General features: G+C 44.9%; 4 protein-coding genes and 1 pseudogene across 4 annotated transcripts; 1 reads left to right on the top strand and 4 right to left on the bottom strand.

Moving 5' to 3' along the window:
* Positions 1–34062: 34062 nt before the first annotated feature.
* LOC136480750 (uncharacterized) lies at positions 34063–35720 on the bottom strand. The gene is made up of 2 exons (XM_066478211.1): positions 35015–35720; positions 34063–34373 (listed from the first exon to the last, which is right to left on the bottom strand). The coding sequence occupies exons 1-2, from the start codon at positions 35718–35720 to the stop codon at positions 34063–34065; spliced, it is 1017 nt and encodes a 338-aa protein (XP_066334308.1).
* Positions 35721–37129: 1409 nt separating this feature from the next.
* LOC136480747 (uncharacterized) lies at positions 37130–38775 on the bottom strand (annotated as a pseudogene).
* A 4777-nt stretch (positions 38776–43552) lies between these two features.
* On the bottom strand, positions 43553–44683 carry LOC136480746 (rRNA 2'-O-methyltransferase fibrillarin 2-like). The gene is made up of 3 exons (XM_066478210.1): positions 44501–44683; positions 43849–43917; positions 43553–43729 (listed from the first exon to the last, which is right to left on the bottom strand). The coding sequence occupies exons 1-3, from the start codon at positions 44681–44683 to the stop codon at positions 43553–43555; spliced, it is 429 nt and encodes a 142-aa protein (XP_066334307.1).
* A 4906-nt stretch (positions 44684–49589) lies between these two features.
* Positions 49590–51420, bottom strand: LOC136480745 (RING-H2 finger protein ATL79-like). Its single transcript, XM_066478209.1, has 2 exons — positions 51288–51420; positions 49590–49858 (listed from the first exon to the last, which is right to left on the bottom strand). Exons 1-2 carry the CDS (start codon positions 51418–51420, stop codon positions 49590–49592), a joined length of 402 nt encoding a protein of 133 aa, XP_066334306.1.
* A 6105-nt stretch (positions 51421–57525) lies between these two features.
* LOC136482795 (uncharacterized) lies at positions 57526–59924 on the top strand. Its single transcript, XM_066479991.1, has 3 exons — positions 57526–58932; positions 59028–59226; positions 59380–59924. The coding sequence occupies exons 1-3, from the start codon at positions 58756–58758 to the stop codon at positions 59400–59402; spliced, it is 399 nt and encodes a 132-aa protein (XP_066336088.1). The 5' UTR covers positions 57526–58755; the 3' UTR covers positions 59403–59924.
* Positions 59925–71887: the final 11963 nt, after the last annotated feature.

The raw sequence follows: 71887 nt of genomic DNA, 5'->3' as shown, positions 1-71887 counted from the left end.
ATAAATAAATCACAACGCATATTCTTTTCATCCCAATTTTATTATTGTTCCAAAAGCCAGTAGAGGATACATTCATTCATTTATCTCAAGATTTTGATGAACTCTTATGGATGCTCCCTTGGTTGCTCGCTTTGTTGAACTCTTACAGATGCACCCTTGCCGGTAGTTGCAGTGGAACAGTCCAAGCTGATAAACAAGATGTTTAGACCAAATAAGACTTGGTGCCCAGCTAATATTGAAAGCTTAATAGAGATTATGAACAATTCATCAAATTATATTTTATTGTCCAGGTTACATAGATTTTGGCTTCTGTCAATAATTATTCGATGAACACAACATAATAGTAGAGTAATTTAAATTAAGAAAAAATAAGTGTTAGGTACTCACTTCCACATTTATTTCCAGGTGGCACCGGGTTGCCGCACTCCTTTGCAACATCCACAACCTTCACGACGCTTATTTTGAGCTGCTCTTCTGGTGTTATGCTACGACAGACGCAAGCCATATCAGCTCTTTTCATAGCATTGCAACATAGTTTGCTTGTACGTGCTTTACGGCCGACCGCAATGCAGTTTTCGCATTGGCGCTTAATGAAATTTTTATCCTTTTCACAGTTTTCCTTGTTTCTTCCCCAAGCTTGATGTGTGGCAAGCATAGTAAAGACTAAAGAAAACACCAAGACTCGTAGCATTATTTTTATAGTAATCATTGTATACTAGTATATATGGTGTTGATGTTTTCTCTCTCTCTCACTGAGCCAACAAAATGCTGAATAATGTTGTGTATCATGCTTGCACTGCACACTCCTATTTATAGCACACCAAAAGCCATGTCTCACTACAAATTAATGCCAAGGAATCTTCAAACAGATAACATTGCATCAATGACCCAAATCTTGCGAGAGATAGACAGACAACATGGGTATACCCTTTCCTAGTCCTAGATTTAATCGCACCATATCCAAGAGTACCTTCTGGGTGATGAAATGAAACAAGGCCCATAATCTATAGTTTGATTTACAATTTCATATCCATACGCACTTAAATGTTGCATGGTGCTATGAAAATAAATGCTCCTAGAGGAGTTAATGGCAGTATAAATTTCCTATCCATAAGCATGATACGCATTTACAATGTGTATCATGCTTGCACTGCACACTTCTATTTATGACAAACAAAAATTCAAGTCTCACTATAAATTAATGCCAAGGAATCTTCGAACAGATAGCATTGAATCAATGATCCAATGTTGCCAGAGATAGACAGACAACACGGGTATGACTCATTTAGTTTCGATACCCATTCCCAATACTAGATTTAATTGCAGTATGTCCAAAAACTACCTTGTAGGTCATAAAATGAAACAAGACCAACAATACACAGTTTCATAAGTTTACGCATTGAAGTGTTGCATGATGTTATGAAAGTAAATGCTCGAGTTTCACACAGTTTCCAGTGTGTGGGGATGAAACAAAACACTCTCAGTGGAGTTTCGCACGGATTCTAGTGTGTTGGTAACTGAGAACGTTGGGTTTTATCCAGATGAAACTCACATATTGTCTTTCCTCATAATTCTTAGGGTTCTCCCAATGCAAAAACCACCATAGTTTCTGTGGACATTAATTGTACTGCCACCTAAGCGTTTTGCTGATGTGGCAAGATAGTTATTGAAGAGAGAGAGAGAGCAAAAATCATAGAAACCAGGTTTAAGTTAGAAATCATGTCTACACAAGAACCATGACATGAAGGGATGCGATTGGTAGAGAATGGAGAGAGAATGTATGTGATTGCTTAAAAAATTGTTATGTAGAATTTATCCACTGGGACCATAGTTTTATATGTTGTGTCTATAGAAATTAATAGGTATAGAAACTACTGTTGTTTTTAGCATTGGGACTGCCCTAATGTCATAGTCACTATTTTTACTGATGTGTCACCTTATTAAATGGGAATAATGAGACTAGCAGCCTACAAGAGATAGGTGCAACGGCACCACTACCTTGCTGTACAATATGGGCTAAGAAACTTACACGCCTCGTGCACCCATTTTCTCACTGTAATCATCAAACTCTGTCTCTAAGAGGGATCTAGTTGGATTGTAGTCTCGGCTATGCTACCACTGTAAGCAACAAATTCCTCTTGTTAATTAGTAGGGCAATAGTTTATCTTCTTTTTATTTTGAGCACAATGTGATACTTTTTTTCTTCAATGCTACATCATGTTAATTAGTAGGACAATAAATTCTATTCTTTTTTATTTTTAACACAATATGATACTTTTTTCTTCAATGCTACCTCTTTTTAATTAGTGAGGAGTTTCATGGCGTTTTTTCCAAGACTGTAATGTCATATAGAATGAAATAAAATATAGATAAAACACACACTCTCAATGGAAAGTTTTATCCTATGGTTTTATAGACCTTTACTTTCATGACTCATAGAGAGTTTAGTAATCGCATCAAGAGTTGTTCTCTCTTTTGCTAAAAACGTTGCCATGTCAGCAAAAATGTCTATGTGATAGTCTACTAAATGCACATAAAAATTCTATACAACTCCCTCTGAGACTGACCTTAGAATGAGATGTAACAATTGATAAAAGATATCGTACTACTATTTATCAGTGTGTTTACAATGGTGCCGTCAGTGGTCAAGCTTGACTGCACGGTTTCTAACAGAGTTGGTAATTATATATACCAATTACAGTAAAAAAATCGAAGAGATCATTCACGCATATTGCCATCACCATCATGTGATGTCATCAGTCGTCACCGCTTGTCCATGCATATGGATTCATCGGTGGCCACAATGAAATAATCCTCGCAACTGTCGTCAACCCCAACCACTACAAGAAGACACAACTCCATCGAGTAACCATGGTCTCGTGCTTGTAATCAACTCATAATTCCACGGCCACCAACACAACAATGGCGGGGGTGGAAGCCAGAATCACCTGCCGCCGTCGTCACTGCTGGACGGCAGCCCGTACCGGCACACGTACTTCTACACCCAGGATTCGGGCCAGACGGACGACGACGAGCTTGAAGGTACTGCCCAGACTGTTCGCCGTGTTCCTCGTCGTCATCTTGCTGCTCAGGTTCGTCTGCACCGGCGGTGTCCGGACGGAGACGGAGGAGCAGGAAGCCGGAGGTGGGGACGACACTGCTGTGCGTCAGCTGCAGAGCAACGAATGAAGCAGGCGGCGGCTGGGTCGGCAGGTTACTGTCATCAATGGAGATGGCAGGGTCGTGCCGGTAAAATCTAGGGCCTTGTTTCAAACTCTAAAATAGGCTCTATCAGCCTAGATAAATAGTATGATAATAGTATGTACATAGCATTGCGATAAATCAAGAATGGTATATATTCAACTCTTAAGTCATGTGCAGATGGAGAATCAGTCACTCGGCATCGGCTTGCTTGATCGGCAAGATGGAGACACTTAGATGGGGAGGCGAACCAGGCTAGATGAATTTTGTAACGCCACTGAGAAGAGACGCAACGTTGGCGACCAATCCTATAGAGGCGGGAGGGCTCATGCGGGGTGTGCCTGGCGGACCTGCTGGACGACGGCGAACCCGTCAGGGTGCTGCCGGCATGCATGCACTACTTCCACGCCTCCTGCGTCGGCAAGTGGCTGCGCGCGCACACCACCCTGCCCGCTCTGCCGCGCACCGCTCGTGGTTCTTTCCGCCGCCACCTAGCTAGGCCTATCCCTGTCGTGGCTACCAACTTCTTCCATGCATGCTTCCAGCTGGTCAGCAGGTTTCGCTTACTACGTACTCCGTAGTAGTAGTGCATAATATATGACGAAGGAATTGTTCATGTATACGGCAAAGGCTAGCACACTATGTATTCAAAATTTACAGCTTGATACGGAATTGTTCCTTATCTGTTTTTACTCAACAAGTGTTCAGAGATTTTTTTTATATGCCTCTCTATAAGGGCGTCCGCAACAGGAATCAAATGGCTAGTCTAGATGAAATGCTATTGGTCAGAACAAGGACAGAGCAGCGTTGTACCTAACAGCCGCCATCATCCCACCCTATGAAGACCTGGCGCTAGGGGTGGGCATGGTTAACCAAATATGAGGAACTAAACCGAACTAACCGACACCGAACCCGAAATAACAGAAACTGTTTTTTTTTTTCTATAATTCTGTCCCAAGAAGTAACTAACCAAATTAACTCTGAGCAGTACCATCTTCTCCATCAGGTAACCAAAAAAGAGGAAACCGAAACACACATACACTACTTAAAAAATAATTTCAGGAGACCGGCCATTTTTATTTTCGGAGGTGGTAATTTTTTTGCCTGTCTCTATAAGCAATTTTAGGAAGCACAAGAATTCAGAAGACAATAAAAAAATATGCCCGCCTCTGAAAATGTGGGCCGCCTCTGTAAACATTGGATTGTAGATTCTATTCTTTTTAAACACAATACGACACTTGCTTCTTTCTTCTAGGGAACTGGTACTCTTTAAATTTTATATTAATTTACAATGAGATATGCTCCCCTGTTTCAAATTATAAATCGCTTTAACTATTTTGGTACATCAATTTTGCTATGTGTATAGATACAACGTATGCCTAGGTACATTTCAAAATCTATGTGCCAAAAAAGTCAGAGCTGACTTATAATTTGGAATGGAAAGATTCTAGTACTCCCTACATTTCAAATTTTAAGACGTTTTGGCCTCTCTGCGTATATAGTTCTTGCTATGCACTTAGATATACATTATGTGTAGATATATATTTGAAGCAATGTATTTAGAAAAGCTAAAATGTCTTGGAAGTGAGGAACTATTAATTTATCAATGTGTTTGCAATGGTGTCTCTACTGACCCGATTTCGCTTATTGACAAATCTATTATGAGTGTTCAAACTTGACTATATGGATTCTACTGAAAACGGATCGGAGGTGACAAGTTATGCATGTCAGTACTGACTTCGACGGATACTACCAAATTGGAGAGATCATTTCCCGGAAATTTCTTTGAGGACGACGTACATACACAGATGTGCCATTGTCAGGATGATGCCATTGCCCTTAGCCATGGATCCATCGGTGGCTACAAAGACACAATCCTCGCAACTCTCGTCAACCCCAGCCACCTACAAAAAGAGACGGTGACTCCATGGTCTAACCATGGTCTCGTACTTGTTGTCAACTCAGAATTCCATGGCCACGAACACAAACAATGGTGGTGCAAGCCACAATCACCTGTCATCGTCGCAGGACGGCAGTCCGTACCGGCACACGTACTACTCGAGCCAGCAGGGATTCCGGCCAGACGGACGACGTGGATGGCAATAAGTTAGTGCTGCCCATAGTGTTCGCCGTCTTTGCCGTCCTGGGTCCTTTGCAGCAAAGTCCTCCGGACGGACACGGAGGAGCAGGAGGCGGCCACCGGAGGCGGGGACGACGACACTACTACTCGTCAGCTGCAGAGCAACGAAGCCGGCGACGGTTGGGTCGACAGGGCACCGTCATCGACGGTGGCTGGCGCGGCCGCTGTGGAGATGGTGCCGCCCATGCGGGCGGCCGAGCCACCGCTGGTGTGCACGTACCGGAAGGCGGACGGGTGGCGGGAGGGCTCTTGTGGCGTGTGCTTGGCGGACCTGGACGACGGCGAGGCCGTCAGGGTGCTGCTTTGCGCGCATGCACTACTTCCACGCCGCCTGTGTGGGCGAGTGGTTGTGCGCGCACGCCACCTGCCCGCTGTGCCGCGCACCGCTCGTCACTCCCGCCGACGCCACAACCTAGAGTCCTGTGGTGCCGTGGTGGTAATCAACTCCTTGCATGCATGCTTCCAGGCTACAGCTCAACATTATTTCTCTTAGAGTAAAATGCATAAGAGGTTCATTAACTTTTAAGAGGCTCAAACTATATTTTTGTGTCCCTAAACTTTTAAAGTAATCCACCACAGGTCCATACATCTTTGTTTATGTTTATATTTTACAGAAACCTCCCTCCATTTCTTTTTCTTTCACATGCCAACCCCTCCTTGTCTCCTGAGCACACAAGGCTGGCAGGAGAGCGCACTGAGCTTGCATGGGAGCATGCAGTGCGATCGAGCAAGCGGGACAGGGACATGCCTGCCTCCCTCTCGCGTGCACACGACGTCGTACGCGGCAGCTAGCAGCATGATCGCCGCAGGGTACTACAGATGATGATCGACGACATGGCGGCACCAGCCTTCTTCGCGCGCAGCAGTGGTGCGCTGGTGGCGGCGGCCGCCGTCGTGCTGGCGGTGTCGTCGTCGATCGGCGTGGCCCGTGCGGACTTCGCCAAGGACCGTGCCATGTGCGCGGACCGGCAGATGGGCCATGCGGCGCTGGTGAGTTGTTTTTTTAGAAGTTTATTGACACTGCCACGCACTGTTCTCTCTCTACTTCAGTTCGGATCGCTGATACGCATGTAAGTCGCCAAACTGACCGTCAGTACTGATACTATAGCACGTACATGGGCTGTTGTAACTTCAAAAAGGTCGTGTCCACCGGAGCAACGAATTACTGTGCACACGGCCGGCCGGCCGCCGGATGACCTTCCCTATATTAGTTGGCGCGCATGGCCCAAGCTAGCTAGCTTTTGCCATGCACCGCGAGGTACGTAGTGTGTCTACGGTGCCTACGGGCCGGTGCTGGGCAGGAGCCACCACCTGCTTGAGCCCCGCGCAGAAGATAGTGGGGCGTGGGCGCGCGCGCCGTCGCCTTGTCCTGCACGAACGTCAGGCAAGTCGTCAGGCCCATCAGTCGGTCCGCGCACATGGCGTGGTCCTTGCGCGAAGTCCGCCCGGGCCATGCCGGACGACGACGACACCGCCAGCACGACGGCGCCCGCCACTACCAGCGCCGCCGCGCCGACGATGCTGCGCCGCCGCCACGCGCGAAGAAGGCTGCCGCCGCCATGTCGTCGATCGTCGTCTGTGCTACGCTGCACCGGTCGTGCTGCTAGCTGCCACGTACGACGTCGTGTGCGTGCGAGAGGGAGGGAGGCGGGAGAGGATCGGAGGCACACATATTCGTGTCCCGCTTGCTCGCACTGCATGCCGCCATGCAAGCTCGGTGCCCTCTCCAGCCAGCCCTGTGTGCTGAGAAGACAAGAGGGGTAAGCATGTGAAAGAAAAAGAAACGGAGGGAGGTTTCTACATAAACGAAGGGGTATGGACATGCAGTGGGTCACTTAAAAAGTTTAAGGACCAAAAAATACAGTTTAAGAGTTGATGGACCTATATGACATCCCCTCAAAAGTTAATGAACCTCTGATGCACTTACTCTTTCTCTTAATAGGTACTTTTTAGGAATTGGTCATGTATACGGCAATAGTTAATTAGCAGACTGTATATATATTTGAAATTTGCACCTTGAGAACGGAAGCTGTTCCATATCGATTTTGACTCAACACAAGTGCTCAGATATATCTCCCTCTATCAGAAAAGTGCTTCTTAACCGTATCTCAGCGTCCTAATTGAACGGCTTTGTAGGAATTCCATCAATTTCTTTATAAAAATTCAGCTCCTTAATAAAAATATAAAGTTTGGTATCCTCTTCAACTTGTAAGAGCATCTCCAGAAGTTTGATATAGTTTACATGTGCTAAATTAATAGATGTAGCAAGTTTGCAGAAGAAATAGCAACCATAAATTTTGTCCTTCTCCAACAATGTCCTATAATAATTTTCTAAATGATTTTGCATTGAGAACCCGAACTATTTCTAACCAACTAAACCGTTTTTGTGAGTTTGGTTGCATAGCGGTGTTTGGGTAGTGGACGAAATCGAAGAAAGTTGAGTTAGGCTCCCATTCAACACCCCCCCCCCCCCTTCTAGTCACCTTGCTCGGTCCTTCACCTTAGACCTGTGGTTTGGCGTCAGACAGACGAGGGAATTTTTTAACCTTCATCCTTGCCTTTGTTCCCATGGGAAGTCGAACCCAGGACCTGATGAGTACTACTAGAGCCACCTAACTAGTCCAGCTAGGATCCCGTTCGTGAATTAAAAGCCTACAAAACTATAGAATGAAATTATGCATTAAGGACGGAAGTTTTATCTATGTCTCATTTCATTTATATGATGTGGAAGTCTCGTAAACAACGCCTTAAAACTCTCCGTCGAGACTGACCTCATAATTCATATTCCAAGTCATTATTTTTACTGATATGCCACCTGATTAAATAGCAATGGAACTCTCATGGGGACCGGCCTTACAAGGGATCGTGCGATGACACCACTACCACGTTGTATTTAACCTCAGAAACTCAAAGCCCTCGTGCACCCATTTTCTCATTGTAATCGTTAAACTCTATCTCTAAGAGGGGTCTAGTTGGATTGTTGTCTCGGCTTGTCAATGAAAAAGTCTTTGGTACTAGTAGTGTTACTTTAACACTATATGTTAATTAGTAGGACAATAGATTGTCAACTTTTTATTTTTAACACAATGTGATACTTTTTTCTTCGAGGCAACCTTTATTTAATTATCACTGCTTTACCGTGAGAGATGAAAGATGTAACAATAAAGATTGTATATTAGTAGTATTTGTCCACGTGTCGTAATGGTCAAACTTGACTGCACGGTTTGCAATATGTAAGTCCTCACCATGTTCGTTTCGGCGTGTTTGGCTGATAAACCATAGCTGAAAGTACTGTTGGCTGATTTGGTGTGAGAGAAAAGTATTGTTCGTTGGCTGAAAAGGTACTAAGCCAAAACGAAGAGGGCGACGGTCTTTAACCAATAATAGTAACGCATTGGTGGCATCATTTTCCAGGAATTTCAATACTGACGTATGTAAATGGTTTAAAATAGCGGGCGATAGATCCATCGATGATGACGTACCTACATGGTTCGTACGCAGATTGCCATCATCATCGTGATGTCACCACCCCTTGGCCACCATGGATCCATCGATGGCCACAACGGCACACAATCCTCGCAACTGTCGTCAACCCCAGCCACCTAAAAAAAAAAGAACGAAAAACGGTCTGTCTACTGTACAACCATGTGTTTTATGTAATTTCAACACATAAATTTTTTTGCACCATAAGATTAAGATCCAGCATCCTCCACCTTTTTTCTACTTCCAGCCTTATGAGTTGTGGACAAGATCACAGATCCACAGATCACAGATCACAGGAAACAATTTTTTTCTATGAAAGGACAAGTCACAGATCCACCGCCGCCACCACCGCAGGTCGCGGTCGCTGCAGGTAGCCGCCGCCGACGACCAGGCTGCTCGCCTCTGCCTTTGCCTCGCTCGACGCTCCTCCTAGGCTGCTAGCCGTCCGCTTGTCGGAGCCGTATCCGCTCGCCCGCCGCGTTCGCTTGTCGGAGCCGAGCCATGCTCGCCTGCACGTCCACTCGCCGGAGCCGCGCCATGCTCGCTCGCCGTGTCGGCTCGCCCACGTTGCGCGTTCGCGTGCCGGTGTGCGCTCGCCCGACGGCCACCGTGCTCGCTCGCTCGCGTGCTGGTGCTGGTTCTCCGCTGCCGCGTGCGCTCGCCGTGTGCACGCCAGGCGCGGGCGCTGGGGCGAGCTCGGCGGTCGCCGACGCTGGTGCCGGTGGTCACTGGTGAGAAAGAGAGAGGGAGAGAGATAAAAAAATTCATATGATTTTTGGTGCTAAAACACATGTGTGTTGTATAGCATTTGTGAAAAAGAAACCTTGATCCTGTAGTCTACTCAGTTATAATGAGCAACGACCACCTGCCGTCGTTGCAGGACGGCCGTCCGTACCGCCAGACGTCCTACTACAGCCAGAATTCCGGCCAGGAGCACTACGGGAACCAGAATATGTTCCTCATGCTGCTGGTTCCCGTCGTGGCCATCATCTTGCTGCTCAGGTTCCTCTGCTACGACTGCCAGCCGGACGCGGAGGAGGAGGAGACGGCCGGATTTGGTGGGGACACACTGGAGAGCAACGAAGCTGGTGGCGGCTGGGTCGACAGTAGGGCACCGGCATCGACGGTAGCAGGCGCGGACGTGGAGATGGCGCCGCCGGTGCGGACGGCCGACGAGCCACCGCTGGGTGGCGGGAGGTCTCGTGCGGGGTGTGCCTGGCGGACCTGGACGAGGGCGAGGCCGTCAGGGTGCTGCCCGCGTGCATGCACTACTTCCATGCCGCCTGCGTCGGCGAGTGGCTGCGCGCGCACGCCACCTGCCTGCTCTGCCGCGCACCGCTCGTCGCTCCCACCGACGCCACCTAGGCCTGTGGTGTCGTAGTCTCGTTTGGATGCTTAGAGTTGAATTAATTTTAACAATCCTAATTTAGACATATATTAATTAAGCTAATATGGTTGTATATGAATCATATCTGTATATTATTATTGGCTATACGAGAGATACATATGTGTTGCATTTCTATAGTAGGGGATATAGTTGAACATCGTGTTGTAAATTGCAAATTAAAAATGTAGAATGATGATCTATAGAATAAACTTCCATCTTCCACCATATGAGTTTAAGATAGGCCTATACGTGAACTTTGGAAAATAGTGGATTGTCAAATTTCAAACCAAATAGTCTAGTTTGTTAAGTAGATTTTAATTCCTCCAAATAAAAGAATGCAAACCACCCCTATGTGACTAACTTTTGTTTTTCAACGCGAATAGGGTTATACACAGTCAAAGATGCAAATGTAAACGCATACCGACAAACACATATATGGACATACTACTACTCATACATATGAGCACGTCAAAGATTCCACTGTAAGTAAGCAACCTCAGAGCATCTACAAGAGTTTTTGTAAAACAACTCGCTATTTTGATATTTTAGTAAACAATAAAAAGTGCCATCCAACATCTTGGTAAAATAGCTCCTTAATAAAAAATATAAAGGTATCAAATATCCTGCTCAACTCAGAAGACCATCTCCAGGAGTTTGGTATAGCTTATTTGTCAAACTAATAGATCTAACAAGTTAATAAAAGAAATAGCAACCGTAAATTTTATCCTTCTCCAACAATCTTCTATAATAGTTTTCTAAACGATTTTGCATTAGAAACCCTGAACTATTTCTAACGAACCAAACCATTTTTATTAGTTTTAGTCTCCTTCGGGTGGATGCTTTTCCACAATAGTTTTAGTTTCTTTGTGGGTAACCACTGTATCGATGTCTTTTTATTTCGCAAGCTCAGTATGTTTGTTAGGTGTTGTGGCTGAGGGTCTCCTACCCCTGCTTTTTCTTGTTGCTCTGGTTTGCTTTCAGTTGTCTACCAGTGACTTGATGGATTGTGAACTGTGCTACAAGAGATCTCTTGTAGTAGCGTCGTGTAATTCTATTTTTTCTTATAGAAACACACGCCAAGGAATGTTTGTGAAAAAAAATTCAATGACTAGGACATAAACTGTATGCAGACCCTCATACCGTTTGTACAGGTATAGACGATAATTTTATAGGCGTCATCATGTCACAGGTACAGATTTTAGTATTTGCAAATTGCAATGGTGTAATCATACAGTATGGTTTATAGGTGCAATCATGTCACACCATTTCATTTCGTAACAAATCCAAAATACGTGTTCAAACTTGACTGTATGGTTTCTAGTGAAAACGGAGGTGATATATATATATATATATATATATATATATATATATATATATATATATATATATATATATATATAGGTGTACGTGTACACAAGTACTGTCTTCACCGAATTATATATAGTGACGACGAATCGTACATATCATTCCCGGAAATTTCTTCTATGTGTTAAACCTAAAATATGATCTCTAGACATAAATCTAGCATGTCTATTTGCAATTTGAATAAACCGTGAGTCCTAGGATATCTACTAGTACTAGATTAGAAATAAAATGAGAGAGAGGGGCGAAGGGATGCAAATCATCAGCCGCCTTGAATGAAGATGGGCTCGTCATTGCAGTGCTTGGCGATAACCCGGTGGCGGTGCAGTAGCGGTGTCATCCGGGGTCGGTGTAGAGGTCGTAGGCAGCCCGGCGTCGTAGCAGTCCTCCGGAGTGATGCAGAGGTGGAGGCGGTGCTTTCCGCCGCTGGCAGCGCCCCCTCTGTGATCGGTTAGGGTTTAGGACTGTAGGTGGGGTGCTAGGCGGCTTAGGCAAAACTCGTGACTCAAGCGCCCCAACCCCTACCTGCTATTTATGGCGCTGTGCGACGGGGGCCCACCAACCATATTAGGGTTGGGCGCCACCGATCAGGACACAGATCTAAGGGCCTAATAGACCGTTGGGCCTATTGGTGTAGATCAACTAACATTCTCCCCCTTGATCTCACTTATAACTTAAACTTAACTTATTTACATTCTCTTGTTCCCATTCCATCACAGATCAGTGCATAGAGCGTGCCTTATTGTCACGGTCTTTTGCTATTAGATTAAACAGTTACAATGCACCTCTCAGTTTTGAAACAAATTCTTAACTAGGTCCTTATTGTCCAGAAATCATAAACTTTCCCTTAAACCCATGCCGGCTACGTGTTCTCTGAACACACTGGGTGGTAAGCCTTTTGTAAACGGATCCGCGAGCATCTTTTATGTTCTTATATGCTCAAGACTAATTATATGATCCTGGACTATATCTTTCATAACATAATACTTTATGTCAATGTGTTTGGCAGCACCACTTGACTTATTGTTGTGAGCATAACATATTGCTGGATTATTATTGCAGTATAACTTAAGTTGTTTATGTATGTCGTCTACCATTTTTAACCCGGGCATGAATTTCTTTAGCCAATTCACCTGCCCTGTGGCCTCATAACATGCTACAAACTCGATATACATTGTGGACGATGTAGTGACGGTTTGCTTTGAGTTTTTCCAAGATATAGCTCCTCCTACGAGAGTGAATATGTATCCTGACATGAACTTTATTTCATCTCCTGCATAATCAGAATCTGTATACCCCTCTATGTGCAGGGAATCAGATCTTTTGTACGTTAGCATGAGACCCTTCGTACCTTGCAGGTAACGCAAAACTTTCTTTACTAATTTTCAGTGTTTTATTTATGGATTACTCTGATATCTGCCAAGCAACCCAGTAACAAATGCTAAGTCAGGACAAGTACATACTTGAGCATACTGTAAACTTTCGACAGTTGAACTATATGGAACTGTTTTCATTTGATCGATCTCATATTGGTTCCTAGGACATTGAAATTCTCCATATCTGTCGCCCTCGACTATGAGAGCAGGTGAAGACTAACAATTTTGCATACTATATTTCTTTAGAACTTTTTCTAAGTATGCCTTTTGTGATAATCCTAAAACCTCATTTGTCTATCTCGGTGAATCTCTATTTCTAGGACGAACGAAGCTTCATCGAGATCTTTCATATCAAACTTTGAGGACAAGAACTTATTTGTTTCTAGTAGTAGATTGACATCACTGCTAGCGAGCAAGATGTCATGCACATACAAGACTAGGAAAATATATTTCTCATTCTTGAACTTTGCATAAACGCAATTGTCCTCTATATTTTCTTAAAACCCAAACTTTTTTATTGTACTATCAAACTTCAAATACAGTCTTGAAGCTTGCTTTAATCCATAAATGGATTTCTTTAGGCGGCATCCCATGCGTTCTTTTTCTTCCACAACAAAAGCTTTCGGTTGTGCGATGTAAATGTTTTTCACCAAATCTCCGTTTAGGAACGCCGTCTTTATATCCATTTGATGTAATTCTAAGTCGTAATGTGCTACAAGCGTCATTATGATTCTAAAAGAATCCTTATATGAGACTGGAGAAAATATCTCATTGTAATCTATGCCTTTTCTTTACGTGAAACCTTTCGCCACAAGTCGCGCTTTAAACATTTCTATATTCCCTTTGAAGTCATGTTTAGTTTTATAGACCCATTTACAGCCTACTGTCTTGGCTCCTTTAGGAATTGTTTCTATGTTCCAAACTCTGTTGGCTTTCATTGATTTCATTTCATCTTCCATGGCTTCAAGCCACTTGGATGAGTGAGCGCTTCTCATGGCTTCTTCAAATGAGGTGGGATCACCCTCCATTTGAAATTTCTCACAACCATAAACTTCGTAATCATCAGGAATGACTGATCTCCTGACTCTTTGAGACCTTCTATGGGCCTCGTTAGATGACGCTTGTTCTACATGAGGCTGTTGCTGCTCTCCCCTGTGTGTGACAACGGGTTCTTGGGGATCCTGAAGGACAGGTTCCTCATGCTCATTCATTGCTGCCACAGGAGAACTAACAATAAGTGTTGTTATTACAGTATCTTGCACTGTTGGTACAACAACAACAGATAGCGTGAAAAATGGTTCCTGAACCATAGGAGTGGGCACGTATATCCGCTTCTCTTCAAAACTAATTTCATGCGCTACCATGCTCCCCCTTATCATATCATCCTCCAAGAAGACAACATGTCTTGTTTTTATAAACTTTGTTTGTCTATCAAGACAATAGAAGCAATAACCTTTTGACTTTTCTGGATAGCCAATGAAATTGCAGCTAACTGTCTTGGAGTCCACTTCCCTATGTTTGGGTTAAATACTTTTGCCTCAGCTGAACAACCCCACACACGTAAATAGTTTAGCGAGGGTTCCTTTTCTGTCCACAACTCATACGGTGTTTTGAGCACCGACTTACTTGGCACTCGATTAAGAATATGAATGGTGGTTTTTAACGCCTCCATCCATAAACTTATCGGTAAGGTAGAATAACTTGTCATGCTTCTCACCATATCCATTAAGGTACGGTTGTGTCTTTCAGCTACTCTATTCTGCTAAGGCTCGTCCGGTGTAGAATACAGGGCTACTATGTCATTTTCTTGTAAGAACCTTGCAAAGGGTCTAGGAACTTGGCCATATGGGGTATGTCGACCGTAGTACTCTCCCCAACGGTCGGACCTTACTACCTTAATCTTTAAGTTGTGTTAATTCTCTACTTTAGCCTTGAATATTTTAAATTTATTCAATACTTCTGATTTTTCTTTAATTGGATAAATATAGCCAAAACGAGAATAGTCATCTGTGAATGTTATAAATGAATCATAGCCATCCACACTCTTCACAGGAAAAGGACCACAGATGTCTGTGTGGATTATTTCTAAAATTCCTGCACTTCATTTGACATCTTTCTTTATTTTCTTAACATACTTTCTTTTTATGCAATCTATGCATTGTTCTAAATCTGGAAATTCTAAAGGCGGAAGAATTGATTTCTTAATAAATCGTTCTATTCTCTCCCTCCAAATATGACCTAAACGACAGTGCCATAATTTCAAAGATACATCATGCACTCTCTCTCTCCGCTTATTTGTTGCATTCATAGATGAGGAAGCATTCTCATTCTTAGAACTGACATCATTCACATTCTCAGAAAGTGATAATAAATAAAGCTTGTCTTGTCGAAAGGCAAGACCAATATATTTATTATTATAAATAATCTGACATTTGTCATTACCAAAATGACAATCATATCCATCGTCATCTAAACGTGACACACTTATTAAGTTTCTTCACAAAGAGGGTACAAATAGAACATCTGAAAGCTTAAGTAGAAAACCATCAACTAATTCTAGAGAGAGATCTCCAATGGCTTCAACTTGAGCTTCAACTCTATTTGCTACTTTAATTCTTCTTTCTCCTCTTTGCAGGGTCCTCCTCGTACGAAATCCCTGTAATGAATTTGCAACATGAATAGTTGCACCTGAATAAATCCACCAAGTAGATTTTGCATAACTTAAATACAGGGATTCATCTATGAATGTAATAAAATCCTCATCTCTCTTCAGCAGGCTCTTCAGAAAGTCTGGACAATCCCTTTGGTAGTGTGCATGCTTCTTGCACCATTTGCACTGATCTTTCTCAACTTGAGCATTGGAGTTCTTCTGATGGTGCTTAGTCTGAGGGGCTTTCCCTTGAGGTTTTGCATTCTTATTGAAGTTCTTTTTTTGCCCTTGACAAGGTTAGCAGAGTGACCCTATAAGGACTTCAACCTTTCCTCTTCTTGAACACACATTGCGATGAGCTTTTCTATGTCCCACTTGTTGGGCTGCATGTTGTAGTTAACAACAAAGGTTTCATATTCCTTTGGCAAGGAAGCAAAAACCAAATGAATCAGGAACTCATCCTTTAGCCCCAAATCCATTGGCTTCAGCTTCGAAGCCGTGTTGCTCAGCTTCAAAATGTGCTCTCTGATACCGCCAGTAGTATATTTTTCATTGAACAATTTCTTGATCAATGTACTAGCATAAACCTTTGAAGGGCCAGTGAACTGACTCTCCACCTTCTTTAGGTACTCAGTGGCGGTATCACAGTCTAGGATAGACCCCCTTATAGCATCTGAGATTGTGGACTTAGCCACCATCAAGCACTTGTGGTTTGATATGTCCCATTTCTTATGCTCAAGATCAAACTTCATGCGCACTTCTGCATGATCTCGCTGCCGAGCAGTGAAATCAGCATCAGACTCGTTTTCTTCCCTCACCGGGTCCACTGGCTCAGTAGGACATGGGAAGGTGAGCGCTAAGTCATTCTCGGACAGCGCGAGTGTGAGCTTATACTTCTCTCGCCATACTCTGTAATTGCCCCCTTCTAGGGGTGGTATGTGCGAGATGAATGCCATTGGGTTGAGTTCTGAAAAACATTGTCAGAGATAGTGAGAAAATATTTATATATCATTATAATTGCATGCTTTAATTTAACGTTGGTCAAAATTAAAACATACAATATTCTTGTACACTAATTCTACATCACTGTTGGGCAGAAATAGAATTAATGCATGGAAAATGTACGATTAAACAATATAATATTGCTATTATCAATGTTGGTTAGAAAAATAATAATATTATAATTTACTGATTAAAATTGACCACTCTTCAAATTAAATTCTCCCGTTGCTTTGAATTTAATTAGAAGATTATTGACTTTTACATTGCAGCGGAAAAATAATTCAATTTAATGAATTTTACCCACAGGAAAATTCTATTTCTATTTTCTTTAAGCCATTTATCTATTTTCCAGGAAATAAAACTTTTACTGGAAAAAATGGCTGCATCCTTTACTGGCAATTCGGCCCAAACGCGAAATCGGCCCACGGCCCACGGCCGTGCGAGCCCTGTGCCGCGCGCTCCCCTGTGCCCAGGCCGCAACCTGGGCCTGGGCCAGGAAAGCGGCATCGCACCCTCGCCCGCCTAGGCCGAAAGGTGGCCCGTTCTCTGGTCGCCATTGGATTAGATCCGACGGTTTCGGCCGATCAAAAACGGCGTCGCATCGCCCTCCCCAAAACCCTAGTGCCATTCTTTCTTCTCCCTTCTCTCTCTCAGCCCGGGCAGCGACACCGAGCGAGGCGAGAGCGATGACGGCGCCGTCGCCGGCCCCCTCGCCGGCACGCACGCTCTCCAGCGGGTGAGTGCACCACCGTCGAGTGGCCTAGCCTCGGCGCCCTTGGCCAGAGCCCGGCGAGCACCGGCCTTCTTCTCATGTGCTGATGAGGTGGCAGCACGGTGCAACAGTGAGGTAGGTCCCTTCCCCTCTTCTCCTTTCTCCTTTTCTTCATCTCCTTTCGGATCTTCTTCTCTGTTCTTCTCGGATTTCATCCGATGGGGGATTAGGGTTAGGGTTAAGTCAAGGTAGGGTTAGGGTTTGACTCACTGGAGTCACTGTTCATCTTCCCCAGCGAGTTCTTCGTGAGTTTGAGCTCGGATTCGGATTTTTCTTGAAGCCGAGTCCATCTTCTCTTCTCAGATCCGAACGGATCTAATATGTTTCTTACCCCTGACATAATCTACATCTAGACGGAGGCTTCCGATAGGCTAGATCTATCCCTAGTTAGGCGTTCTGATACCATTGTTAAACATAAAACAGGATCTCTAGGCATAAATCTAGCATGTCAACTTGTACTTTGAATAAACAGTGAGTCCTAGGATATCTACTAGTACTGGATTAGAAATAGAATGAGAGAGAGAGGGGCGAAGGGATGCAAACCATCAACCGCCTTGGATGAAGATGGGCTCGCCATCACAGTGCTTGGTGATAACCTGGTGGCGGTGCAGTAGCGGTGTCGTCCGGGGTCGGTGTAGAGGTCATAGGCTGCCCGACGTCGTAGTAGTCCTCCAGAGTGATGCAGAGGTAGTGGCGGTGCTTCCCGTTGCTGGCAGCGCCCCCTCTGTGATCGGTTAGGGTTTAGACTGTAGGTGGGGTGCTAGGCGGCTCAGGCGAACCTCGTGACTCGAGCGCCCCGGCCCCCACTTCCTATTTATGGCGCTGTGCGACGGGGGCCCACCAAACATATTAGGGTTGGACACCCCCGATCAGGGCGCAGATCCAAGGGCCCAATAAGCCTGGTGGAGATCAACTAACACTATGAAGACATACACAGTAACACACGCCATCGTCATCATGCCATGGCTATGGGATCCATCCATCGATGGCCACAAAGAAACAATCCTTGCAACTGCCGTCAACCCCAGCTACACCTACAAAAAGACGACTAGCTCCTTGATCTCGCAGTCAACTCTAAGCCACCTACAAAACCGATGATGGATCACTCCATGGCCACAACCACGAGCAATGCCGCCGGTGGAAGCAAGATCCACCTGTCGTCGTTGCAGCACGGCAGCGCGTACGGCCAGGCGTACTACAGCCAGAATTCCGGCGAGCCCGGTGACGCGAACGACAATGTGATGCACATCGTGTTCGTCGCCATCACCGGCCTTGTCGTGCTGCTCAGGCTCCTCTGCTGTGGCTTCCGGAAGGACGCGGAGGAGCAGGCGACCGGAGGTGGGAACAGAGCGGGTTAGCCGAGCAGCAGAGCAGGAGGCTTGGCCGACAGGGATCCTTCCACGGTGGCCGCCGTGGAGGTGCCGCCGGTGCGGGGGGCCGAGCCGCCGCTGGTGTGCACGTACAGGAAGGAGGACGGCTGTGGGGAGGACTCGTGCGGGGTGTGCCTGACGGAGCTGGCCAACGGTGAGGCCATCAGGTGCTGCCGGCGTGCATGCACTTCTTCCATGCCGCCTGCGTCAGCGAGTGGCTGCGCGGTCACGACACCTGCCCGCTCTGCCGCGCCCCGCTCGTCGCTCCCGGCCCGGCGACGACACCTAGGAGTGGCCATGGCCATGGCCATGAACTCCTCGGTGCTTTTCAGCCGGTCAACAGTTTTCTCTTACTATAAGTTAGTAAGTCATGGTACTATATTACGACGTACTGGAACTGTATATACTACAGAAATACATGAAGTTATTCGTCGTCATGCTGTCTGCGGCAAACGATAAGAGGCTGCGACGAGATATTCGAATTTTTCTTGGAATGGAACTCGTTACATCGACGAGTGTTCACAGAATATTTTATATTTCTCTTAGAAGTGTTGAACTTTTATTTGTGGTACCAATAATTTTTGTGAAAAAACTGCGTAGCCGACACGAGGAGGTCCTGTACCTCGTGTGTTTGAGCAAACTTTACATCTTATTACAGGTTAAATAAGTACTATGGTAGTCGACTAGTCGTAGTAAAGTTTAATATGGTGTTCTAACTATGATTTTTGTATTCACTGCTACTCACTACCGGAAATAGAGGCTTTGCCGAGTGTCAAAAATCGGGCACTCGGCAAAGAATTGCACTCGGTAAATAAGGGCACTCGGCAAAGGACTTATTTGCCGAGTGTCAGACTCTCGGCAAAAGCTCGACACTCGGCAAAGGCTGCCCCGCGTAACGGTGTTCGGCCACGTCCTTCTTTGCCGAGTGCCTACTGTTAGACACTCGACAAAGAATTTTTTTTTTAAATTTCTTTGTCGAGTGTCTCAGCTCTGGCACTCGGCAAAGATTAGGCACTCGGCAAAGAGGAAATTTAAAAATATCACATGTAGAGATGTCCTGGTTTGTAAGCATCGTACGTGACAACGTGCACGAAAAGTTCTGAAATTTTTATCATAGCCTCCACATATGATATCACGACATCTCAACAAGTTTCATGATTTTCGGACTTCGTTTGCATTTTATAGAATTTAAAAACACTTCGCACGCAAGTTCGCGGTCATGTTTCGTGAACAAAATGTCCGAAATTTTGGGTCCGTTCCTTGAATCATTAAATTCCAGTATTCGTACCACGTGCAGTTCAAAATTATATTTTTCAAAAAAATTCAAGTAAAAGAAATAAAGTAACTAAATATATCAAAAAGCCATAAAAATCCCCAAATTCTAACTAGGAGTTCCTGGTGCCTTAAAAGCGCCGCACAAGAAATTTGGAGGCCAAACAAAAAAAAACTTTGCCGAGTGCCGGGGCATGGCACTCGGCAAAGGGGGTCTTTGCCGAGTGCCACGAATAAGGCACTCGGCAAAGAGGGTTTTGAATTTTTTTTAAATTTCCTCTTTGCCTAGTGCCTTAACAGGGCACTCGGCAAAGACATTTTAAAAAAAATTAAATCTTTGCCGAGTGCCGTGCCAGGGGCACTCGGCAAATCATTTTTACAAAAAAATTTGCCGAGTGCCATATCTAGGACACTCGGCAAAAATTTTTTTAAAAAAAATCAAATATTTGCCGAGTGCCATGCCAGGGGCACTCGGCAAAGTATTTTTTTTTAAAAAAACATTTTTAAAAAATAAATAAATCTTTGCCCAGTGTCGTGCCAGGGGCACTCGGCAAAGTATTTTTTTAAAAAAAAATTTTGCTGAGTGCCAGATCTGGGACACTCGGCAAAGAAATTTTTTAAAAAAATTTAATCTTTGCCGAGTGCCAGATCTGCAACACTCGGCAAAGAATTTTTTTAAAAAAAAATTATATCTTTGCCGAGTGCCACCCTGATCCGGCACTCGGCAAAGGGCGGTTAAGGACTTAAGCGATTCGGTCGGCTGACCAGTCACACTGCCACCGCGCCCATGCCCGTGCCAAAACCGCCTCCGCGCCGCGCTCCGCGTCCACGCCGCCACCGCCCCCGCCGCCGCGCGCCCGCGCCCTGCCCCTAGCCGTCGGCCCTGCCCCCAGCCGCGCCCGTGCCCGACCCCGACTCCGACCCCGACGCCGCCCGCCCCTACTCCCGGCGCCCGTCAGGTATGCCTTCTCTCTTTTTGTTGTCTTGGTAGTGATAGTTGTAGTAGTATTAGTTGTACTAGTAGTGCTAGTGGTAGTAGTAGTATTAGATGTAGTTGTAGTAGTATCACCAATAGTGGTAGTAGTAGTAGTAGAATTAGTGGTAGTAGTAGTAGAGGTAGTGGTGGTAGTAGTAGTAGTAGAACTAGTGGTAGTAGTTGTAGCAATAGTGGTGGTAGTTGTAGTAGAACTAGTGGTAGTAGTAGTAGCAATAGTGAAGTAGTAGTAGAAGTAGTGGTACTACTTGGATATATTCTTCTATATGGATTGATATCCAAATTACATGGCTTTTCTTGAGACTACTGTGCTTGTCGGCCATCGTGCCGCTGTTTTTTGCAGGTTTTGGAAACCTCACCGTGCAGGGGAGGTTCTGTCGAATTTGTTTGAATGACAGTATTTTGTTCCATTTTTGTAGAGAAGAGCCCATCGGAGCCGAGTCGGAGTTCCCGTCGCCATGTCGGTATGCCTGCACCGCGCCGCCTCGCCACTGCACCGACCCGCCATGGCCCAGCTAGCCTGACTCTGCCGCCACCCTAGGTATAACCCCTCTTTCCGTATCATGGTCGTAGATCGCGTAACCTAGTTAGGCGTCTCCCATTCGAAAGAGATACGGTTGGAGGTATGCAGATCTTTGCATATCTATGACCGTATCTATTTCGGATTGTCCACATTTTTTGGACAGCCCGTGGATGCGTAGATGGGTTAGTTTCCATGGTCTACTCCAGTCCGAGACAGAGTTTCGGCATCACCTCCCTGTTGTTCTCCGGATACGCACTCTTCTTAGGCAGGACGTGTATCTGGAGAACAGCGGGGAGGTGCTGCCGAAATTCTATCTCGGATAGGAGTAGAGCATGGAAACTAACCTCATCTACGCATCCGCGGGTGGGATTAGGACCTATCCTCACCGATTAGATAGTAGGAACACCATGTAGATGCAATTGATGGTTACATTACTCGCTAATACATATGTTATAGGATGGAGGACCGTCAGTGGATGTACACGGGCTGGAGAAGTCAGAGTGATTACACCATGGTATGGATGAACAAGACCGATGCTTTCTTGAACAGTGCATTTGGCAAGGCTGCTAAAGGACATTGCCTAGTTTTGTATCCCTGTAGCAAATGTGGAAACAGGAGGAGGGTAAACAAGGTGGAAATGGGTAAACATCTTGTGAAGAATGGATTTATGCCAGACTACACCCGGTGGGTCCACCATGGTGAAGCCCATCGTATGAGAGAGGAGGTGGTGAGACCACGGGTGGAGTCTTTTGATGCTGATGCCGGGGTACCAGACATGTTAGATGACTTTCACCAAGGACAGTTCGATGAGGGACGTGAGAAGGAGGAGATGGAGGCAGCCGCACAGGCGTTCTATGACATGATGGACTCGGCACAGAAACCCCTTCATGATCGGTCAACGGTGTCTCAACTGGATGCCATTAGACGCTTAATGGGGTTGAAGTCCGAGTTAAACTTGAGTCGACCTGGCTTCGATAAGATGTTGGCCGTGATTGTCATCCTACTTCCGGAGGGCCACATTCTGCCAAAGAGCATGTATGAGTCACAGAAACTCCTTTGAGCACTTAAGATGCCGTATGAGCAGATACATGCTTATCCGAAGGGGTGCGTCCTATTTAGGAAAGAACACGAGCATGCAAAGTTCTGTCCAAAGTGTAAATCCTCCAGGTACCTAGAGGTAGACTCTGATGATGGTCAGAAGAGGCAACTTACGATCCCCGTGAAAATCCTACGATACCTTCCGTTCCTACCAAGGATCCAACGGCTATACATGACCGAGGAATCCGCGAAACAGATGACATGGCACAAAAATGGCAAATGGTACAATCCTAACAAGATGGTACATCCATCCGATGGTGAAGCTTGGATCCGCTTTAAAGACAAACATCGTGACAAAGCAGATGAGGCTCGTAATGTACGTGTCGCGCTGGCAACAGATGGGTTCAATCCTTATGGAATGATGGCTGCCCCATACACATGTTGGCTCGTCTTCGTTATCCCCCTTAATCTCCCCCCCCATTGTCTCCTTTCAACGACATAACATATTCTTGTCGTTGATAATTCCTGGACACCCAGGAAGTAATATGGGTGTGTTCATGGAGCCCGTGTTTGATGAATTGGTCCGTGCTTGGAACAAGAAATGAGGCAACGTCTGGAGCTGGAGGCCGGGCACCAGAGGATGGTGGCCCAGCTGGAGGCCGAGCGGGCCGAGCGGCAGGCCCAGGCGCAAAGGCTGACGGACATTATGGAGTTCCTACAAGGACTTGGGCAACGTGTGGGATTCTCTCTGCCACCTGGGCTATTGGTTCCACCTCCGCCTCCGCGTCCTGCGGCTACAACTACTCCTGTGAGTATGAAAGTTTTTTACTTTCGCTTGTGCTTTACTTGTATGGCCTCTACCTTCCTAGATTATCTATCCAAATAATCTTGTCTCACATGCAATCTTTTCTCCTTTGTGCAGTCTCCATCTGACGGTGGCTCGAATAATCCACCTCATGCACCTCCGAATGATGGAGCTGGGCCTTCACCACAGTCGCCTTGGCCGAGATGAGTGCACGTTGTATTTTTTTCATTTGTTGTTCACTTTGTGATATACTTGTGATGCACTTGTGGACTTTGATGGACTTGTGAATTTATTTGGACGGACATGAGCACTTATTATTATATATGTGATATATATTGTGATGGATGTGATATGTGCGGATGAATGTGTGGATGGATGAGATATATATGTGATGGATGAGATATATATGTGATGAATGAGATATATATGTGATGAATGAGATATATATGTGATGGATAAGATATATATGTGATGGATGTTTGTATGAATTTATTTGTCATGATAGAATGTAAAAAAAATTAAAAAATGCAGTTTTGGGTCACTTTGCCGAGTGTTGCACTCGGCAAAGGACCCCTTTGCCGAGTGCAATGGTCATAGCACTCGGCAAAGCTAGAAAAATGGGTGTCCAGAAACCCATTTTTTCAGCTTTGCCGAGTGCTGTGACCTTGGCACTCGGCAAAGAAATTTAAAAAAAAAATCAAAATTTGCCGAGTGCCGGACAGAGGGCACTCCGTAAAGAATTTTTTGTAAAAAAAATTCAAACTTTGCCGAGTGACGGACAGATCGCACTCGGCAAAGAGATTTAAAAAAAATAAAAATCTATGCCGAGTGCCGTACAGGGAGCACTCGGCAAAGAAATTTAAAAAAAATAAAATAAAAATCTTTGCCGAGTGCCGTACAGAGGGCACTCGGCAAATATATTTTTTAAAAAAACAAATTAAAAATCTTTGCCGAGTGCCTGAAGGTTGGCACTCAGCAAAGAAATTTTGTAAAAAAAAAAAAACTCTTTGCCGAGTGCCCGGAGGGTTGGCACTCGGCAAAGAAATTTAAAAAATAAAAAATAAAAAATCTTTGCCGAGTGCCGGCAGGGTTGGCACTCGGCAAAGTGACCGTCAACGGGACCGACGCCGTGACGGTCGCTTTTCTTTGCCGAGTGTCCCCGGGGCACTCGGCAAAGCCTTTGCCGAGTGCCCGATAAAAAACACTCGGCAAAGAGTGTTTTGCCGATCAATTTTTTGCCGTGTGTTCTTGCCGAGTGCTGCACTCGGCAAAGGCTTTGCCAAGTGCAATCTGGCACTCAGCAAAGAACCTGGATCCAGTAGTGACTACAGTCTGCAGAAATGATTCTTGTCAGTGGCATTTTCACCACCGGTTTTATGAAAACCGTTGGTAATGATTTTTTACCACCGCTTCGTAGTACAAACCGGAGGTGGAAATTATCCATATTTTCACCACCGAGTGAAAATGTTAAGAACCGGTAGGGATAATCTCTCTTGGCTTAAACATCCGACGTTATAGGGACTAAAGTTTAGGAAAAGATATCCAAACACCGCCGAGTGAAAATGTTAAGAACCCGTAGTGAAAATTATCCGTATTTAAGAAAGTCTACTCACGCCTGAACCTATATCTCTCTGTAGGCTTATCCTCTCCATCTCGATTTTTTTTTATTTTTAATAATTTTTTAAAATTATTTTTAAATCTGACACCATTTAATTTTTTTTAAATCTAATACTTTTGGCTGCGCCTATTCGCATGGCGCGGCGAATTCAAGCTGCCGTGCCTAGCATGGGGGCGCGCGTAGGGGTGCCAACGTGGCAACGTCCCGGCCCGTTGGTCGCTGATGTGGCAGGCCTTGCCATGCCATGGATCAAGGCGCAGCGGCTGCACCTCGCGAAGTCAGCAACAAGTGCGTGTGAGAGATTGCTGTGTCTGCGTGTCCCGCCGCCCGCCGCTGCCGCCAACCAAACGGCTTTACGCTCGACACATGACACGACGTGCCACCGCCGCCCGCCGGCCTATCCATCCACCTACGGCTGCGCTTTTCCTCACCGATTCCATGCGAGCCAGCGCTCCTCCTCGCCTATTCCATGCCAGAAGCACTCCTTGAGCCGGAACCACCCCAGACAGGCACGTAATTATTAATTTATTTCATTATTAGCAACATTCTATGCCAGTCATACATTCCATGCTAGAACTCTCTTCCTGCCTACAGTTTGGTGCAGACCGCACGAAATAGACACTTGAGCCGGTCCGCCTACCATACAACAAAACAGCTCCACGTCACCCATTCCATGCCAGGAGCACTCCTTGAGCCGGAACCACACCAAACAAGCACTTTATTATTACTTTCTTTTATTATCAGCAACATTCTTTGCCTCTCATACATTCCATGCTAGGACGACGCACCAAACAGACCCTCGGCAAAATCGCTCCTCACCCATTCCATGCCAGGATCACGCCTCCTCACCTGTTGCATGCCAGAAGCACTACTTGAGCTGGAACCACACCAAATAGGAACTTAATTATTACTTTCTATTCTATGCCGGTCATACATTCCATAAGCTGGAACCACACCAAACACGAAACACGCACTTAATTATTACTTTATTTATTATTACAAACATTCTATGCCTGTTATACATTCCATACAGACACTTAATTATTACTTTCTTTTGTTATATAATAAGCACCAAACGAGCCTTAGCAGTGAACGCTCCACATCTATCAGGGCATGAGGCGTTGCCAACTGTGGAGTTACTGTCCTGTCCCCTCGTTTTACTTTATACAAGCGGTGTAGCAATGCTTCGTGGCTTGGAGAGGTGGGATTAATTACGCGGCCTGCGCTGCTACGATGCTGCTTTCTGCTGCTTCGTCTGTACACTGTGGCTTGTTTCTGTACACTGCTTCGTTGTGTTGGCCCAAACAGCTGAACAATGTGATGTGCTACACGCAGGAAAAGGCTATTGGCCTGGTTGAATAAATAAAGACAGTGCTCCACTAAAAAAAAAAGGAAAAGGCTAGCGGCTAACCAGACAACAGGCAACAGGACACCTAGCTAAAGCTCATGTTGATTTGGCTAATTTGTATTATTTCCTTTTCTATATATGTTTTTTTCTTTGCTGATGCATGTAATTACTTTTTCAATTATATTGTGACAATTAAAAATATAGTCTTATCTTAACAATAAAAATGTGAAATTAAATGTGGTTACAGGCAATGAATTGTTTATGAAGAACAGTTTGAATTCCTCGTATAAAATGACGAGTAAAATTTATCAGTCATCCGCAAAGTTGTCTAGAGATATCATCTAGGTCCCCAAAGATCCAAAATATATACTTTGTCAGCGGTCTAATCCAGCTTCATATGAGTGTGTACCTGACCTACTATCCTACCTAGCATGTTGATTCAACGCTCTTACATGGATCTGATTAGTAGATGGGACTTATATGTCAGCGGCAAAGGCTCCACCTTAGAAAAATCCTATCTTTTTCATACGACCTCGGATCAATATGATTTTTATATCAAAATTGTGGTCCCCGATGAGACCTACAACTTTCTAGTTTTTGCGTTTTTTTCATTTGAGATCAGTAAGATGCTCAAATAAAATAAAGTTCCACTATCATATTAATCGTGTACCAAGTCTTGCCGCCTTAAAAAATCATATCTTTCTTGTATAATGTCGGATAAAGGTACTTTGTAAATGAAAATTGTAGCCCTAGATGAGACCGACATTTTTATACCATTGAATTTTGTCATTTGAGATCATTAAGACACTTAGAAAATCATATCTTTCATGTATGATGTCACGTAAAGATTCTTCTTTTATAAGAAGGTTGTAGTGCTCGATGAGATATACAACATTCTACTTTTGTGTTTTTTATTTTGAAGATGTTTGGATTTAAAAAAAAATATTTTTCCTAAATAACTTCAAATAAAAAATCAAAACTAGAAAGATGTAGATCTCATCAAATGCTAAACTTTCTTATAATTATTGTGGTGTTAGTATGAAGTTAGAACTTAGCATATAAAACTTTTGTGCAATTAGACTACGACACATCTTTAGACACGTGAGTGAGTTTAGCTAAGCGTTAGGTTTAAAATTTGGGAGAATTTTCGATTAGGCCAATCAATTCCCTCTTGGTCGCGGTATTTGATCCTTTCACACGACCAGTACAAAATATTGATACTGTTTAAAATAGCTATAGCCAGCTATAACGCCAACTATTGCTGGAGATTTGTTATCTTACATCTAGTACACCCAAAATCAAATTAACTAGAGGGGTACACGAGCTAGCTAGCTAGCTACATAGGTTCACGCACTACAGGGATCAGGAGATTTTGCCCCTGGCACTCGGCAAAGCCTAAAAACACTCGGCGGATGGTTTGCCGAGTGTGACACTCGGCAAACGACACTTGACGAATTTCTATCGGCAAACAGACTTTGCCGAGTGTTTTTTGTCGGACACTCGGCAAAGACTTCGCCGAGTGCCCAAAATACACTCGGCAAACATTTTTTTCGAAACAAACACCACAAAAAATAAAAACCACCACAAAAAAAGCCACCACCGGAGGTCTCCGCCGGCCGCCGTCGGTCTCCTCGACGGCGCCCTTCCCCTGCATCTCGCCTCCGCTCCCCGGCTTCACGGTCACCGCCACGAGCCACCACCGGCCACCACCGCCGCCCACCACCACCACGCCACCACTGGCCACCACCACTACGCCACCGCCGCCCACCACCACTATGCCACCACCCGCCACGCCGGGGAAGAGAGAGGAGGGAGAGGAGGGGGAGGGGCGCCGGCGGTGCGAAGAGAGGGAGAGGAGGGGGCGGCCGTGCCGGATCCACCGCTAGGGAAGGGAGAGGAGGGAGAGGAGGGGGAGGGGCACCGGCGGTGGGAAGAGAGGGAGAGGAAGGGACGGCCGCGCCGGGGCCGGATCCGGCCTCCCCGTGCGCCACCGTCGCCGGATCCGCCCGCGCCAGGGCCAGATCTGGTGGAGGCAGTGGAGGAGGGAGGGAGGTGCGCCGGCGAGGGAGGAGGGGAGGGTGGGCCGCGCCGGCCAAGGAGGAGGGGAGGGCAGGCCGCGCCGGCGCCGGAGAGGGAGGAGGGGAGGGCGGGGCCGCGCCGGCGCCGGAGAGGGAGGAGGGAAGGGATGGCGCGCGCGGGTGCGCGGGGAGGGGGCGGCGCGTGCCCGTGCACGGAGAAGGGGAGGGGGTGCGGGGAGAAGGGGAGGCGGCGCTGGGAGAAGGTGGCGTGCGGACGCGGCGCTGGGTTAAATTTTTTTTTGGTTTGCCGAGTGTCCTAGATCTGGGCACTCGGTAAAGATTTTTTTTCAGTTTTTTTCTTCTCTTTCTTTCCCAGAAAACATATTTTTTTACTTTGCCGAGTGTCCTAGATCTGGGCACTCGGCAAAGTTTTTTTTTCATTTTTTTTCTTCTCTTCTTTTCCCAGAAAAAATATTTTTTACTTTGTCGAGTGTCCTAGATCTGGGCACTCGGCAAAGATTTTTTTTTCATTTTTTTCTTCTCTTTCTTTCCCAGAAAAAAATATTTTTTTACTTTGCCGAGTGTCCTAGATCTGGGCACTCGGCAAAGATTTTTTTTATTTTTTTTCTTCTCTTTCTTTCCCAGAAAAAATATTTTTTCCTTTGCCGAGTGTTTTTTTTTACACTCGGCAAACCACCTCTTTACTGAGTGTTTTTTTTGCCGAGTGTTTTATGGCAGCACTCGGCAAAGAACTTGTTTGCCGAATGATCGAGAGAATACACTCGTCAAACACAAAAACACTCGGCAAATTTGACGTTTCCGGTAGTGACGTCCCCATGTTCGGGCCGCCTTTGGCAGTTGTGGGAGCGCGGCAGAGCGGACAGGTGTCGTGCCCGTGCAGCCATGGCTCGATGCAGGCAGTGTGGAAGCAACGCTTGCACACCATCAGCACCCTTACCATGTCGCCGTCGGTCAGCTCCGACATGCACACTGAGCACGTCTGCTCAGCCCAACCGTCTGCCGACCGGTACATGCACTCCAGCGTCAGTGCCAGCGCCGGCGCGGGCGCCTGTGCCTGCGCCAACTCTATGTCTGCCGCCACCGTAGGCTGCTGCCGGCGTTCTCTAATACCCTCGCCGCTGATCTGCGGTCCAGGACCGTAGATCCTGCTGGAGCAGCACAACATACGCCACAAGCCAATGATGATAAACAGGATGTTGATGCTGAACAGCACCCACATACCTATTCTCGCGCCCGGCGAGAGGCCGATCCTCTGCAGCAGCAGCAGCTGCTGCTGCCAGTTGCCCGTTGAGGGCAAGGCAGCGTAGACGACCACCAGACGCCGACGACCTCCTGTGGTGGCCGGTACGGGCATTGTGTGGCAAAGGACGAGACAGCCATGCGGCAGATTCACATCAGGTTCACGATCATCTACCAACTACAATGTCTATTAAGAATGCAGTACATCATTTTTTTAAAAGGAATTCAGTACATCTCCATCTCTATCTCTATCTCTATCTCCATCTCCATCTCCATCTCTATCTCTATAATCTATCTCTATAATTCTCTCTATTTATCTACTATATTTTTTTGAGGGTAAATTTATCTACTATATTTATATATATACTGCTAAAGAGAGCATTGTTTTCTTCTTTTGTTGCTTGTAGAAGCCTCGATCAAGCACCTACAGATTTTAAAGTTCTTGAACTCATATCTGGGAAATTGCTACGTCCGGAAAAACCAATGACCATTACCTGCAAAATAGCACCATGTATTTTAAGCTTATATAGTTTGACGAAAACATTTCTTTCACTACAGCAGAATTCATTTTCGCAGCACCGTTTTCACCGTCGGTTTGTACAGAACCAGCACACTACCAGACACACGGTTTTTCCTGTCGGTTTTCGTTTTTCCCGTCGGTTGTATAAAAACCGTCAGGAACTTTAATATTTCCTGTCGGCTAATATAAAAACCGTCAGGAGCTCTACAATGATTCCTGACGGCTGCTCCCGGCCGACAGGCTTCCTCTGACCCGCGGCGGCTGCCCTGAAAAATTGAGGACGCTCCTTCTCTACAGTACTGTGGGACCCACACGTTGGTACATAAAAACTTCCCAAACCCTAACCAGCCCAACCCATTCACATTTGCGCCACCGCTGCCCCTAGGTCTCCCTCCACTCACATCCGTCGCCGCCCCGAGGGCTCCTCCGAGCTCGCACGCATGTTGCCGCCTCGAGGGCTCCTCCGAGTTCACACCCACGCTGCCACCCCCAGCGCCCTCCCCGACGGCCGCACTGCCTTCCCCAAGCCCTCCTCGAAGCCAAAGCCACCGGCCCCGGGGACCTCCTGGACGCCCACACAGCCACCCCCGAAGACCTCCACGACACCCGCACCGCCACTCCGGAGCCCTTCCCGAAGCCCGCTCCGCCGCCCCCAGTAACCTCCTCGACGTCCGTGCCACCGCCCCCAAGGGCATCAGGACACCTGCGTCGCCGCTGCCCCAAGCGCCCCCCAAAGGCTCGCGCCCCAGTGTCCTCTCCGGCACCGGCACCCATGCCGCCACCACCGCACGGGGCCAAGCCGCACCAACCCGCCCGTATGACGAGGTGCCCTCTCTCTCTCTCTCTCCCAACCTCCCTTTCAGATCTGCTCTCCCAACGTCAAATCAAATTTGCTAATTCTGGATGATATGCAAATTATGGCCTAGTTAGGTTTCTCACATGCTGTAAAGCGTTGGTTCAACTGAAAATTGAAATGGTGCAAATTATTGGCTAGTTAGGTTGGGGACGAACGCTGGCTGCAGGGCCATCAGATGGGCATGTATCCAGACTGTCCAGATCAGAATGGAAGGAAGCAGTGAATTTATAGCTTGTCTGTCTCCTTCCCCTTGTTCCAAGTAGCTAATCAATATCTGTGTTTGATTTGGATCAGATCTGCTGCCAAGTAGCAGCAGCAATGGCATTCATCTTGAGTATGTTAGATTTGATTTTTTTTTCTAACTAGGTAAATGCCCGTGCGTTGCAACGGGAACACATAATACCACGATAACATATGTATGAGCGTGTGTTATACTGTTATCTAACACTGTAATCATAATGTTCCAATCAATATTACATAAGTCTTCATGAAAGATAGATAGTTAAAATATAACTCTAAATTTGAATGCAAAACTAAAACATCAACTTCAATTATCGCATCACTTCATGCCTACGATACGCGAAAGATAAGCTTGCACTTCTTTAGGAATCAAATGCTATGGAAAGATAATCATAACAAGTTTGTGTTTCACAATACATGTTTTAGAATCTATTCTACAATTAAGAATCTAATCTCTCAATAGTTCGACTAAGAGAACGTGCTTTGCACGAATACCAAGCTGCAGCTGGTCACCAATCAAAGACAATCTAGAAGATTTTCAAGTTCAAGATGCGGCGTCTGACTTCTTGCAGCTGAAGCATGCAGATGACTGAAGCTGTAGTTAGAAGTATCCTACACATAAGTTGTTTGTTAATTTTTAAAGTTAAAGTACTCACTACTACAGGAATCAATTTGCGCAGCGTGGCCAAAATGCGCTCCGTGGCGGGCACCTCTTTTGCCCGCCACGGTTAACCACTGTCCTCCGCCGGCGAAGACTAAAGGCGACCAAGGGCATCTCACATACTCACTTGAGTTCGAAAGGTATGGTAGCGGCGAGCATAATTTGCTAATAAATTTTCTTTGCCATAATATGGTACTAACATTTCTATCCCAGGCCGAGATCACCTTTCCATCTATTTCCTGAATCGGATGACTGCCCCGGCCATTACGAGCATGGGAAGTTCATGATAACCAAGGCCCAGCTCGTCGACGAGGAAAGGTGGGAGACAAGGAGGTTTCATCTCTGGTACATGGAAGCGGCAAAAGCTGGCCTACATGGTTTTCTAGTCAAGGTTGTGGCGGAGTACTTCCACTTGCCCGACAACGATGTAGAACTCCCCGTGGACTTCCACGACATGTACAGACTACTACGGGAACAAGACCTTGACATCGCCCAAGTCACCTTGTTCTCTATGTAAGTGATGAATTGCGAGTTTCACATATCACCTGCCTTTGAATCAGTCAAGACTACTTATATATGCCATGATGGCTTGTCCTTGCAGGTTGATGGCCTATATATCCAAGGAACTAAAACTTGATATTATCTATCTATCTCCAATGCATATTGCTCAAAGAGTCATCATTGGTTACCACCTAGATGACAATCATCCAACCATGAAAGATTTGACCAAGCGACAGAGAGAGGCGCACAAGAAGAAACTGATGGACAAGGAGAAGTTGAACATTTCAAGGTACATACTAGGAGCAATGAAGAAGATCAGGAGAAATGGGTGTATCGTAGCTGCCTACCACTTTGGGTAAGTCGAAGACATGCTTGTAGAGATAAGTGGGTAGCTAGCTAGTATTATTATTTCTCGTCGTAACCTGTATTTTGTTTCAATGGCGCAGCCAAGGCCTCGAGGGTAACTGGGTTGCATTTATCATCTACCCTTGGGATGGCAGGGCCTGCGTATTTGATTCGTTGAGAATGCCAAACTTAAAAGGGTACAAGGCCTTTGAAGATTGTCTCAGAGTGTAAGTGACTGAACTGTCTTCTCATATGCGTTATAATGCCCTGCCTAATACTAGTACATTTCGTATAGCGCTTATAAGGAGTACACGAAGGATCCTGAATGCTATGATCGAAGAACAGAGAATTTTAAGGCTAAGCATAAGAACCGCATCAAAATCAGACGCAACTTTCCGGTAAGTATTTGAAAGGTTTAATTATGCTTTCTGTTCATAAGCGTTCTAATGCCTGTATTCTAATGCTTGTGTATCGATCATGCAGTGTGCCGAACAACCGGTAGGATCACAAACCTGTGGCTTCTACGTCTGTGAGTACCTAAGGGAGTGCAAGCAGTACAGCAGCAGTTGGAGGGTGCTCAAGAATGGATTGAACTAGTGGAGAGACGTGCAGAGCACCCAACACTCCTTCAAGCAGACAAAGGCAGACATATGTAAGTTTGTCTTAGACAAATGCGTGCTTGAAGGGAGCACGTTCTTCAATGAGAACAACCAGCTAGCGATTTTACCGGAGTACGAGAGGCTGAGGAAATGGCCCACGATGATGCGTCCGCAGGATTACTCCTTAGGGCATGTATAACGACTTTAATATGTAAATGTAATGAATTAACGATAACAAGAACGACTAAGTGAATGTATATATATGTATATTATCTCATGTGTAATGCCTGCATACTTTTTAAGTTTAATCTGTGAAATCTGGATGTGATTTGAATTTGAATTTGAATTTGAATTTGAATTTGAATTTATATGCCTGCTGTATTTTTTTAATTCAGGAAATAATTTACCGAGGCGGGCAAATAATAATGCCCACCACGGCTAACGAACATAACCACGGCAGGCCACGAAAGGTGTCCGCCGCGGTAAAATAATTTACCGCGGCGGGCGGTGCAACGTGACCGCCGTGGTAAAAGTATATTTACCGCGGCGGGCAAAGCCGCCCGCCGCGGTTAAGCCATGATTTACCGTGTCCTCTAGGCCGCGGCGGACGGCTTTGCCCGCCACGGAAAATCAAAAACGCCCGCCTCCAGTAAAGTTTGTGTAGTAGTGACTATTGATATATCTTAAAAAATATGTATCGACGTGTAATGCATTACCTCTTTCATAGAGTTAGAATCTCTTTATATACAATATTCTTTGTGAATATATCCTTTGTCGGTCTCTTCTTCCCCTTCCCTTTCCCTTTTCTCTTGTTCACGTCCTTCTCACCAGCCGGCACAGCCAAGATCCTAATGTTCGATCTTGCTGTAGCTCTTGATAGCGCCACATACAATTGGCCATGCGAGAACACTGGTTCCGGCAAGTATACCCCGACGTTAGGGATAGTCTGCCCCTGTGCCTTGTTAACAGTCATTGTGAAGCTGAGTCGAATAAGGAACTGCTTTCGCTTAAATTGAGAAGGGAACATCTCATCTTCCGAGGGCATAAGGGTATTCAAGGCAGAAAAACCCGCTTTCCAGCGTGCTGTCCCAACACAATTTCTGCGTCTATGGTATTCTTTTAGAACCCCCATATGATAAGCCTGGTAACATTACAAAGTCCGTTCGCAAGGTCAATGTTCCTAAGAATATGACAGGACAACCAATCTTCAGCTTCAACACATGTGGAGGTAGACCATTGGGTGTCAAAGTGTTAAGGAATTCCTCAGGGTAGTAGTTGTGGGGATCATCCACCGCACAGTCAAAGCTATGGTACACCATCTCATCCCTGTGGAAACGACCTATCATCTTCATATTAATCATATCAACCCATTCGTTCCGCGTAGATAATATCGCTCGAGAGGTGATATAATCTTTGCTTGACATATTTGCATTGAGGTTAGGGAATATGCAATCAATTAGAGTATCAAGATCACTATCTTCCCCGGTGTGCGGAACACATATATCATGAGGAAGACGGATTTCATCATCAACAGTCGCCTCCTCAGAACCTCCACCGACGCGCAACAAGTATTCTGCAAACCACGGGTCGCTCTTTGGCCTCATGTTGTGCACCAGTTTTAGATGCCGCATAGAATCCCAAAGGTACGACATCCGCAGTGAGGCACCAACTACCTGAGCCCTTGACCCTCTCCAAACAATGAGAAGAACCTGTCTGAAATCTCCACCGAACACCACGGTCTTCCCCCCCAAACGGCAACTCTGGTCGGTCCATTATATCACGAAGGTTGTTGTCTAGTGCCTCAACACCTTGCCTCTTTATCATTGTCACCTCGTCCCAAATAATAAGGGATGCGACCCGAAGCAGCTTGGCAGTACCACTCTGTTTCGTGAAGGTGCAAAAGGCCCCATTATCGATGGTGAGGGGAATCTTAAAGCGCGAGTCGGCGGTTCTGCCACCAGGCATTATTGAGGCCGCAACACCAGATGTAGTTGTTGCCACTGCAATCTTTTTTTGACTGCGTATAGTAGCGAGAAGTGCTCTGTACAGATAAGTCTTTCTGGTCCTGCTAGGACCATCCACAAAGAAGAGACCCCCGTCCTTGGTATCAATTGAGGACATGATCTCATCGTATGCAGCCCGCTGCTCCTTGTGAAGGGTGTCTGACAGAGCCACATCATCCTCGTTAGCCTCAATGCTAGCCTCCTCAAAAATCTCTCTAGGAATATCATGAGAGGCATCATATGTGTCATCGATATCAGGAAGTGGGTACATCTTTATATCCTTCTGCATTGATTGTAGCAATTTTCGAATATCCATGAGGACCATCTGCTCCACCATGAAGGTGGATTGATTATTGCGCCTGTAGTCCTCCGACATTGCCTCCTTGTGTTTCTCCCATAGTCCAAACACATCACTGGGCCCACAAAATACCAATATTGTTGCAAAGAGCCTTCACAGCGCATATGGCATCATCCACCCGGTTGCCTCAGCGAGACTCTCGTTTAGCGTATTGTCCTCTTCAATTAAGCCCCTTCTTTCTACAGCTTCATGAAAGGTCGGTAGGATTTTGCTATCCACGGTCCTTAGACACTCAAACGAGGTTGCACCTGCCACGTGGTTCAGGAGAACCCTAAGATAGTAACGCTCCCCCTCGGCTGGATTGGCAAACACGATTCTTCCAATCTATCATAATGTATCACGATGTACCCTATTTTGCCAAACTTTGCCCTGTGCTTGCCACGTATAGAACTCGGGAAAGTCCCGATACAATATACCTCGAGTTGTTTCATCTGTCCTGTTCTTCTCGAAGTACGCTATAAGCATTGACTTGTCAGAAACTGGACGATCAAGCACTCGTCGAATCCCCTGGCGCCGATGAAATGACACCATGTGCATGTCTGAAAGATGTAGCTGTAAGGACAAAATAGAAGGGTACCTATCACTCAAATCAAACCCGTATATCCTCCACAAGGCTTCTGGGGGGGTTACCCATCTAGCATCTCTGTACTGCTTGATTTCATCAATGTTCCCTTCACTATCCTCCTTGTCAGCCTCTCTCATAGCCATAGACGCCCGGTCATGACCCTTGTAAATGTACTTAAACAGATACTTGACTGCCTTGATGCTCCCACATGCCTCAACATTGATGTGGCAGTTGAATAGACGGAGGAGATACGGGTTGTAAGGCACGACCCATCTGTTGTCAAGCTCGTGTCCGCGAACTTTTTTCTTTTCAGCCATCTTCACGCCTTTTGTAAACTGGATATGAATCCTTGCCTTGTACTGTGACATCGCAGAAAGGTCTAGGGTAACGGTTCTTGCAGGAATCATGACCCTTTGTGCATGGACAATCGCGATTAAGTAGTCCGCAAGGGCCATGCATCATATGTTTGGTAACCATCTTGTACAAGACTAGGTACTTCTTCTTGTTTGGGAGCTCAGCTAAGATGAGGCGATCATACTGCTCTAGACACGTGATCTTGTACTTTCTATCCATGATTAGCAAAAAATGTGCATGCGGCAGACCCCTCTTCTAGAATTCCACAGCATAAACATGTGCTCGCACCTTTCCAAGGATATCCTTTTTTAGTAGTCTATCCTTCAGCTCTTGTAGTTTTTCTCTAAAGACCCGAACAACGAGATCTGGACGATCCTGTGGTGTCTGGCTAGGGTAGAGTTCATGCTTGATCTCATCCTAGTTTGGGTTACATGTCATAGTCAGGAAGATATTCGGTTTACCAAACCTCCATACTAGAGCCACGGTGTCCATGTACCAACGCCTCATGTCATGGGCCTCCAATAAATGATGAAGGTATCATTGTCCGTTTTCCAACAGCTTCTACTCTACCTTCATTGGCATGTAGGCTATCAACCAATCCTTGGTAGAGGTCGGCCCTAATATCATCTTGATGGTTGCGTATATAATCTATTCGAGAACTCTCGATCTTCATGTACGTGTCGACTGCAAACTGCTGGAATAGACGCTTGCCGTACAGTATGGGGTTAAATATTCCTGGACGCATCTGAAACTTGAAGCAGTAGTAGTCACGCACAGACACGCATAGTCTACCAGGGGAGTCTACAAAAAATAGCCATGAATTAGAGTTGTTTGTAGAATAGCCACTGAAGTACATGTATGCAAAGTATTTAAATCAGAAGAATAACAAACCTATTTCTTCTTCTGACCCACTACAAGCCTTCTATAGGGCACAATACTCGATGGTTTCTTCCATACTAACTCCTTTCTTCGGAACATCCATGTGCCACCCAAGCTCACCCTTAGGGAAGAATAGAGGGTATGAAAGAGCATCGTAACATCTATGATATGAGCGGATGCCGTGTTTGCTTCTATCTTTCCCATGCAGGACAACACTATTTTGGAACTAACCAAGGAGTTCGCTTCCCTCGATCCAAACAGCAGCCACCTCTGAAGTTGACGGTACATTGTATGCTCTCTGGTCCAACCTCTGGTTAAGGTTTAGTGTGACATGATAGTCCTTGAGGTGGTGAGCCTGGCCCACACTTCTAAGATGTTTGTGAGTATGGGTTGTCACGAAGGATGGCCACAAGCCTCTTAATGACTTCCTTGTCTTTTTGGCACTTCTCTTCACGACATCGTCGATAGCGGTGCTCAAGGCTTGGATCATCATCGTAGAAGTAAAGCTTGAGATGTCTTGGCTCCTTACCCTCTTCTCTGCCAAATGACCTTATGTTGTGATAGATCTAGCCATGTGCACGAAAGGTGTATATGCCACTGTTCTTCTAGCTTGCAGTAGCGCTATCGAGGCGACAATATAGAGAAGTAAAAGAGAAATGGCCATTGAAAAACCTAATGTTGTTGCGAAAGTGCCTAGCATCTGCGTCATTACTTGACCAAAGCCTCATAAGCTCATTAGGTACGTTTAGTTCATTGAGCTCGACCTTTCCATCGCGACAACAGAACTCACGTGGTTCATGCTCAAACCTTTTCGCATTGCAGTGCTCGCAATTTGCAATAGGTTTTAACATATGGGTATCTGTAGGCATGTTACTATACACCTCATCGTATCGGTCAGGTACTTCAGGGACAGAAGTCATGTCTTCCTCAAGGTCATTGTCTTGGACATCATCATCATCTTTCTCTTCTAAAATAACATTTAAGCCGTAATAGTTTAGATAAATTAGTGGAAAATTTGATTTATATTCGGTCTTTCATACAAATACCTTGCCCAGAAAACAGGTATCCCTCATCCTCTTCGTCATCCTCTTCAAATATATCTCCCTCATCATCATCTATGGCCGTCAAAGATACGTGAGTTAGTAGAACTATGGGTAAAAATAAACAAAGGAGTTCAAATAGTTTAAAGAATGTTACAAAATAGTGTAAATTACCACTGTCATCAAATAGTGGTGTCATCGGTGCATCTGATGCAGGCTGAGGGCTAGGTCCTGTCCTTTCTGATAATCATGTAATGACCAAGGTTGAGTTAGGTATAATATGGTATACAATATAGGTCACCTAAATGGGGTCATGAGGCATTAATATTTATCGTTGTTAGTCAGGACTGATTGAGGCAAGGGTGTGTTAACATTCGGGTATTCTTCAGCCATGCATTCACATTCATCAAACAGTGGTGCCGTCAGTGTGGATGATGTAGCCTGAATGTTGGGTCCTGCCCTTTCTGTTAATCACGGAATTACCATGGATCGGTTAGGTATAATATGGTATATAGTCCCCTAAATGGGATAATGAGGCATTAGTATATACCTTTGTTGGTCATGACTGATTGAGGCAAGGGTGTGTTAGCACCCACTCGGTCTTCAGCCATGCAGTCACCATCTTTATTAGATGCTCTTGTGTTCAAACCAATGCGACGCTCAAACATCATGTTACGACGCATTAACAACACATGTCTTTGTCCAGATGGAACATGTGATCTTTGTGTCATATGGCCAGACAGCAACTCATCGTATCCTTCATCATCGGCCTCCTCATGAGGTGGACACCAATAAAGAGGTGTTGCACAGGACTCTAGGATAACCCAATCACTGGATTTCACCATGGATCCATGAGCTCCAGATGCGCTTACAGTGGGCCACACAAGCTCAGGAACAAATAATGGGTTCTCCATGGCGATAGAATCCCGGAGTAGGGTGTCCTTTTGCACCTCCCTTCATCTTTTATTACCCGCTACTTTGACCTCCTTTCGCCCAGGCGCCCTATAACTTTTTCGTTGTTGTTCGTGTCTAGCTTCCCTCTGTTCTGGTGCCATATTTACATATCGTTCCCTAAGTACTATTGATGGGATTTATCAAAAGTAGCAGGGGTACCACAATCATGACTCAAATTGGTGTCCACACGGTCTTTTGTACATGGTGTTTTATTCAAGTCAATGATGCTACTATTATCTACACTCATCAATGAGCATTCACCTACATAAGAAATTTTGTTCATTATTATGAGGTGACACCATTATCCTAGACAACACCATATATATATATATATATATATATATATATATATATATATATATATATATATATATATATATATATATATATATATATAGCAATATTGTGTTCTCCTTACCAATTCGCACAGGTTGTACGACTGGTAAATATGGAGCCAATCATTATTTTTGGTGTCAACTGTGTTTTCAATGTCAGTTGCAACGTCACCATCTACAAACAAGTTGCATGCTATTTTAGATTATTAATATTACACACACGGGCATTACAGGTAGTATGACATAATAAAGCTAAGAATGTCACCTATAGTCTAGGGATGAAAACGGATCGGATACGGACGGATATCACCGATATTACATTTGTTTTCATATTTTTGTTCGGATTCGGATTCGAATACGGATAGTGTCAACTATGTCGGATAGGATATGATTGGATATCGACATCATAAATATGCGATTTGAGTATTCGGATATGGATACGGTATCGGATGTTGGATATCCAGACTCGGATACGGACAGATCTCAACCCCTCTAAACGGATTCGGTTTCGAATACGGTCAGAAAATATCCATACCGTTTTCATCCCTACCTATAGATAGTTTATCGTTTTTAGAATTGGCCTTTTTCTTGTGATATGCTTCACGTCGCTTTCTATTAATTTCTCTCCGTTGTTCTTCAGTCAATGCCGCACGACGCTCCGCAAGCCTTGCTCTGTCCCTTTGCCTTTTAAGTTCCCGAGGATCGGAGACTTGTGTAAGTGGATTAGATCCACTTTCAACGCCTGCTTTTTTTAGAAGACAGACCTAACATCATTAATTATCAGATGTTAAAATTTTCACATACATATACACATCAACATCAGTATTTACCTTCATTTATCTGGTTTGACAAGTCTCTCAATGACATGCGACAACTGTGATTTTCATTAGGCTCCATGCAGGAAAGAGGTCTAAAAATACATGAAGACAATTTTTTTAAAAAGAAAATAGTCTTTTAGATATAGAAATAACGATCTTCTAAAAATGTGATCGTTCTTATAGTTGTAAACAATAAACTGTGAAACCAAAGCGGCTATAAATTATTTCATGCTAGCAAGTTAAATAAAATGATGACATATTTTCTCAAACGATAAACAAAATGATGATATACCCTATTTTGCTAAATTAGAAATAATATTTTATGCATGTATCTATGCACTCATATGTACATGTGATCAGTCTGAGAATTGTCTAATACTCATAGGTTTAATATTGTACCTCTACACATTTGAAACACATCTGCAAAGCCTCTAAAATTAGAATGCTATCATGTTCTAGGTGCAGATTCCATTGATTGTGCCCTACATACCATCCTACTCAAATTTGTTGGAAGGCATGGTTAACAACAACGGTACCTGAACTGTTGACTTTCGTCACTCTTCTCCTAGAATGCCTCGAAGGTGGACTCCCCTTTCAATGCGACCTAGCGTCTTCCTCATTTGGTAGTACTGAGGAATCAACTAGGTTGACAAGACACTTAGAATTTAATCTACAGAGATGAAGTACAGTGAGTTTCTATTTATCAAGACGGTTATAAATTGAAAAATGCAATATACAATCTGTGTCCCTTTGAAGCTATCATACCTATAGTTAAAAAGCAGAGGATCACCTCACGAAGAGAATGTTTACAATTGTTTTTCTTTACATAGACTGGATACTTATAGTTACAGGGTGCGCAAGTGGCAACGACATTACAGATTGAACTTGTGATTAGCTCCCAGTGAAACTCTGTTAGAACTAAATGAACCTGCAGAACCTGTAAACATATATGACATTCCAAAAATCGTTCGTTCTCTTATATCCTTTAAACAACCATACATATTTTGATGGACAAATAATCAACGTGCAAACGATGCATCCCACATCAAATGCAAATTGTGCTGTCCTAGCCATAGGCCTGAGAAATCACGGCTGCCCCCCACTCACCATATATATTCAGGGAGGGACTCACTACAGTGCCACATTAATTCAACACATCGATCGATCCAGGTCGGATATCATTCATGGAAGAAAAAAGAAGCATGGAATGGAACAAGGAGCACGGTAAAAACTGCAAGAGCATTTCTCTCGGGAATTTCGACAAACACCTGACCTACATGTCGGCTGGAAGCCCCTGTGGTCAGGGACTCAGAGGCAGACCCAGTAAAGGATAGATTTGGGTGCTCGGTTTGGCACGGCACGAAGGGAAGGGAATACCTGGAGGGTGCCCGCCACCGGTGAAGGGAGTGACGAAGACCTCGGTAACTGGCGTAGGTGGGCGGCGGGTAGCCCAGTCGACGTCGAGAGAGGGAGCGAGCACGGGGTGAGAGGGAGCGCGCACCCGGACGTGGGCTTCCTGGGCCGTTCTTTTTTCTCGTGTTTCTTTGGCCAGCCCAGCGATGAAAGGTCCTAGACCTTGATGATGGAGATCAGGGCGACGATGTTTCCTTGAAGAAGAATGAGCGCGGTCGACTCGAGCGGCGGCGGACGGCGCTTGACCTGGGAGTCTGGGACCGCAGACCGGCACGGCACGGCCTTCGATCAGCGAGGAGCGTCGGCAGCGGCGTCGCGGAGGATCGAGCGAACGAACGAGCTGTGGCGTGGGCGAGCGAGGGGATCAGGGGAGAGGGTGCGATCGGAGATTTGAAGGGAGCGTGGATGGTGTGGGGACGTGATTGGAGGAGGCGATCGGTTGGTTTCCTATTCATTTCCACAGCAGCATGATTGCCGGAGATTGCGATCAGCGATTACACAAGTGCGGAGGATCGGAGAGGAGGCGCGCGTACCAGCGAGGAGGGAGGGGACGGGGGTGGTTGCTTGGTCTCAGGAGGCGGTGGAGTCGCAGTCGCGGAGGTCGTCGGGAGGAGAGGGAGACGGAGGTGGGGAAAGCAATCCAAATCCAAGCTGGCATTGTTGGCGTTGCGTGCGGAGACGTTTTCTTTCAACCCCCACCCGGACGGAACGGCATCTCCTTGCAACCTTACCGGGTTGGGCCCATTGATTTTCCGGATGGAGGCCGAATAATACCAACAACCGCTCGCGGGCAGTTTTTTCTTTTGCTCTACCTTTGCAAAAAACCGTTTTTCCAGACAGGTGTTGATAAATTTTTTTTTCTAAAATAAAGCTGTTGTTTAGCTTCTCCGAGCTCTCCCTCTCTCTCTCTACTACCTTTTCTAAGAAAATTGTTTTACCAAACTTTTTTGTTTTTGAAAAAAAAAATCTTCATTGGTAAAGGTACTTTTGAACCGAATTAAAAAATTGTTATGCTTTGTTGATGTTGCGAGCGCGATATTTCAACAAGGTGGCATATTGTTTGTTATATAGAGCTTATGCGACTCTAGCTCGAATGTTAGTACCATCGCTGACTTGGCTAGAGTGGAGTTTAGTGCCTTCTTCTTGATTAAAAAGAGCCATTGTGGCAACTCTTAATCCTCGAGCAGGCTGAGGATTGCGACCTGGATCCGCAGTTATGCCCAGACTGGAAAGATAACTCAGTCCGTAACAAGGAAACCAAAGGGCAACAAATCCAAGCTGATGGCTCAAACGTTTAGCATCAACAAAAAAACTGTTGTTAAACCAGCAACACTGCATCAGGTCCTCACAGCCGATACAGTTGTGGCCAAACCAGCATCACTGCATGTCTGTCAAGATAGTAGATGCTATATAAAACCCTAATACTTCAAAGTTTCTTTCACCGCAATACAACATAGCATCTTTGGTAGGCAAGACAAGCACCGATTCCACTCTAAGAGGTAGCCTTCTGCTTCTTGGGCATCCTGTAGCCACCCACAACATAGTCATGGTTACACTCGTAGGGCTTCAAGGTCACCTGCTCGGCAGGCTTGAACTGACCCGCCTTGAGCTTCTCCACTTCAGCAGCAAACACGGCCTCAGCGGGCAGGGTGGAGTCAATACAATTCGCCTGAGCAAAATATTTTGTTCTTGTTTAGATCAATGCAGACCATGATTATGTATCTAAAACCGATGATACAGAATTAACATGAGAAAAAACCAACTCCTGGTTGTGTAGCTGCAAAGTACCTTAATTGAAATGACAAAGTGGCCACCATGCTTCAAAAAGTATGAAGCATTAAGGGCTAAGATCCTAGCCTGTCATGCATCGTTTAGAAGCTGTAAACCACGTGTTACAATTTCCCTTCCCCCAACAGAAAGGGTTGCCTCACATTGCGAAATTTCTAGTGTATGTGTATGAATACGAAGCTAAGAGAAATCGTATGTATATAAGTATATAACCATGGATCCCCAGATTCGTTCAAACTGCATATTGAACAGCACCAGACAATGCACAGTTGCATGACCAAATCAAAGTAGTGCTGCCAATGTTACTGTTCTATGTAAAAAACAAAACTGAAACTTAGTATTATAAACCCATCAAGCAACAAATTGTTCTAAACTACATTGGTCCAAACGGGGCAAAGGCAGGTGATTCCTAAATATCAGATACACAGTTGGAATCGTATAAATTGAGAAAATCAACAAAGTTGGCACTAGAGGACAACAAACAGAAAATGAAACTTATGATCAATAACAAATGTGTGAAAAACAAAGATGATTCAAGATTCTAACATAGAAGGTCATTACCGGTTCCAAATAATGAATCCAAGTTGACAAACATAGCAAATAAGATTATCAAGAAACATGTATCAATAATCAATAAAAAGTAATGTGCTACCTCAGAGAAGATAACATCAACCATGCCAACCAGCATCCGGTACCTTGTCGGGTGCCTGGCATCCTCAATAATGGGGATCACATTGGTAATAGTGCCGGGTCCATGGCGGCAGCAGCCATGGCGGGTTCTAGTGTCGGTGGTCTCCTCCTCCTCCACCCCCAGCGAGGTTTGCCTCCTCCTCATGGATCTGCTTCTTAGGGTTCCAGCGAGCCTCTTCCCCTTTTCTTCCCCAAATCTGATGGGTTATAGAATGGCCGGCCGAGGGGAGGCAGGTAGGGCAAGTAGTGGGGCTGGACGGTGGGCGGTTTAGTGGAGCTGGCAGTGGTAGCGACAGCTAGGCCAGGTTGGGGCGGGGGCTCCATGTCCGTATTTCACTGAAGTTCGTCGGAGTTCGTCCTAGCCACGTGCAGGAGGGGGCAGGGGGGAGGGGGAGGGGAAGAAGGTGGTCGCCGCTAGTGGTAGGGTCTGACCGGAGCTCCACGGCTGCGGAGCTCCAGCGAGACCCTACCGCCGGCGGCAGGGCAGTGGGTGCCGGGGCGGTGGTAGGTGCTGGAGGCGGGAGCGTGGGCGGCGCCACCGGATCTAGATCTGGCTAGTTTGTGGAAACACTGGAGGCGGGGAAGACGTGGGGGAGAAGGCAGCGGCGGGGATGACGCGCAGGAGGAAGACGATGCGGGCAGATTTTGTTTTTTTCATGGTGCTGCATGGAGCACTCGAGTTTTCACGACGGGATTTACATCACCCTCATGAAAAAGATTATTTTCATGAGAGTTTGGTTTGCACTCTCACGGAAAATGACTTTTCTGGTAGTGTGTTTGGCACACTAGGTCATGAATGTGGATTGGGTAACACTATATCGCATTGCTTCATCCCATTTTGTTCAGAGTTTCAGAAATGGTAGGCGTATTCATATATATAAACTATGTTCTTGATTGATTGATCAAATTCGCAGTTGCAAGATTATCGTGGATCTCAATCTTTATGATAAACTCAATCTGCAAGGCCATTTCCTCTGCCCGATCACCTTACTGGCTGCGGCTGCGGTGGGAAGACGCCAGCATCTCGTCGACCTTTGGTCAACCGCGCCCTTGGCGGGCAACTGGCAGGAGCCCCTGGGATAGGACTATGGCATCTCACCATGGTCATCATGTCCGCGTGAGACCATAAACCAGGTGTTCTTCGGCGCCTCCCTCGCAGTGATGGTCATCGTTTGCTGGGGTGTCCACCGCCTTTTCTGCCGCGACAAGGAGGACGACGAGCAGGAACCAGCAGGTTTGTTCTTGGACCATGGAGCAACAACATGGTTGCCGAAGGTGTCAGTGCTCTGCCGCCGCCATCACTGCCGGAGTAGCAGCCACCCGAAAGCAGGGATGGGCGTGGACCGTGGAGCAACAGCGGCGAAGAAGGTGACAGACCTCCGCGGCGGCGGTGTGTGTGTGTGTGCGTTTGTGCGCGCGCGTGTGCGTGTGCATGTGTGTGTGTGAACTTTTTGGTATTGTTTTTTGCACCATTTTGTAGGAGATTTGAGCTTGTGTGTGCGCGTGTGCGTGTGCGTGTGCATTGTGTGTGTGTGTGAACTTTTTGGTATTGTTTTTTGAACCATCTGCTTGGAGATTTGAGCTTGTGTTGTCCCTTTATCAGCATGTTGTTTTATGTCAAACGGTTTGTTTGTTACAACTTATTCACTATATCATGTTACCCATCCTTTTTTTGTCAGAACATTCTGCTTTGTTTGACAATTCACTTGTTCTCCTAGGACCGGGTGTGAGATCTGCATATACACAATTAGTTGAGCAGCTGTGGTTTAGGAGAACAAGTGTGAAATCGTTTTTAGCCATTGGATATACAGACACTGAGAGAAAGTACAGAGGTGAAAGGTAGCATATGTAAATTTTAGCCATTGGATATACAGAAAAATGTCTTGATGGAAGTATCAGCAGAATATAGGTTGCAATTGCTCCCTTCATTGTTGACCTCATAAGGTATTTGGTGAGCATTGTTTGGGAGTGTTTGGTGTTTTTGTTTGAATTAGGGATCTTTGTTTATCATCTAACACGAATAAAATCTATGCATCACCTAGTTTTTTCTAGTATCACTGGTACTGCTGGTCTTTTGTCTTGGGTTGTCGTTTCACTTTTCTTTGCATCACAAGTAATGTTCTACACTGTTAGGAGGAAGCTTACATTATGTATTTATTTATCATACCATTTATGTGTTTGTTTCACAATTTCCTGACATGCTCTGTCTTTTTGCTTTTTTTAACGAACTAGGGAGGAGAGCTGCCGATTATATTAAAAATGAGATGAGCCCAAACTAGGTAAAAACAACAAAATACAATAGGGCGACTAGACCTCAAAATGTTGAGCAACTACAACAAACATGGTAGGGGTAGACCCTAGAACGGACTCGCCTAATATCGATATTATTATATGAAAGACCACAAATAGCAATTTAGACATTTTTTAGATATATCCACAAATTTTCTCAAATATCAAATATGAATTTGGATATTTTTTCCTAATATTGGACATTGCAGTCAATATATCCAACTACTAGCCAAAGTACGATCCAATTAAAAAAAATATTTCACTTATATTTAGGGCTGTTTGGAGGGGCTCCGTTCCGCGTGCTCCTATGCAAGAGCCAAAGCTCTTCTACCGAAGCCTAAAATCATGGGTCCACCTAGCATATGAGAAAAATGGCTCCTCCTCACCTGTTCCATGCCAGGAGCGCTCCTGCTCACCTATTCCACGCCAGAAGTGCTCCTGCCTGCACCAAACTTCTACCGAAACCCAAAATCATGGGTCTGCCTACCATACGAGAAAATGTCTCCTCCTGACCCATTCCATGCCAGGAGGCAGCAGCGCTGCACCTCATATATTCCGCACCAGAAATCACTCCTTGAGCTGGTATGCCTGCCATACGAGAGAGAAAACGGCTGCTCCTCACCCATTCCATGCCAGAAGCACTTCTTGAGCTGGAACCACACCAGACAGGTACTTAATTCTTATTTACTTTGTTATTACCAACATTCTATGCCACTCATACATTCCATGCTAGAACGCTCCTCCTGCCTATAGTTTGGCGCAAGCCGCACAAAATAGACACTTGAGCCGGTTTATCTGGCATACCATAAAACGGCTTCTCCACACCAATTCCATTTCCAGGAGCGCTCCTCCTCACCTATTCCATGCCAGAAGCACTCCATGAGCCGGAGAACCACATCAAACAGGCACTTAATTATTACTGTTTTTTTATTATTTGTAACGTTCTATGCCTGTCATACATTGAATGCTAGAACGCTCCTCCTGCAAGTTTTTGGTGCTGGCCGCACCATACAGAAGAGCACTGCTCACCTATTCCATGACAGAAGCACTCCTTGAGCTGGAACCACACCAAACAGGCACATAATTATTACTTTCTTTTATTATTAACAACACGCCAAACAGGCACTTAATTATTACATTTTTTTTATTATTGGCAACATTTTATGCCTGCCATACATTCCATGCTACCAGCCTTAGCAGTGAAGACTCAACACCAGGGTTGCACGGCATGAGGCGTTGCGGATTTATTTGAAATAATATTACTCTCATAATTAATTACAAATCTAGATATTGCTTTTATAAAATTGCAAGACTAGCATTCTATTTGTAATTAATTAATCATTATTAAAATAATATTATTTCAGTAAAAATTCGAGGCGTTGCCAACTGAGGAGTCACAAGCCTGCAACCTCATTTTACATTATAGGCAAGCTGTGTAGCAATGCTTTCTGCTGCTTCGTCTGTAAACTGTGGCTTGTTTCGGTAGCTATGGGCCCATGTGAAGCCGATCTGGACTGGTTGTTGCCCCAAACAGCTGAACAATGTGATGTGCTCCACGTATAGGAAAAAAACATGCTGGCCGCACAACAGGACTGGTAGCTAAAGCTCATGTTGATTTTGCTAAACTGTATTATTTTCTTTTCGCTGATCCATATTATTACTTTTCCAATTGTTTCGTGACAATTAAAACATACTCTTATCTTAACAATAAAAATGTGAAATTAAATGTGGTAACAAGTAATGAATGGTTTGTGAAGAACAATTTCCCCATATAAAATGATGAGTAAAATTCATCAACGGTTCTCAAAGTTATCTGGAGGTGTCATCTAGGTCCTCAAAGTCCTAAAACTCATTTTGGCTCTATGAAGTTGTAATGGGTCTCATCAAGGTCCAAACTGATGTTTACCAGACTCGCTATCCATGTGGCATTCGATTCAAAGCTTCCATGCATCTGATAGATAGAACCAACATGTTAGCGACAAAGCCCCCACTTCAGATGAACATGATTTTATATCAAATTTGTAGTCCTAGATGAGATCTACAAATTTCTAGTGTTTTTTCATATGAAATAGTTAAGAGGCTCAAAAAGTAATATAAAGTTTCAGCGGCATATTAATCGCGTACCTAGGCTTGGCGCCTTAGAAAAAACATATATTTCTTGTATAGTGTTGGATAAAGATACTTTTTGTATGTAGCCATCGATGAGATCTACAACTTGATAGTTTGAGTTTTGTAATTTAAGATTATTAAGAAACTCAAATGTATAATATAAATTTTTAGCGGTCCCGGGCTTGTCATATCAGAAAAAATATATCTTGTATGGTGTCAGATAAAGATATTTTTATATGAAAGTTTTACTACTCAATAAGATCCACAACTTGCTAGTTTTGACGTTTTTTATTTGAAGTTGTTTGTTTTTTCAAAAAAATGATAGAAACTTTAGGAAGAACCAAATTGGAGTTTGTGTCAAATTTTTTAAAAGATCTAAACAACTTTATATAAAAAGCTCAAACTCGAAAGTTGTATATCTCAAGTGGTAAAACTTTCTTAAAATAATTGTCGTGCTAGTATAATAAGGTTAGAAATTAGTATGTAAAAATTTTGTACAATCAGACAAGAACACATCTTTAGACACACGTGAGTCATTTTAGCTAAGTGATAGGTTTAAATTTCATGAGAATTTTAGATTAGCCCAATTCATTTCAACTTGAACGCGGTATTTTGATTGACCAGTACAAATATTGATATACTCTTTAAAACAGCTACAGCCAGCCTTTGGTAGTTGTGGGAGCGCGGCAGAGCGCGCAGGTGTCGCGCTCGTGCAGCCATGGCTCGACGCAGGCAGTGTGGAAGCAATGTCTGCACGCGATCAGCACCCTCACAATGTCGCCGTCGGCCAGCTCCGACAAGCACACTGAACACGTCTGCTCAGCCCACCCGCCCGCAGACCGGTACGTGCGCTCCAGCGCAACCGCTGGCGTTGGTGCCGGTGCCGGCGGTGCCAGCGCCGATGGCTGCGCCAACTCTTTGTCTGCCGCCACCGTAGGCTCACTACTACATAAAGTTCAATGGAGGCGGGCATTTTTAATTAATGGAGACGGGCATTACAACCGCCTCCATCAAAGGTCACCGTTAATGGTGATCTACGGTAGCGGTTGCATTGCCTGTCTCGGTTAATCTATTAACAGAGGCGGGCGTCTTGCAAATGCCCATCTCAGTTAATGAATTAAAAAAACAAAAAAACCCAGAGCCCACTGGCGAGCCTGTTTCTGAGCCCACCGGTGAGCCCAATCCCAGCCCCAGAGCTAGATCCACGCCCACGCCGGCCACCCTTCATGCTCCCGTCGTGGCGTCGCCCAAATCTGCCCCTACTCCAGGGTCCCACCACCGGATCTGCCTCAGTTCCACTGGATCTGCAAAAGGGAGAGGGAGGAGTGAGGGAGATGAAGAGGGGAAGAGGGTGAAGAGTGAGGGAGATGGAGAAAGAGGGATATGTACCTTTGTCGGCGCCGGATCGAGTCCGCTGCCCACGCCTTTGCTTCTCACTGTGCCGCTTATCACCACGGCCACCGCGCTACTCACCGCCACCGGGATCTGGCCGCACGACGCCGGATCAGGCTGCCCGCCGTCGCACACCACTGCATCAGCCTTGATCTGCCTTGACCCGCCTTGATCTGCCTCGATCCACCATCAGAGCTCGCGGATCCTGCCTCAATCCGCCTCGATCCACCAGAATCTGTCTCGATCCGCTGCTGAGTCGCGAGACCCCCAGTGCTGGAGAGAGAGGGAGGTCGCGAGGAGGGAAGACGAATGTCGCTCGGGTGGTCATGAGAAGAGGGAGGTCTTGAGGAGGGAGAGGGAGGGAGGAGGGGCGCCGCTAGGGATCAATCTTGGAGGAGAGGGAGATCATGAGGAGGGAGAGGGAGGGGACGCCGCTCGGGCTCGGTGTTGGAGGAGAGGGAGTCGCGATGCGCGAGGGGAAAGGCGCCGCTCAGGCTCAGTCTGAGAAAGAGGAGTGAACGGGAAACCCTAAGCTGTAGTATTTATATCCGAAGATGGTTATTGGGCCTCACCTGGGCCTGTTGGGCCTCGGCATTTTTGGAGGCGGGCATTATAGTGTGCCCGCCTCCAGAAATTGTTTTATGGAGGCGGATGTCTTATTTTCGGAGACGGTTGCCTTAAGATGACCGCCTCCGTAAATCAATTTTCTGAGGCGGGTATTTTTTGACCGCCTTCGTAAATTGATTTTATGAGGGGGGCAAAAGTGACCGCCTCCGTAAATGAAAATGCCCGCCTCTGTTAATCGTTCGGTATTTTCCTAGGCTGTTGAATTTTGTGACCACCACCTTCGTGAATTAAAGTGCAACGTCATGCAAAATCAATATTGTAGTAGTGTCTGCTGCCGGTGTTCTCCCTCGATGCTAGAGCGGCACATGATACGCTCAACAACTCGCACATACCTATTTTCTGGCCCGGCGAGAGGCCGGAATCCTGCCTCGGCAGCAGCTGCTGCTGCCAGTTGCCCGCTGAGGGCGGGGCAGCGTGGAGGACCACCAGATGCTGACGTCCTCCTGTGGTGGCCAGTGCAGGCATTGTGTGGCAAAGGACGAGACAGCCATGCGGCAGATTCACGAGGTTCACGGTGATGTACCAAGTACAATGTCTATTAAGAATGCAAGTACATCTTTTTTTTAAAAAGAATTCAGTACATCTCTATCTCTATCTCTCAAATCTATCTCTATATCTGTAATCTATCTCTATATCTCTACTTTATATATGTACTACTAAAGAGAGGATTATTTTTTTCTTTTGTTGCTTCTACAAGCCTCCATCAAGCACTTATAGATTTTAGAGCTCTTGAATTGATATCTGGTAAAATGCTACGTCCGCAAAACCCAATGACTGCTACCTGCAAAATAGCACCATTCTAAGAATATATAGTTTGACAAAAACATTTCTTTCACTACTACGGATTTCACTTTAGTAGCACCATTTTCACCGGCGGTTTGTACTTATCCGGCGGTGGTAAAGTTTCACCGCTGGTTCAAAGGCAGGCGGGGCACAATTGGGCGACAAACAACTGGTCGTGGAAACTGTTTTCATCACAGGTCACCATATGATCTGGCAGTGAAATTTGTTTTCACTGCCCGCTGGTTGCCATATGATCTGGTGGTGAAAATGGTTGTGGTCATCGGATCAAATTCCGATCCAGCGCTGAAAACAATTTTGAAAAGTTGACTGATTTAGAGATATATCCGCTTTAAGAACAGCTTATTGGTTTCATTATCGACCACGTCTTGAATCCAAATGGAGACCATTGCATTATTTTTTTTCTCGAGAATTACACAGTACAACACAGACGCTCACAAAGCACGCACATTCAGCCCTATAAACGCACGCACGCAAACTCTACCCCTATGAGCTTCTTCGAAGACTAGGTCAGCAAATCCTCAAGATTGACGAAGTCACCACAGGCGCCTCGATGTCGACGGGAACGTCGCCTACCACTGAAAACACATAGCCGTTAAATCCTAGAAAATTCGCTGCCATGGGGAGTCGAACCCAGGACCTGAGGTGCTACTGAGGTTCTTGTAACCACTAGACTACAGGCCCTTTCGCGACCATTGCATTATCTAATTATGGTGCAACTCTAATTCATCTTGTTCACCTGACAATCGCATGTTATACATATTTGTGTGTTAGCTTGGACTTGTGTTCAAATTTATATCTCGTGTTCTTGTGAAAACACTGTGGTCGGATTTAATGTATGGACTCATGACTTGAACCAGATGTATATTTTGATGCATTGTGTAGGTCTTAGACTTGATGTTATATTTAAAATAGTTTTCTAAGAATGTATTATTACCACGAGCACTAGACAAACCATTGGTCATATGGTAGAACATGCGGTGATGATCAAGATAACACAGCTGAATAAAATGGTGCACGAGCGGTCATGAGCTCTTCATCATGGCTAGATCAAACGAGGTGATGAGCTCTTCATCACCATCGGATCGTGTATCTCAATGGCGGAAAAATCACTTCATCACTTCCTAAACAAACCTCATGCCAGAGGTTATGAGCTCTCCGTCACTGCCTGATCATATTCCTGACCAACGGTTATGTCCAACTTCATCACCCCACTGGATCGTATGCCAGATAGGTGATAATGTCCGGTTCATCACTACTGGATTGAATGCTGGACCGGTGGTGATGGAAATGACATCACTATGGTGATGAAGTTTATCACCGCCAGTTCCGAACCGTCAGTGATAAGTTTTGTTAGCACTGGCCACTTTTACAAATGTTGGCGAAAACATGAAGATGGGTTATGAACCGGTAGTGATGAAGTTTGTGTCGTAGTGTTTAGACAAAGCAGGGTATGTTTACATTCAATACAACTAGTTCTAATACTTAATAGTTTTGAAGACATTAGAATTTAATGTTTTGTGGCATTGAATTCTAAGACATCAAACATTATGGACATATTATTAGGCGTGTGTACAAGAACCTACCCAAGTGATCAACACTGACTCAACATAGATGCTCACATTTCTTTTCCAAGATTTATCCCAAAAAGGTTACGTAACACGTTGTGGTGCATTCAGTGCTCAGCATGTGCTTTGTGTGGTGTATGCACATATCCAACATTTTACTTTAAGAAAAGCGACCGTTTAGCTGTCTTATGATGGATTTTGATTGGAAAAAGATTTGTTACATTTTTAACCGTTGGATATGAAATTTAGGGTCCAAATCTCCTTCTCCAACCCCACCTTTTTCCTTTTTCTTCCCGTAGCCACAGAACCGCCCAATCCACTATTGCCACTTCTTTCTCCATTTGTTGCGCGGCCCGGCCTCCCCTGCCTCCAGCTTCGGCAGTGCCAAGCCGCTGAATCCCCTGCCCTGCAACGACTCCCAAGCAAATCCGTCGACACAAAGTATTATATAATCGGAAAAGTTACTTCGCGACAGGTCGCGAGACATTACGACTCCCTCTCGCGCCTACGGCCCACGCGAGCCCTCCTCACCGACGCGGCTCCTCGCTCCCTCCCTCCCCTCTAGCGGCAGCGGTGCCAGCAAGGTAAGTCAGGTCCTCCTCCTCCTCCTCCTCCTCCTCCTACTCCTAGATCTGATTGAGCACCGGAGATAAAGACGATGGCGGCGGTGGCTAGCGTTCCGGCAAGAAGGAGGTCGCCGAGAGGGAGAAGAAGCCAACTCCCGTGCGCTATAGAAGGGCCCTGCTAGGGGTGACAAGCAGGGCAAGCGGTGGGGAACGAGATTGGGCGGTTTAGGGGGCCTGGCGGTGGCAGCGGCGGCTGAGCGAGGGAGGGGCGGGGGCGCCATAGCCGGAGCTCGGAGCTCGCCATCACCGACGAACATGGCCACGGTGGTGGTGCTCCGGCGAGAGGGGGGAGAGGCGAACAAGGCGGCCGCTGTGGGCGTTAGGGTTTGCTAGAGCTAGTGCGTGCGGTGGGGCGGTGGCTGGTGGCGGGGGCTGGCATGACGGCGAGGGGCACGGGGAGGGAGAAGGGGGCGGGGGAGGATGCTTGTCGCGAGGTAGACGACGGGTCACGCGCTCCTGGAGCACGTGACCCGTCACGTGTTAACGTGCTCCTTATAGAATATACTCCTATCTGCCATCTACCTTTATGTACGTTTTGTATACCATTTCTGCTCCCTAAGGATACCACGATGCCGGTTGCTGTAGCGGGTACTGTATATAGTACCACTGTTCACTGTATACTGTATCAAATACTGTGTAGTAATGTATACATTGCTTTTCTCTTATTTTCCTCTTTTCCTGCTAGACTACAAATCTGTTTTTTCTGATGTGTGGGGTTACCTATTATATGGATGAATTCAGAGAAAAAAATTATGTGACACAATCAGCCCCGCGTGTCACGCGATTAGAATTGTGTCGCAGCTATGGTGTCGCATAGAAATTTTTCTGATGTGTCCTCTACTCTCTGCCCTGGGAAGGTTTGTAGCCGTCAGATCGGGCATGGACAGCTCGTGATTGGGAGGGGTTTATTTTGCCCTCCGTCTCCTGTTTAGATATATCGCATTGCTTCGTCCGGTTATGTTCCTCCCTTCTATTCTATATAATAAAATAAAAAAGCATATATAATTGTAGAAAGATTCTTGTTTAGAGTTTCAGAAATGGTATGCTTATACATATATCTAAACTATGTTCTTGATTTATTGATCAACCTCGCAGTTGCAAGATAATCGTGAACCTCACGTGACAATCTCAATCTGCGTGGCCGTTTCCTCTGCCTGATCAATTGATGGCCAGAATGCCCTTACTGGCTGCGGCTGCGGCGGGAGGACGCCGGCGTCTCGTCGATCTGTGCGCAACGGCTCCCACGGCGTTCAACTGGCAGGAGCCGCTGGGACAGAACGGCATCCCACCATGGTCATCATTGCCAAGTGAGACCAAAAACCAGGTGTTGTTCGGCGCCTCCTTCTTGGTGTTCCTATTGGTTTGCTTGGGTGTCTGCTGCCTCTTCTGCCGCGAGGACAAGGACGACGAGCAGGATACCACTAGGTTTGTTCTTGGACCGTGGGGCAACAACGACGACGGCGAAGTTGTCAGTGCTCCACCGCCGCCGCTGCAGGAGCAGCAACCGCTGCCCGCAAGCGGTGATGGCAGTGCACCGCAGAGCAACAGCGGCCAAGATGACAGACCTCCGCGGCGACGGCGGCGGTGGCGGCGGCAGCAACAGCCCGCCGTGGCAGAGGTGCCCGCGGCCGACGTGGAGTTAGCGCTGGGTGAGGTGCAGTTGACGCAGGCCGGCGTGGAGTGGATGCTGGCTAACATGGAGTTGCTGGCGCCGGCGGCGGACGTGGACATGGCGCCAGCGGCTGACGTGGAGATTGCGCCAGCACCGGAGCCGGCGCCAACGCTCAAGTGCACGTTCAGTACAGCGGAGGGGTGGACCGAGGGGACGTGCTCCGTGTGCCTGTCGGAGCTGGTCGACGGCGAGAAGGTGAGGGTGCTGACAGCGTGCATGCACTACTTCCACGCCACCTGCATCGAGACGTGGCTGCGCGGGAACGCCACCTGCCCACTCTGCCGCGCCCCCGCCATGGCCGTCCCGGCCAGAGGCCGCCGGCTCCGGCGCCCGGCAGACCGAAACATGGGCCTAGCCTAGCTAGGAATCAGGTGACTTCGGACGAATTCCAGTCTCTCCTACTATGTGTTTTTGTCTCTCGCCAAGATGGAGCAACAAATCTCTATGTACTTTGGTTAATATTATACCCGTGCGACTGAGATTTTAATAATTCGACAGTGCTATCTATTATCTAATTGTGCCATTGTGTGATGTGCATCGAAGATGAGGACGAAACCTTCGAACATCTGTTTCCATGGTGTGATTTTGCAAAATGCTGTTGGAACCTCTGATTGGTCTTGGCTATCCACCTGACTGTTCTTTGCAGGCTGCTATTAAATTATTCAAAACTCAACTTGGCTCCCCATCATCATCGTGCCATGGGGAATGCTGCAAAGTTCTCTCACTACTGGAAAATGGAACTCCCCTGTCAGTATGGCCTCTACCAACAGAAAAATTATGTATTATCCTGTGTCGTGTGGACGACAACCGATAAAAAAATTATACAACCATTGAAAGAAGGGTTACATACCGGTAGAGAAATTGCATTTCTCTGATGGTATAAGTAATATACAGAGTAAAATTGACTTATCATCAGTTAGTGATTTGATTTCTTTGCTGGGTTTTATGTGACACATAGGAAAACTACATAAAAAATTTCAACCCACAAAAATCTCATGCGGGCCAAAATAGAAGCCCAAAAGAGCACCTGTGCGGTCTCCTCCACGGTCTCTCGATCTTATCATCGTTTTTTGAGCAAACAAGATCATAGATCGTTACCCCTTGATACGCAACAAAATGGAACAAGAGTTGGAGCAGTCCATTCTAACGTAGTGCGCATTGATGTATTGGAAGTAGGCTTATGTCCCTACACCCTGGCACCAGGAACTCATGTGCAATGCGTTCGACACCCGATAGGTGTCATAGCAACAGCGACAATGTGTCTACAGTATCCATACGTGCTGGGAAGGAACATCGTGCACCGGTTTGCTAGCACCGGGCGTGTGACCGAGAGGGAGAGAGGGGGCGGCACATTGTGCCATTGGCTTTCGGGGAAATGCTAGTATAATTTAACAAGCAATTTTGTGAAAACACTAGGTACCTCGTGTATTTGAGCAAGCTTTACATATTATCACAGGTTAAATATGGTGTTCTAACAGTGATTTTTTGCATTCACTGCTATTATATAAATGATTTTTGTCAATGGTATTTTCACCAACGGTTTAAGACAATAGAGATTTTCTCTCAAACGCTCGTAAGTTGTTGGTTCAAATAGATCCATGTGAAGAAGGTCTAGCACTCTTGTTGTTGACATATAAGCACTAGTAGAGAACAGACCTTTGATCCTCGGCCAAAATGGGCTCTAGTCCCGGAATTTTTTGCCCCCGGGACTAGAAATACCTTTAGTCCCGGTTGGTGGCTCCAACCGGGACTAAAGGTCCCTGCCCAACGGCTACTGCGCCAGACAGAGGTGGCAGGGACCTTTAGTCCCGGTTGGAGCCACCAACCGGGACTAAAGGTATACTTTTACTCCCGGTTGGTGGCTCCAACCGGGAGTAAAGGTCTACTCCCGGGCCGTGGCTGCGCCCGGGGTTGGAAAGTTACCTTTAGTCCCGGTTGGATCTATCAACCGGGACTAAATGTTCTCCCTTTATAAATCGGCCGTCTCCTCCTTCCTCCCCGAGCCCGAGCTCAGCACATTTTGAAGCTCACTGCAGTAGTGTTCTTGCTTCCTCCCTCCCTCCATTGTTCCTCCATCCATTCTTCGATTCCTCCGTCGATTCTTCAGTTGTAAAGGTTACCAATCTCATACTCTCATTTTTTACCATTTTCTTATGCCATTTTATTCACTATATATATTTATGGTTCTTTATTATGGTTTTTTTTCATTTGTAAGCAATTTGAGCTCAAAATCACTTTAAGCTTGCATATTTACATGAAAGAAGGTTAAAGTATATATAAATATAAAGTTAGAAAATAGTTAGAAAATTATAGCAAATCCTTACTAGTTGAACTTGCGGACCGTGTTCAGGTCGGCGAGGATGTTCTCTGCCGAGCGGTAACGGACGTCAAGGAGGAGCTTTGATTCTACGAGGGAGAGCGATAACGGTCGTGGAAGACCGTGTTCCCTTCCTCGTAGAATCGGAGCTCTTCCTTGACCAAGTACGGTGCCGTCCGGTGGAGAAATCCTCGCCGAGCTGATCACGTAAGCAAGGTCAACTAGTACGGATGGTTATTTATTCACATGTCCCGATATCGTCGTAGTAGTCTGTCAATCACCGTACCTAAACGTAGTATATATAAATAAAAACTTAGAAAATAGTTAGAAAATTATAGAAAATCCGTATTAGTTGAACTTGCGGACCGTGTTCAGCTCGGCAAGCATGTTCTCTGTCGAGCGGTAACGGACATCAAGGAGGAGCTTTGATTCTACGAGGGAGAGCGACAACGGTCGTGGGAGACCGTGTTCCCTTCCTCATAGAATCGGAGCTCTTCCTTGACCAAGTACGGTGCTGTCCGGTGGAGAAATGCTCGCCGAGATGATCACGTAAGCAAGGTCAACTAGTACGGATGGTTATTTATTCACACGTCCCGATATCGTCGTAGTAGTCTGTTATGTGTGTACATTCCCATTCTTCTGTTAATTTGCGGAAATATCATATGAATTACTTACCTGCCGCAGTAAAAGACGAGAACACAATGACCATTAAAAATATCATTGTTTAGAGATCTAGATAATTTTATAGTTTGTTAATTTTATTTGTTTATAAAAGAAGAAATTTATAGTGTATTAAAAAATGAGTATAGAGAGTAGATGGCAACTGCTTCCGGGTCCTCGGCCTCTCATGGGTTTCCAAAGCGACTTAGGCCGGGCCTTCCTCTCATTCCATGCGGCAAGTGTCGTGATGAGATGAAGATTGTGATGGAGTACCGAGTGAAGAAGGAGGGTCCCAACAAGGATCGTATCTTCTACAAGTGTCCGGATCGCAATGTGAGTTATTTTATCGTATTTAATGATTATGGTTAGTTTATACCTATTTTCATGATGGTTGTGATTAAAGTTCTAATTTTTTGTTTTAATTTCAGTGGGATGGCAGTGGACGATGTTCAGGCTTCTACTGGGAGGAAGAGTATGTTGAACTCGTGCAAAAATATCTTGCACAACAGGCAGATACGGCGGCTAATGAGGCAGTGATCCAGCCGAAGAAGCCCAAAGATGTTGCACAATCGGGGGATCTGTCTGTTTTAGTTGAGATTGGTCGCGAAATCCTTGTGCTCCTGAAATGTATTTTAGCTTTAGTTCTTTTAGTGGTAGTTGGGATTGTCTACATTGTAGCGATGCTTTCATAAATTTGTATCTTTTGTGGTGGCACGCATGTTGTATAAATAATTAATTATGATCTAGGTTTTAATATGATATTTATGTCATGTAATGCAGATGAGCCGTCATTGGATGTATAATGCTGATCGCCGCTCACAAGAGTTCATTGACGGCGTGCATTCTTTATTACGTGCAGCCGAGACAAACAAACGCGACGGTTTCATGTGCTGCCCATGTGCCATATGTAAGAATACGGTGGAATATCCTTGCTCAAGGACTCTTCATTCACACTTGTTCAAGTCGGGTTTCATGCCAAACTATATTTGTTGGACAAAGCACGGAGAAACCGGTGTTGTAATGGAAGAAGATGAAGAAGAACAATGGGACGACAATGATATTATTCCTGATGGTGCGTGCTTCAATGATACTGCAATGGGAGAAGCTGAAGAAGAGGTAGTCGCAGAAGATGAGCTGGCTGATGATCTTTGTCAGGTCATTCGTGATGTACAAAGAGAATGTGAAAGTGAAAAGGAGAAGATCAAGTTCGAGCGGATGCTAGAAGATCACAAGAAATTGTTGTACCCAACTTGTGATGCAGGGCAGAAAAAGTTGGGAACCACACTAGAATTGCTGCAATGGAAGGCAAAGAATGGTGTATCTGACAAGGGATTTGGAGAGTTACTAAAAATCCAAAAGAAGATGCTTCCGAAGTACAATGAATTGCCCGCCACTACCTACGAAGCAAAACAAGTTGTCTGTCCTATGGGGCTAGAAATAGAGAAGATACATGCATGTCCTAATGACTGCATCCTATACCGTGGCAAAGAGTACGAGAAATTGGATGCATGCCCGGTATGCCATGCGTCGCGGTATAAGATCAGGCGAGATGACCCTGGTGATGTTGAGGGCGAACGTCCACGTAAGAAAATCCCTGCCAAGGTTATGTGGTATGCTCCTATAATACCACGCTTGAAACGTCTGTTCAGAAACAAAGAACATGCAAAATTGTTACGATGGCACAAAGAAGACCGTAAGGTAGACAATATGTTGAGACACCCTGCTGATGGGTCCCAGTGGAGAGCAATCGACAGAGAATTCCCGGAGTTTGCAAATGACGCAAGAAACTTAAGGTTTGCTTTAAGTACAGATGGTATCAATCCTTTTGGAGAGCAGAACAGTAGTCATAGCACTTGGCCTGTTACTCTAAGTATCTACAACATTCCTCCTTGGTTATGCATGAAGCGGAAGTTCATTATGATGCCTGTGCTCATCCAAGGCCCGAAGCAACCTGGCAATGACATCGATGTGTACCTGAGACCACTTATTGATGAACTTCTCATTTTGTGGAATAAAGAAGGTGTACGTGTGTGGGATGAGTACAAACAGGAACACTTTGATCTGCGAGCATTGTTGTTCGTAACAATCAATGATTGGCCTGCTCTAAGTAATCTTTCAGGACAGTCAAACAAGGGATATAATGCATGCACACACTGCTTCGGTGATATTAGAGGTGTATTCTTGAAAAAATGTCGAAAGGTCGTGTACCTTGGCCATCGTCGATTTCTTCCTGCAAATCACCCCGTAAGAAAGAAAGGTAAGCATTTTAAAGGGAAATCAGACCACCTGACCAAGCCTCGCAACCGAACCGGTGAGGATGTACTCGATATGGTCAATGATGTGAAAGTCGTCTTTGGAAAAGGACATGGAAGCCAACCTATTCCGAAAGACGCTACCGGTCACGCACCCATGTGGAAGAAAAAGTCCATATTTTGGGACCTACCCTATTGGCAAGTCCTGGAGGTCCGTAGCTCGATCGACGTGATGCACCTGACGAAGAATCTTTGTGTGAACCTGCTAGGCTTTATGGGTGTGTATGGAAAGCCTAAGGACACATTTGAAGCACGACAGGACCTGCGTTGTTTGAGAGAAAGAGACAACCTACATCCAGAGAAGACAGATGATGGACGCCATTACTTACGTCCTGCTAGCTACACTCTAAGCAAAGAGGAGAAGGAAATCATGTTTGAATGCTTAAACAACATCAAGGTACCATCTGGATTCTCCTCGAATATAAAGGGTATTATAAATGTGCCAGAGAAGAAATTCTGTAACTTAAAGTCCCATGACTGTCACGTTCTCATGACGCAATTACTTCCAGTTGCATTAAGAGGAATTCTACCTCCAAATGTACGTCTAGCCACCGTAAAGCTATGTGCATTCCTCAATGCAATTTCTCAGAAGGCAATTGATCCAACTGATCTAGCTAAACTACAGAATGATGTGGTTCAATGTCTCGTCAGCTTTGAGTTAGTGTTCCCTCCTTCCTTCTTTGATATTATGACACACCTCCTAGTTCACCTAGTCAAGGAGATTTTCACTCTCGGTCCTGTGTTCCTACACAACATGTTCCCCTTAGAGAGATTCATGGGAGTCCTAAAGAAATATGTTCACAACCGTGCTCGCCCAGAAGGAAGCATCGCCAAGGGCTATGGAACAGAAGAGGTCATTGAGTTCTGTGTTGACTTTATTCCCGACCTTGACTCGATTGGTGTTCCTGAATCGAGACATGAGGGGAGACTAAGCGGAAAGGGGACACTAGGGAGGAAAACATATATTGGTACGGATGATGATTATTTCAATAAAGCGCACTACACAGTTCTACAGAACTCCTCTTTGGTAGATCCGTATATTGAGACACACAAGGATCTCTTACGATCCGAGTTTCCTGGGAAGACTGAAGCTTGGATTACGCATAAGCACATGGAAACTTTCGGCGGTTGGTTGCGAAAAAAATGTCAAGGTGATGAGATATGGAATGACAACAGTAGACCTTAGTAACAGTAGACAACGAGTATGGAATGACAACAGTAGACCTTAGTAATATTGGGTACAAAGACGAACCATTCGTCCTTGCCAAGGATGTGAATCAGGTGTTCTATGTCAATGATATGTCTACCAAACCAAAAAGAGGGAAAAATGATAATGACTCAACCAAAGAGCCAAAGCGCCACATAGTTCTTTCAGGGAAAAGAGTCATCGTGGGAATTGAGGACAAGTCGGACATGTCAGAAGAATATGAAAAGGATGACCGAATTCCGCCCTTCAAAGTGAACAAAGACCCTAGCATCTTGGTAAATGATGAGGACACTCCATGGTTACGAAGCGATCATAACCAAGGGACATACATAAAGAAGAAGTTCACTGCTGTGCCCACTTGATGATATAGTGATTTAATATAGTGTGTGTTTGAGATATTATGTAATAATTGTGAATTCAGATGTTTATTATGTCATGTTTTAAATTAAATCAATGTTTGATTTGGTGGGATTTCTCTCTCAAAAAGGTAAATTATTAGGATACTGAGTGATGAAAAATTAAAATATTAACGTTAAAATGATATGAAAACAAATTTCCTGTCCAAAACCAATAATTTTAATAATTTTAATTAAACACTACATTTTTGCATTAACGAAATAATAAATATTAGTTACATTATGTTTTATAATTCTAACAAAAAATAAAAAAAGTTAGGTTATCGATTTTTCCTATGTGCAATAAACAAAAATAAAATTCATATTTTTAACAAAATAATTTTATGCCTTTTATTTAATTTACTATGTATTTAATAAAAACTATTGCATTTCTATTGTATGTAACAAGACTATTGCTTAAAACAGGCGGGAAACGAAACTGCAGGCCACCTTTACTCCCGGGTGGGAAGCCCACCCGGGAGTAAAGGTGGGCTGCAGTTTCGCGGCCCGCCAAAAAAAATCCTTTACTCCCGGTGCGTGTTACCAACCGGGAGTAAAGGTATACCTTTACTCCCGGTTGGTAACACGCACCGGGAGTAAAGGTACCTTTACTCCCGGTTGGTAACACGCACCGGGAGTAAAGGGTTTTTACTCCCGGTTGGTGGATGGCACCGGGAGTAATTCTCCTCTGCTATATAACCTCCAGCGCCTGGCAGATCGATCCGCTCGTCTTCTTCCTCGTCGAACACCGCCGCCCTCTTCTTCCTCGCGCCGCGTCTGTTCGCCTTCCGTGACACCGGCGTCGCCGTCTTCTTCCTCGTGCGGCCTCCACCGCGCGCGCCCGTGCCCCTCCTCCGCGCTTGCCCGTGGCCCTCCACCGCGCCCTCCTCCGCGCCCGACACGCCCTCCACCGCGCGTTGCCCCACCGCGCCGGCCCGAGGCCCTCCAGTAGGTACACTGCCGATATTTGGAACTCTAAATGATTTTAAATAAAAACATATCTTAAGGCAAGTTTTGAATATTTGGAACTCTAAATGACAAGTATAATTAAGGATCACCAATAAAATTACTTTAGAAATTAATTGGATCGATATAAATCCATGGCTTGTATAATAAACACGCTATATATTATTCGGAAACAACGCTACGAACCATCCGCTTGCTGTTAAGATATGTTTGTTAATAAACACGCTATATATTATTCGGAAACAACGCTACATTAATAGAAGAATTTTTTCTATCTTCATAGATCAATGTTTGTTAACGAAATTTTATCCAAATATATTCATGTAGGGTCTTTTTTTTTGAAGGATTTGTTGTAGGATATATAATGGTCAAATAGGAACTCAATTTTGATACCCAGTTTGTAAACTAAGCGTTTTTTAGTTTATCAAAAATATCACATGTTTCTTCATTTGTGAACTTTGAATATACAGATATAATATATTAATGTTGCTAAAGTAATATGAGCATTACATATTTTTTTCGGGAAGACTATCTTCAAACTTTATATCATAGCATCAGAGATCGCCTGTAAAAGAAGAAAATAAATTCTTATCATTTCGGAAATAGTAATGGTTATATGAGCAATAAGACACATATACTTACATTTCATAATGACTTATACTTATATTATTAACATAGAATTTTCTCATATGATGAATGACTACATGGTTGATCACATGGTACATAGGATCACAACATCACGCACCGACACCGCCCCGGCCCGCCTCACGTCGTCGTCGTCGTCGTCAGCACGCCGGCCCGCCTCACGTCATCGTCGTCAGCACACCGGCCACCGCGCCGACACGTATATATACGTCATTTGTATTCATATGCATTTCGTCCATGCGTTTCTATGTATACGGCGGAGCACCGCCGCCCTCGTTCACCCATGTGTACAGACATATATACGGCGGAGTGGAGCACCGCCACTCTTGTCACACCGCCCTTTCTCGTGCCCTAATTCGCCCTAGTACCGACGTAGTTCGTCCTAGTGTGGCGAATTGCGTCCGTGATCGAGGGGCAAGATTTAATAATGCATATTGTTTGTACATTTTACGCATGTAATAAGCAAAGATTTGACGTACTATATATTGGTTTTGTTTTTTGAAGCTAGATGGCCGACCCGAGAAATATGGATGAGGAGGAGTTGATGATGAATTTGATCAACACTGGCACTCAAGTTGCCGGCGATGATGGTGCTAAAAATAACATGCAAGAGGATGTAGATGACGGGAGTCAGTACTTAGCTCTTGAACAAAATGAGCAACAACATATTGGCCAAGTATATATTTTTTATTATTAGCTATATATATATATTATCATATGTCCTATGTGTGCTCATGACATTAAAAATAATGTTTATGTTTTGTAGCCCTCTGGATCGACATCAACAACTACAACGAAGAGTAAAAATGTTCGAGGTCCCAAAAAGCCATTGGAGGGTCGCTTCATCATCTCAGAGTTCAATGTGGATACAGGAGAACCGGGGGGGCCGAATAAAATGAAATTTGTGCACCACTGTGGTTACCTTGTACGGGACCGACTCCCGATTAGTACCCGTGAATGGAAGAAGAAGACCAATGCTCCTCATATCAGTTTTGTCTCCGATCGTGACAAGGCGTTAATTTGGAATGATGTCTTGGTACATTTCACGCTCCAAACAGATGATTATGATGATATAATAGATGGTGATGAATTGAAGGAGCGAGTTAGGGATTGGGCAATGAAGAAGATGGCCACCCAGTTTCAGACTTGGAAGAAACACCTATACACGACGTATGTCAAGAAGAACATAGCACCAGATTTTACTGTCCCAGGCCCGATCTCAAAGCAGAGGCCCTATTGGGATGAGTTTGTACAGTACAAGACTTCAGAAGAGGGTGTGAGTCGGGTGATAAAGAACCAACATAATGCCCAACAGAAGACATACCACCATACCTTGGGATCAGGTGGCTACCCGACTGCCATTAAGAAGTGGAACAAAATGGAAGCAGACCTTCTTGCCAAGGGTATCAGACCAGAATCACTCGAGTGGGGAGAACGTGCAAAGAATTGGTTTTTCGCTCATGGGGGAACACTAGACCAGGAGACAGGGAAGTGCGTTTATGGCGCAAGACTGCAAGAAGCAGCAGAAAGATTGTTTTATGCTCAGAGAGCTACTGCTAGTGGTGCGTTCAGGCCCAACAGAGAGAAGGATGAGCTGACATACGCCATCGGGACTATTGAACATGGTGGCCGAACTAGAGGCAAAGGAAGTGTCTCGTGGGAGCATGGATTCCCTCAGGACAGACCTTCCTACAGAAGTCGCCAGAGAAAGAAGGAAGAAGAGGCACACCGGCTCCAGAGGTTGGAGGAAGCGGTGCGTGAAGCACAGGAGCGGGAAAAAAACCTTGAAGCGAGAATGCAGGAGGAAATCAAAAGGCAAGTGCAAATAGCAGTGAGTGCAAGCAAGCAGGCATCAGAGCCAGGAATCAACATTAGCCAATCTGTTCAGTTGAAAAGCAGCTGCGCTTCCACGGAGATACCAAATCAAGGGGACACAGGACTGCGCTTCCCTGTGGATGACGTCACTGAACCTTGTACAACGTGTGAGCTACACATTCCGAAGGAGAATTCCACAATCAAGGTGGCTATCGGTCTTGTTAATCCTATCGACCGAACCAAGACACCAAGGATTCATGGGAATATAATCCAAGAAGGATATGCCACCATCTCGGTAGATAAAGCTGAAAAAGGTTTTAGTGATTTGCCTCTTGACATTCCTGGAGGTGATGGCGAGAAGACTCTAGGAGAAGCGGAGAAGACATTCATTCTATGGCGCAAGCGCTACATCATCATTCCAGGGATGTCGGCTCCACCTCCTCCTGAACTACCTCACCATAGGTATGTGCGGATGAAAACACTACATCATTAATTTGTATTGGCTTAAATAATTAACAATCTGCTCATAATAATATGTCATTCCTTTTTTTGTAGCAGATCCTCCCCCAATCTAAATCCAATTGTTCAATCGCCAGATCATCATAGTGCTCTGTACGATGACATTGTGTTGGAAGACGAGGCTGCATCCACACCCTCTCCAAGGAGGTCTCCAACGCCGCAGCCGCCACCTCCAAGGAGGTCTCCAACGCCGCTGCCAACACCTCCAAGGAGGTCTCCAACGCCGCTGCCAACACCTCCAAGGAGGTCTCCAACGCCTCCCCCGCCCCCACCTACCAAGAAGCCTAGCAAGAGGCCAGCCCCTCAAACGAAGAACCAGTCCCCGCCTGCAAAGAAAGCCACCGTGAAACCAAGGGTTATTCCCAAAATAATATCTGAAGAGAAGGAAGAAGGAACTGATGCATATAAAAAAGACATGTCTAGATTCTATGACAAACTTAAAATGAATCAAGAAGCAAGGAGAAACCTAGAGAAACCGTACTTCTTCGTAGCTCCGGATATTTTAAGAAAAAAGGTGATTTCTTACCAGCATCAACAGCGGGAATCTCGTAAGCCGTCCAAATCAACGTTATCAGACTATGACCGCACTCTCACCAAGTCAATTGAGGCGGCACAGAAAAAGAAGCGGGCAGGGAAAGGAGTTGCCCAACTCGGACAACAAGCGCACCAATCAATCCCCCCGCTAGTTGTTGGTAATGAATATGGTTCGAATTTAGGATTAATGCATCAGGCAAACATACCTCCGGATGTCGATTTGGATCACCTTGGTGAATTTCTTGATGAGACTGGTCTCGACCTTTACCAGATGTTTGGTGATGGAAACATTGAGAGTGCGGCGGAGGTTGATATTTGGAAGAAAAAATTTGTACTAGGCCAGAGTCTATACAACCCTCAAGCCTTATCTGATCTGGGGACGCAAATGTACCTGCTAAACAAGTGGTACATGCAGGCGTCTACCAGTGGAGACTTCTGCGTTGGTGTCAGAATTAGAGACGAACATTGGTTCCGTGGCGATGATGTTATGTATGTTGACTTTGCAGAATTTCATCAACTATGCCACCTGACCTCTCTGGACAAAGTTATCATTAGCTGCTATTGCCTGTAAGTAATAATTCTTTCGATCTATTATTAAACTCATCATATGTGTGTATATGCATATAAATTATCCTAACAAGTACTATATATATGCAGATTTACAATGACAGAGCTCAGAAAGGAAGGCTGCAATGAAATTGGTTTTGTTGATCCCCATATAGTATTCAAAGACCCAATTACTCCAATGACTAATTGGAAGTCTGAGTCAGAGAGTAACCTCATGAACTTCTTAGTGAACCAACGCCACAAGAAGGATATACTCTTTCCCTATAACTTCAAGTGAGTGTTAATCATGTCGATCATAGCCTTAATGGCTCATATGTTGATTCTAGTTAATTAATGAGTGTTATGCGTTATATCCTATAAACACATGCAGCAATCACTGGATATTGATGGACATCGATCTGGTGAAAAGTCACTTGATAATCTATGACTCGATGAGAAAACCACAACAAGACTACCAAGATATGATAGATATTATCCAGAGGTAATTTCGAGATCTCTAGCAACTATATATACACACAAACATGATGATTAACTATATCTGATGACGTGGCAAATTTTTTATTGGGCAGTGTTTGGAAAACCTTTATTGAGAAGCAACACATGGAAAAATGCAAAGCGCCACTGAATGTAATCCCATTGAAAGTAAGTCCCCTGAATCGCATCATCTTTATTAATTAAACATATAGCTTTCACCGGATCACCAGATTGGATGACAAATCTTTTTCTCGTAAAGTGGTGTCTGAGGCAGGAACAGGGGAACAACTACTGTGGTTACTATGTTTGCAAGTTTATCAAGGTGGTCTCCCAAAGAACTCCTACAGAGAGACTCAAAGTACGTTAAAAATACACTATATATTCATTTAATTATTATTATTGATTGTGTTACTATGTCTTTATATATATATATGTACATATATTAATTTATTTTCCTTTAATTCAAACCTGTAGACTCGATGGTTGGAGGAAAAGGTCATACGGCAAGACCAAATCAAAGCAATTCAAGAGTCTATAGCCGGATTTTTTAATGAGCAGGTCATCGATTCCAAGGGCGAGTTCTACTTCGACCCAACACTGCCATTGAAGCCAAGCTAGAGGATGAGAAGAAACTTGTTATGTCACAACAACTATAATGCAATCTTTTGTAATATATGCACATGAAATAATATAATGTAAAATACACATATGCATGCATGCATGTAAATATATATATGATGCATGCATGCATATATATATATATATATATATATATATATATTTCTATGATTGAATTGTGTGATTTAATACGTTCATTGTGCTTGAACCGAAACATACTATATGCGCGTATAAATGTATAATTAGCAGCGTACAATACGACTTCGAAAACCTATTTTGAAAAGAAAACAAAAAAATGAAAAGAAAAGAAAAAAGAAAAAAACCTTTAGTCCCGGTTCGTATTACCAACCGGGACTAAAGGTGCCGGCCATCGTGGCATGTCAGGAGGCACCTTTAGTCCCGGTTGGTGTTACCCACCGGGACTAAAGGTCCTCCTTTAGTCCCGGTTCCTGACCCGGGACTAAAGGACCCCCCCTTTAGTCCCGGATGCTTGCTCCCGGGTGGGGAACCGGGACTAGAGGGGGTTCCCCACCGGGAGTAAAGCTCGGTTCTGTACTAGTGAAGCTTTTGTTGGATGAGTGTTTGCAACTTGCTTGCCGGCTTGACATGCACTACAAAGCTTGTCCTTCTCAAATTTCACATCATTCAAACCTCTCACCAAATCATTCTTCATTTGCTTCTTGAGTGAGCTCATCCCAACATGTGCAAGTCTTCTATGCTATAGCCACCCAAGTGATGTTTTGGTGAATAAGCATGTCTTCAAATTTGCATCTTCGGAGGTGAAATCCACGTACTAGATATAGGTTGTTGTATCTAAAACCCATAAATATAACTTGATCATCATCTTTCTTTGACACAACCACTTCCTTCTCAGTAAACAAACATTGAAAGCCAAGATCACACAATTGACCAACGGATAGCAAGTTGAAACTCAATGAAGCAACATATAGCACATTTGATATTGAATGATCATTTGATATTGCAACTTTGCCCAATCCTTGAACTTTGCCCTTTGAATTATCACCAAATGTAATCCTTTCTTGACCATCTACTTCTTTATCTAGTGAGGTGAATATACGAGGATCACCGGTCATATGTTGAGTGCAACCACTATCAATTACCCAATGACTTCCACCGGTCTTATAGTTCACCTACACGCAAGAGATCAAGCTTGTTGTTTAGGGACCCAAACTTGATGGGGGCCCTTGACTTTCTCAACTAGTGACTTTGCAACCCAAATTTGCTTAAGCCTATTCTTGTTGGGTGGACCTAAGAACATGACTTTCATCTTTCCACTAGAATCCTTTCTAAGCATGTAGTGAGCATTGAAGGCAAAGGGTCTAGCATGCTTGGGCAAGGGTTGTGGTGGTGGAGTTTAACACTTATGAGCAAACTGACCTTCTTTTCCACACTCAAAGCATCTCTTTGGCTTTGGCTTTGACTTGTATTGTTGTTGATGTTGAGCTTGAGCTTTCTTCTCTTGATTTGCCAAGTATCCAATACCACTTCTATCCATCTTCATCACGGTGTTTATGAGTAGCTGACTTTGGAGATATTGGCCTCTTGTGAACTTACTCAAACCGGTTTTGAGATGTTCTTTCTCCAACTTGAGCTTCTTGTTTTATTCTCTTAGCTCATCATGATTTTTCTCTATCTTGAGTCTCTTGTTCTCTTCTTTAAGCATCTTATTCTCAAGAGCTATATCATAATCATTGTTAAGATTTTCTATCACAATTGTGTTGGTGGTTGATAGCTTTTCAAGATCTTTCTTGAGCTTTTCATTCTCATTCTTGAGCTTGACATAATCATCATTGTTGTCGGACTCAACCACTTTCTTGCCTTTGCTACTAGAACCTTGCTCAATGCTCTCAACAATCAAGTCATCACATGATGTAGCTATATCAATCTTAACAACATTGTTAGTAGCATCATGTGGCTCATTGAATAATAACTCATGAGAAAGGACAAGATTGTCATGATTAATCTTGAGATTGGTGTACTCTTCTTTTAACAAATTATAACTAGTGATGAGCTCTTTATGTATCCCCTCAAGTTTATCATGTTTTTCTCTAAGCTCCTTTTTAGAGGATTTGAGCTTCTTGAGTTTGGATGACACATTTTTATTTTCTTCTCTAAGCTCAACACTAGCTTTTTTGGCCATGTCATACTTTGCTAAGAGTGAGTCCTTCTCAAATTCTAGCTTTTCATTTTTAGCTCTTGTCTTTCTAATGATATTAGTTTATTGGTTTAGCAACTTGACAAGATCATCATAAGAAGGTGATTCAAATTCTTCATCACTGTCACTATCACTTTCATCATTGCTAGCATTGTCATCACCACTACTATCATCATCATTTTATACCTTTTGTTCACCCTTGGCCATAAGGCATAGGTGTGTAGAGGATGACGGCGGCGGTGTCGGTGAAGATAGTGAAGAATCAATCACAAGAGCGGCCACCTTCTCGTTCTCATTCTCACTTTCATCATCGGATGAGCCACTTGATGAATCAATATCCATGAGCCAATCACCAACAATGTATGCCTTGCCATTCTTCTCCTTCTTGTAAAATTCCTTCTTCTTGCCATCCTTCTTCTTGTATGGCTTGTTCTTTTTTTCTCATCATCATTTTCATCACTTGAATCATCTTTCTTGCCCTTGTACTTCTTCTTGTACTTGTCTTTCTTAGGTTTGGGGCATTGATGAGCTAGATGATCAAGTTCTCCACAATTATAACAATCCATTTCGGAGATGGGCTTCCTTCTATTGCTAGTGAAGAATTTCTTCTTTTTGCCATCAAACTTGACACCATTCTTGTTTAGCTTCTTGAGTATCTTGGCGGTTCTTCTCACCATGAGAGCAAGACTTGCATCATCAATCTCATCATCACTTGAGCTATCATGATCAACTCTTGCTTTGCCCCTCTTCTCTTGGCTAGCCTTGAATGCCAAATATTTCTTCTTGATGGAAGAAGAGCCATCTTGTGGAGTGATGTGCATGTATATCTCATGTGCATTGATCTTTCCCAAAATTTGAGCTGGTGTAGCGGTGGAAAGATCACCTTGATGAAGCACTGTCACAATATGCCCATATTTGTCAATGGGGAGGACACTCAAGATCTTTCTTACAACATCGGAGGGTTGCATTTGTGTAAGTCCAAGCCCATTGACTTCCTCTACAAGAACATTCAAGCATGAATACATCTCATTGACACTTTCTCTAGGAAGCATCTCAAATT

This window comes from Miscanthus floridulus, chromosome 9 (genome assembly GCF_019320115.1).
Source record: "Miscanthus floridulus cultivar M001 chromosome 9, ASM1932011v1, whole genome shotgun sequence".
NCBI lineage: Eukaryota > Viridiplantae > Streptophyta > Magnoliopsida > Poales > Poaceae > Miscanthus > Miscanthus floridulus.
The sequence above is the reverse complement of the archived record's forward strand: the minus strand, read 5'-3'. Positions and strand labels throughout refer to the sequence as shown.

Bases quoted from the DNA above. Each gene is read 5' to 3' on its own strand.
- LOC136480750 (XM_066478211.1), bottom strand. From the start codon at position 35,720: ATGTCGGAGGACTACAGGCGCAATAATCAATCCACCTTCATGGTGGAG. The intron at 34,374-35,014 runs GTAGTTGGTGCC...TGCCCTCGGAAG, and splicing joins GGAGAGGGTCAAGGGCTCAG to ATGAGATGTTCCCTTCTCAA.
- LOC136480746 (XM_066478210.1), bottom strand. From the start codon at position 44,683: ATGAGGAGGAGGCAAACCTCGCTGGGGGTGGAGGAGGAGGAGACCACC. The intron at 43,918-44,500 runs GTAGCACATTAC...GATGCATGACAG, and splicing joins TTGATGTTATCTTCTCTGAG to GCTAGGATCTTAGCCCTTAA. The intron at 43,730-43,848 runs GTACTTTGCAGC...TATTTTGCTCAG, and splicing joins ACTTTGTCATTTCAATTAAG to GCGAATTGTATTGACTCCAC.
- LOC136480745 (XM_066478209.1), bottom strand. From the start codon at position 51,420: ATGCCTGCACTGGCCACCACAGGAGGACGTCAGCATCTGGTGGTCCTC. The intron at 49,859-51,287 runs GTATGTGCGAGT...CGGTGGCGGCAG, and splicing joins CTCGCCGGGCCAGAAAATAG to ACAAAGAGTTGGCGCAGCCA.
- LOC136482795 (XM_066479991.1), top strand. From the start codon at position 58,756: ATGGCAACTGCTTCCGGGTCCTCGGCCTCTCATGGGTTTCCAAAGCGA. The intron at 58,933-59,027 runs GTGAGTTATTTT...TTTTAATTTCAG, and splicing joins ACAAGTGTCCGGATCGCAAT to TGGGATGGCAGTGGACGATG. The intron at 59,227-59,379 runs GTATTTTAGCTT...CATGTAATGCAG, and splicing joins AATCCTTGTGCTCCTGAAAT to ATGAGCCGTCATTGGATGTA.